The sequence below is a fragment of the Taudactylus pleione genome, unplaced genomic scaffold (assembly GCF_031769625.1).
Source record: "Taudactylus pleione unplaced genomic scaffold, aTauple2 ptg000180l, whole genome shotgun sequence".
NCBI lineage: Eukaryota > Metazoa > Chordata > Amphibia > Anura > Myobatrachidae > Taudactylus > Taudactylus pleione.
Window position 1 is genome coordinate 1,351,360 of NW_028284582.1, and position 72,089 is coordinate 1,423,448.

Genomic DNA, 72,089 nt, shown 5'->3' on the forward strand with positions numbered 1-72,089 from the left:
CTCTATTGCATATATGACATTATTCATATTTGCAAGTTATGAATTCTTTAATCTCATGTATCTTCCCATTGATTTTTATTGTCTCATACTTCTTGGTTGTAGTACCCTTAATATTCTTACACCCTATGCAAGTCCCACATCTAAAGAAACTGGTTGATAATATTTGTCCATGTTTCTTAGTAGTTCCCAAATGGGCACTATGTACCAAATGATCCTTAAGATTAGGTGCTTTTCTATAGATACATGAGGGTTTATTCGGAATCAAATGTCCTAAGACCGGATCTCTCAACAACAGTGACCAGTGTTTCCTTAAAATATGCTCTAATTCCTTGTGCTGAGAGTTGAAATTAGTAATAAAGGCCCATGTGTATTTATCATCTTTTTTCCTCACTTTGTGGATTCTAATTTATGAATTTTTATTATTAAGATTACCTGGATCAAAATTGAATTCTATAAACAGATAGATGGCCGCTGTTTTTTCTATTACTATGAACTGGACTCTAACAAAATGGCCACCGCCCTACATTAAAGCGGACATCCAGATGATCTCAGAACAAATGTGAGGAGGAGTCATCTTTAGCGCGACGCAATGTACACCAGACCGGAAGGAGGAAGTTATGGATGGATGCGTCATTTCCGGTATGACGAGAACCGGAAGTAACAACAGTGAGCTGAATAGATTCACTCTGAATACACCTCTGAGAACTGAGAGACTTGTATTATATATTATGACTTATTCAGTGTTGGGGGGAAGCCCTGACGATGATTGGATAATTGTTTTAATTGTTTTATTGGTTAGGGTATTTAATGCTGTATTGTCCCAGTGGTCCTCTACACCTTGAAAAAGATCCTTGATAGGATCGAAACGCGTTGGTAAGGACCTCTGGCTTGTTTTTTCACATACCCACAAGGTATATACAGGACCTTTTCAAGGCTTAAAGGGATCCCGTTTTTCATCTAGCCTTTGATATTGGGAACCTGTTTCCATCTTTTTCCTGTGGATATGAATCACATGCCTATTTTACTTTATTTTTGGATGTTTTAAATGTTTTTTATTATTGGACCTGTTTTATCATCAATAAACACCGCTGTCTGACACGTGCCTTGAGGAGGAATCGTTTGTTTGGGGACCCATTAATATCATATGTGTCTATATTACCAACGAGGATTTGTAAGTTCCCTGTGTGGGGGGCAACCCCGTCTTTCGTACCACGGATATAATATCATTGATATGCCTGATAACATTTCATACTTGTGAGTGGAATGTATAGGGGACCTTCCCCATAATTATAGACCACTACATTAATTTCTATATGTATATTGTTTACGCATGTTAAATTATAAACAGTATTACACTATTGGATGTTTTTCTCCCTCCTTTTATGTGACCATGAGACATTGATCCATTGTATGGAATTGGGACTCAGGAGTTATACATAGAAGGAAAGTATTACTCTATCTTTTTTTGTTATTTCCTAAGCGCCTTTTTATCCCAATAGGCTTCTTTTCTTATTATCTCATTGGGAGTTTGTGGTGTAACTTCATCTATTGTGGATATAGGCTGCATTTGGATAGCGCACCAGACTGTACACATACTTTTTTGTATTTTTAATCAAAAAACAGCGATGACCATCGGTTGGTGAAACCATTGGTCATCCATTGCATAGTTGGTAACCATCGATGGCCACTTGCTATTTTGCCATCGATGGTAAGCACACCAATGGCCATCCCTCTTGAGTTTATTACAGCCTGATTTCCACTCCAGCTTTCTCCATGCTACCACCTGCTGTCATACATAATCTCATACTAACCTGAGTATTAGACCATGAGACATCTGAGTACCTGAGAACATAAATCATACTTGCCTACTTTCTGGGAGGCTCACGATTTTTCAGGTAATCCCCCACACCCCCGAAAGAGTAGGCAGATCTTCTGCATCTCGCCCACTTCCTAGTAAAGTGGGCAGGATGGGGAGATTTTACGAGAACTTTGCAGGTCCGAAGGAAGGGATAAATTATGTGAATTGCATAATTTAACCCCGCCCCCTCTCAGAGACACATGAATCATGGGATTTCCTGTAAAGGGGGTGGTGCCTAATGACGGCTATAGTCTGGCCCCACCCCCAAAGCTGAGAGCAGCTCTCCTCTACGGGCTGCTCCCAGAAAGGATTCATGAAAAGTCGTTAAGTATGATATAAATCTGTATGGGAAAGTCGGTTGCTATAGATGAAGACCTATCTAACCTGATTCTAATGGTGCATACACACGGTACGATTTTAATGAACGATATGAACGATAACGATATCGATCAACGATAAATCGTTCATATCGTTCATTTTTATGCAGCGAACGATCAACGAATTACTAACGATGCACGATAACGATATCTATGGTCATCCATACATGCAGGCCGACTTGGACAATTTCATCACGATTTGCATGTTAAGAGATTACTTCACTGAAATATATATCATAGATATCTATCCAGTGGCGTAACTAGGGCAGGGCGAGCGGGGCACGTGCCGGCCCATCCTAGTTAGCCAGTGTAGAGCCGACCGCAGTGAGTGCGGTTAGCACTACACATTTACACAGGACTGGTGCTAGGCTACCCAGCGCCCGTCCTATGCTGCACAGTTGAGCCCCTTCCCTCCCCCTGAGCGCTTGCCCAATAGCGCCAGGAGGAGGGTGGCAGGCGGGCTCATGCTGTGCATTTTACACAAATATCACCGCCAGCGCGGCGGCGATTTGTGTGTTAATCAGCAGCCAATGAGAGTCAGACACACTTTCATTGGCTGCTGCTGCTGCACACACATCGCCACCAGCGCTGGTGGCGATGTGTGTTAAACAGCAGCCAATGAGAGTCAGATAGACTCTCGTTGACTGCTGCAATGCCCACTGCAAGAGCCGGCTCCTTTCCGGCTACTGCAGTGGGTAACGGGAGAGACGTCATGACATCATGACGTCTCTCCCATAATGCAGAGCGCGCCAGCCCGGGAGGACTGATGTGAGGGCGGTGGCGGGGGGAAGGAGCATGGATTCAGGTAAGTATTTTTCTTTTATTTATTGTTTTATTTATACTGGGGGCACTTATACTGGGGGCACTAATGGAGGGGACTTATACTGGGGGCACTAATGGAGGGGACCTATACTGGGGGCACTTATACTGGGTGCACTAAAGGAGGGGACCTATACGGGGCACTAATGGACGGGACCTATACTGGGGGCACTAATGGAGGGGACCTATACTGGGGGCACTTATACTGGGGACACTTATACTGGGGGCACTAATGGAGGGGACCTATACTGGGGGCACTTATACTGGGGGCACTAATGGAGGGGACCTATACTGGGGGCACTTATACTGGAGGCACTAATGGAGGGTACCTATACTGGGGCACTTATACTGGGGGCACTAATGGAGGGGACCTATACTGCTGGCACTAATGGAGGGGACCTATACTGAGGGCACTAATGGTGGGGACTACTACTGGGGGGACCACTACTGGGGACACTCCATCAGGGACAACTACTGGGGGCACTGCATAGGGGGGCTACTACTGGGGGCCACTACATAGGGGGGACTGTTACTGGGAGCACTATATAAGGGGCACTGTATAGGGGGACCACTACTGGGGCACTGCATACAGGGGTCTACTACTGGGGGCACTATATAAGGGGCTTACTATTGGAAGCACAAGGGACACTGCACTGGGGGCACTGAATAGGGAGGACCACTACAGGGGGCACTGGATAAGGGGGACCACAACTGGGGGCACTGTATAAGGGGCCCTACTGGGGGCACTGCATAGGGTGGACCACTACATGGGGCACTGCATAAGGGGGATTACTACTGGGGGCACTGTATAAGGGGCACTACTGGGGGCCTGTATAAGGGGGACCACTACTGGGGGTACTGTACAAGGGGTACTACTGGGGTACTACTGGGGGCCTGCATAAGAGGGACCACTACTTGGGACATTGCATACTCGGGTATTGTATAAGGGGCACTACTGGGGGCCTGCATAAGAGGGACCACTACTGGGGGCACTGCATAGGGGAGACTGTATAAGGGGCACTACTGAGGTTAAGGTGCATATGGAATGGAAAGGAATGTTCAGAGTGACGAGAAAGGGGTATGTGTGTCATGGTGACAAGCCCCATTTCTAAGTGGCCACGGCCCTTTTTGACCACGCCCATTTTTCGACGCGCGCGCACATAGGGGGGGCTCCATTTTTACATTTGCCCTGGGCTCCAAATACCCTAGTTACGCCATTGTTTTTATCAGTGTGTACATGCCAAAATCGTTTGCCCTGCACTACAGAAAGTTGCATCTCATCTCAGCTGTCATAGCCGCAGCAAGGCCGCATCAAAGCCTGCATCTCATCTCAGCTGTCATAGCCGCATTACGGTCTGCAAGGCCGCTTCGTTAAGGTTCCACTTGCACCCCGGCCCTCAAGGCCACACCTTCAACTTTGTTACTTCAGCCACTAGTCCTTGTCTGCATTTTGTTTGTCTAGTTATTGTTTGTCTAGTTCTTGTATGTATCTTGCCTGTCCAGTCCTTTGTTTGTTGTTCTGTCAGTCTTGTCATAGTCCATTATTGTCTAGTCTAGTCTTATCTGTTATCCTGCAGTATCACAGTCCTGGTCATTCCTGCTGTGCAGTCAGCTTAGTTTGTCCTCTCGCTTCTTGCCTGACTACCCAGCTGCACCATAGCCCCTGGACATCCCTGAGACCTATCATCTGCCGCTGCTAGAGTATCCTGTCACTCACATCTATTCCTGTACTTATCACTTGCAGCTTCACTCCAGCTAGTACCAGTAGAGGAAGGATTGCCACTTCCAGCTCCACCCCCAACAGAGATGGCAGCAGGCTGAGCTGCTGCAACATCCTTGCTTACAGCCCCTTTGCAGGATCGAACGGCCGGACCGGAACCACCACCACTTAGGGGAACACTTCCTCTGTGTATGGAGAGGTATTTCCCCCTCTAAGACCCAGGTAGTCCTAGCGCCAGCGACGTGAAACAGACAGACGCCGATCCAAGATGGTGGCTCCAGCGACAGCACCCTCAGCTGCTTCCCCGCAGCACCAACTTTCCCCTAAGACCTCTCCTGCTCCCTCCTCAGCCTCCGGAGCCCCTCCTGAAGATATTCAGCCAGGATTGCTGGTTTCCTATGAGGACATTGTGAAAGCTATAAAGGAGACTATGGCTCCCACGATCCAAGAGGCAGATTATTTTAAGCAGGCTACTGAAAACAGGCTAGGCGAGACATTTCATGATGTTTCTAATATAAAACAACAGTATGATATGCTTTATAAACAACATATCCAAGTTTTGAACAAGGTGGATGACCTTCCGAACCGCTCACGACTGAATAACTTACGAATCGTGGGCCTACTGGAATCCTTGAAGGGAGACGCATTGATACGTTTCCTCACCATTTCCTTACCAGAATTGTTAAAGGTGCAAGGGCATAACAGTGGAAAGATCGGATTGGTCCCTCCCGCACTAAGGCTGATGCACGCCCCAGAGTGACCATTTTTCGCTGTCTTAATTTCCTTCATCACAAAGTGCTTTGGCAAGCGTCCAGACGTAATCGCTCCATTACTTGGGATGGAAAGAAACTGTTTATTTTCCAGGATTACTCTGCAGAAGTGACCAGAGCAGACGTACGACCAGAGCATGCGCACTGCATCCATTCACACTCTGGGGGTCTGGCGCCGCCGCACAGCTGCGGCGGTGGGGGACCCCAACCTCCCGATTTCACCACCACTTCGGCCCATGGGTGGAACAGCAGGACAGTACTGTCCCGCTGAAATTGGGATGTTGGGTGGCGCCCCTGTTCGTCCGCACTGGTCGAACACCCCTAGAGCCGGCCCTGTCACTCCTTTACATTTTTATGACATATAATCTGTTATATTGCTTTGTAGTGTGAGATGGTCATTGTATGCTGCGGCCCCTTGGTGCCCATCTCTCTTTTGTATTTTGGGTGTGGTGTTACACTGGCTATGCGCTCACCTCATTTTCTTTACCTATGTATGCCTGGAGGTTTACTTTCTGGCCAGAGGGCATGTGGATGACTTGTCTCCTTGCTTTACTTTTACTGGTTACTAGATTACATTTTTTCCCTTTTTTGATTTTAATTATTCCCGTTCTACACATATATATTTTATTTTGTTATATTGTGTTTTTTCCTTATTTGATACTAGAGTGCAGGGGCGTCTTTAGAGAGGAGGAGGCCCGTGTGCATCCCCCGACACGGGCCCCCTCCTCTCACTCCGGTGGCCGGCAGCCAACTGACACGTCTGGCCGGCCACCACAGAATCAATAGAGTCTGGGCACTAGAGTGTGCCCAGGGTCTATTGTGCATGCGCAGATCGCCGAGGAGATGGCGCGGCTGCCATTTTCCCGGCGATCTCCTCACAGCGCATGCACAAAATGCCGGAAAAATGGCCACAGTGGCCATTTTCCGGCATTTGAACAGCGCTGGGAGACCCGACGCGGGCTTCGGAGAGGTAAGTCATACAAAGTATGGGTGCAGGGTGTGTGGTGCAGGCTCCCCTGGACCCGGGGGCCCATATGTGCACCGCACACCCTGCACCCATTATAGATACGCCCCTGCTAGAGTGCACTGGGATGTTTTTCTTCAAATGGACTGGAGGATGCTTAACTTTTCTAGATTCAAGTGGTTTTATGCCTATTCGTGTTTGTTTGAGCTGGTCATTATGTGTGCTGTGATTCATACCTGCTCTAGGGTGCTTGCGCTGTTATTCTATGTTTTGAAACAAATAATATGTTCTCATTATATAAATAGCTCTGCCTTTACATGGCTCCATTAAAAATTTGCTCATGGAATGTGGGTGGGATTAATTCCCCTGTAAAAAGAAAATAGATTTATACTTACATACGAAAACTTGAAGTAGATGTGGTGATGTTACAGGAGGCTCATTTGTTGCAAGCTGAAGTTTTAAAACTAAATGTTAAGGGTTACTCTGTATTGTCTTATGCAAACTATTCGTCTAAGAAACGTGGGGATGTCACGTTAGTCAGGAAACAATTAGCACCACAATTACATACATCTCTGGTTGATCCATTTGGAAACTACATTATTTCTGAAGTCACTATTTTGGGTGATAAATTCACATTCTGCAAAAAGTATGCACCTAACGTGTACTCCAGGCGTTTCTTCCAGTTGATATTGGCCAAGCTTAGCCCTTTTATAAGTTCATCTTTAATTGTGGGAGGCGACTTTAATATTTTAGCTTCTGCCTTTATGGATCGACAATGCCCCCCTGCTCGTCCTAAAAATCCTTCTCCTATTGGTATCCCCCAATTGAAGTTTGACCTCCAATTGGTAGATGTTTGGAGAACTTTCCACCCGACTGATAGGGAGTTTACCTGCTTGTCTGCAGCTCATGCTAATTTGTCCCGCATTGACTACAATTGATGTCGGGGAGACTGCTATCTAGGATTGATGAGTCTAGCATTGAACCCATTTGTTTATCCGACCCTGCCCTGATTTGGATTTCCCTTATCCCGGTGACTGACAGTGGTTCTTACAGGCCCTGGAGATTCTCATCCTGTTATGGATAGGGTGGTTAATCGGACAAGAATTGCGGAGGACTGCTGCCAGTTAACTAGTTGTGGCCAAGTGTAGAACATGCGTTGCAGCCTGTGAGCTGTAGGAGCAGCCTTGAGGGCTGGTTGTGGCCTTTATAGTCGTGGCCAAGGGACTGGTGATGTGGAGCAGCCTTGGGGCTGTTGGAGCAGGATTGGATTCTGCTACCAGTGCCGCCGGGATGACACTGGCGGCGGTGTGCTTAATAGCGCACCTGGAACGCAGAGTTGCTACCAGTGTCGCCGGGATGACACTGGCGACGATGTGGTACGTTGCACACCTGGAATGCAGAGCTGCTACCAGTGTCGCCGTGATGACACTGGCGACAGTGTGCTAGGTTGCGCACCCGGAACGCCGGATGACACTGGCGATGGTGTGCTTAATAGCGCACCTGGAACACAGAGCTGCTACCAGTGCCGCCGGGATGACACTGGCAACGGTGTTATTAATAGCGCACCTGGAACGCAGAGTTGCCTCCAGTGTCGCCGAGATGACACAAGTCACCAGGTGATGACAGATGCTTCTGGGGTAAGAAGCGCTCCATGCTGCCCAGATGGTACAAGCAGCACGTGTGGATGAGATGCAGGTGGAGCCGCCTGGATGGAATAAATGGCCCAAACAAAACACAGCTAGACTGTTTCAGGAAGTCAAACTGACATGCAGGAGACACGAACCGGAATTAAAAAAGAACTTCTATCACCGGCATGGAGTTCTGGGCTGACTGGAATTTAACAGAGATAGAGGGCCTGATTCAGAGCCGGACGCTCTGACCAGAGCGCTCGCTCTGAATCAGGGCCCTCCTACCTAAACTTGGAGCAGCCTCTTGGACGCTCGCATAGCTGTGGGTTACCACCCACAGCTTATGCGAGCGTCCATGATGATGGTCAAGATGGTAAAGACCATCGCGACCATCGGGCTTGCGGCGAGACCATGCGGTAGGGTCTCGTGGCCGCAAGCCCTGGAGTGATTTTGGCTCTATTAGAGCCAAAATCAGTCCCACTGACATCACTAGTGATGTCAGTGGGGCCGGACCCAGACGGTAGGCGTTCCCATGGGAACGCCTCCGTCTGGCAGCCACGCCCCCGGCACACCCACCAAAGGAGGCGTGCTGTCACTCACCATCGACAGCACGCCCCCTTTGGTGCGAGACCCCGAGCGACAGCTACCCCATCGCTCGCCGGGTCTTGCGCATGCGCACGACGGAGCTCCCTCCGTCATGCGCATGCGCATTTGGGTACCATCGACCCGCTTGCGAGCGTCCTGCGCTCGCGAGCAGGTCTGAATGAGACCCAGAGACCTATCAAAGCAAGTCTCCCTTAATGACAGACTACTGTGTACATGTGCTATGTCCAGACAGTAGAGTCAATTAGTGCACCTGACACTGCACACTCCGCTGCTCTTGGCTACAGGAGGTTCATATTCAAACAATACATCGTGTTAATATCTCCCAGGCTCGTAGAAGCCACATGGTATTGGAGATGTCGTTTGATTGCTTAAAATGTAAACGGCCTAATGCAACTTTTTATCATAATTTTTGACAATGTCCTAAGATCCAAAAGTTTCGTGGTAAACATTGTCACTTCCAAATGGATCTGGCTGTTCTGCTTTGCGCTGACTTTTCTAAATGGCAATATGGGTCACGCGAAAAATTGTTTATACCTTTGTTAACTATTATTGGCACAATAGCTAAAAAAGTCATTTTATGTAATTGGACTACTTCGGCTCCTCCTTTTCTGGGAACAGTTAAGTCATTGTTACTTAAGAAAATTTATTATGATAGGCAAGCTCTGTTTCCGGCATTGGAAGTGGGAGTAACCTCTTTTTATAAGAAATGGAGTCCTTATATTGAATCACTCGACTCCTCCCCGCAAACTGCTCTATTGAAAGTATTTGAAACAACCTCCTGGTTTTTACATCGCAATATGTCTTAGCTAGTTTTATTATTGTTTGATTGACTACTGCCCAACATATAACACTATGGGCCATATTATATTTGGAGTGAAAAGTCCGTTGCCGGACTTTTTGCCTTCATCGGAGGTCTTGCCGGCAAAAACTTATCGCGCGTGTCCCCGCATATCCCCGTATTCAATTCCAAATTGGCGAAAACGGTACCCGGGGAAAACTAAATCGGCAAAAAGTCCTGTCATTTTTGGGGAAATCAGCCTAACACCCCCCAAAAGATGCTCTGACATGGGGGATCACTATGGGTACTCCCGATTAGCCTTGCTGAAGGAATTTGGGGTCTTTGAATGGTCTCAATAGGCACTATTTAGTGTATGTGGGACAGTGGTAAAGAATAGCATTTAGCATTTTTTTGGGGGGGAAATAACTAGCCCCATCAAATTAGAGGTACATAAAAATGGGTGCAAACATATTTTAAAGTTGCTAAATTCAAGCATTAAAAAGCGCCAAAAACGCACCTTCAGCAAACACCTGCAATCCAAAAATACACCTCCCCCATACTTCCAGATGCCCCCAAAGGCTATTTCGCTAGTTTTAATTTTGTACCCCCACTTTTCTTCACCTACTTTTTCAGTGCTTTTTTGGAGTGTCCTTTGTGTGTTTTTTTGCATTTTTTGATGCAATTCATCAAAGGGGGGGTGTGTAAAAAGGGTTTAGGGGGTTTGACACAATTTTTCACCCCAAAACCCCAATTCTGCACTTTTTTCCGCTGATTACAAGTTGGCGAAATTTTTCCGGTGGTTACAAGTTGCAAACTTTTCGCACCGGCGAAAAGTCAAGCAAATTGAATATGGGGATAAATGGAATCTGTGAAAATGACGTCATCAGCGAAAAAGTTTCGCCAAAAACACCTTTTCGCTCCAAATTGAATACGGCCCTATAGCTGTATACAGGTTTATCTGTTTAAACTTGGGATTCTCATTTCAGTGTACTCTGTTATCACCTGGTTCTCTTTTACCCTTATTGACACTTTCCCTTACCCTTCCCCTTTTTCTTTTATTTTTTCTTTCTTAGGATTTTCTTTTTTCCCTTGATATTTTTTTAGTTTATTTGATATTGATGGGTTGTGTATATTTACACTGTTATTTTCATTTCTATTTTGTATATTGTATTTTGATATATTTTATATGGAAATGCATTGTTCTGGAATTTTGTTTTGCTGATTGAACGCATCGTTCAGGGCCCGGCTCCAGGGGTCTGAGCACCCTGTGCCGGCCCGGTATGCTGCGCCCTGCTATCGTGCGTGGGGGCATGGCCTCATTACCATAGGCCATGCCCCCTACGTGACGTTATTTGGAGGCGTGCCAGCATCGACCCGCTTGTGAGCGCTATGCGCTCGCGAGCGGGTCTGAATCGGGTCCTATATGCAAAAGCAGCCAGTATTTACTCCACATGCAAAAAATTTATGTATCTGCATCCCTTGCATTGCAACATGATTTGTCCAGGTAGACAGTTACTTGCTCTATCATACTTTATTCCCAAATGTAACTCAGGCCCTCTGTCACAGGCGGTTCAAGATTTGTCGCTTTATTTAGCTGCTCAAGAGGAAGTATCTAGGTCCATTCCAGCCACCTCAACTTCTGTTAAAGATCCTTAATTACATCTTCTGGATCGTTTTTGTGGCAATCTGAAGTTGTTCCAGAATTTCAAGGAAAGCTGTAAATTATATTTTAGATTTAGGCCCTAAGCCTCTGGCTCAGAGCAACAGAGAATAGGAATAGTCATGTCCTTGTTACAAGGGGATCCACAGACGTGGACCATTGCATTATGTTCAGGGCATCTGACTTTACAGATCATGGATGCATTCGTTGAGGTGCTGAGGTTACTATACCATGACCCTGATTGAGTGGCCTCCGCCAAGTCTTACCTACATGCTCTGAACCAAAGGTGCAGAGATGCAGAGGAATATTATTCTGAACTCAGATGCTAGTCCGCTGACAGCGAGTGAAATGATCCTGCGCTTTGCAGTAAATTCCGCCTTGGTCTGTCAGAAAAAAATTCAAGGATTCTCTAACACAGTATACCGTTCCTGATACTTTGGATGGACTTATGCAAGTCACTATTAAGATTGACAAACGCCTCAAAGAAAATAAGATGTAGAAGAAGTTACCATGCCCTGTCTCTTCTAACATTCCCTTTTTTCCACAAATTACTCTTCTGGGCCAATGCAATCTGGGGTTATAGATTGACCCAAGAAGTAATATCTAGGAGATGCTCTCTAGGTCTCTGCCTTTTCTGCTGTGACAAGGGATAGCTATCTCTCTCCTGTCTCAATAAGTCAGGAAAAGGCCAAGCCTAATGGATGAGGAAGGGATCCATTTAGGTTTACAGTCACTTTCTTCCAAAAATTATCTCCTAATCCCTGCCCGGATTCACTTTGATAACCGGGTTATTGCTTTTCTGGATATTGTTGTGTGGCCTGGAACTTCATGGACATTGGTCTTGCTGAAACTCTGAGCATACCTTTTTCTAAAATTAATCCAGCAATCTGGCCTTGATGGTAATCCATTGCACGATGGTAAAGTCAGGTATCAAACACCATCCATTAATTTACTAGTGGGTGCTCTACATTCTGAGGAATTGGATCTTTTTCTTGACTAATTGTCCCGTGGTGCCCCTCATCTTAGTCTACCCATGGCTCAAACACCATAATCAACTTATCAACTGGAATTCAGGTGAAATTGTTCATTGGGGTCCAGGTTGTGCCATTACCTGTGTGTCCTTGCCTGTCCGAGTTATACAAAAGGTTCCTTAAGGACTACCTCATCACTATCATGATTATCTGGATGTCTTCTCTAAGAGCAATATAGATATGCTGCCACTGCATCATGATTATGATTGTGCCATCGATTTGTATCCAGGAGCCAAGCTACCTAAGGGTAGATTATATGCTTTGTCATAACCTGCGACTAAAGCCATGGATGAGTGTAATAAGGATGTCAGGACTATGGTGTTTTGTGTTCCTGACTGTGATGCTGGTGGCTCAGTGGTGGAACTCGGGATCTGAAGACTAGCGGGTTTGATATATTTTCTGTGCATGTGCAGACACAGGAGCTGATGGTACGAAGGCAACAAGGTAATACGTTGATAGAACTCAAGGTATAAGCTTGGGTACTGGAGCCTGGTGATGACCAGGACTATGGAGGAGGAACACAAGGAGACTGTGCTCAGGAGATAGCACAGACTGACAGGACTCAGGAGGTACAGTAGCATCGGTTGACTGGACTCAGGAGGTAGCATCGGTTGACTGGACTCGGGGGAACTGAGAACTAGATAGGTTTAGGGAGTTGACTAATACCCTAGCCAGGGCAGCAGAGTCTAAACACACCAGCGATCTTCTCCAGGGAACCCCCCAAGTAGATTTGGATTTCGCTGCATCTGGTGTGCAGGTCGCAGCCCCCTGGTAGGGTCTCACAAGGACTCTATATAGAACTCTCTGAGAATGCTGAGGCCTAAGCCCCAGATCCACTGACAAAGATTATTGGGAATAATAGCAGAAGCCTATGATAGAGATCCGATGATTCCGGTTGCAGCTGATGATAGTGGAACTGATGGTGCTGGTATTGGATAGGGACCGATGGTGCTGGTATTGGAAATGGACCGGAGGTGCTGGTTATCGCATAGGACCGATGGCTGGTTATCGGATAGGACCGATGGCTGGTTATTGTGTGACCCCTTATTCCCTATCTGAGGTCACTAAGTTACCAATCCCCTTCACATCTGTTAATTGTTATTACCTTGTATCTAATTAGTGCCTCCACCCAAGTATTTTATGGTTAGTATGGGTCTACCTGGGAAAACCCAAATCGTTAGTGTAGTGAAATCAGATAATATATATTTTCATTGCTTTTAAGCGATATCAGTAACTCACATTCCTCCTGTTTTTTTTTCTTCCAGGGCTTGTCTCCGATACAGCAGTGCTTCAGAAAAGACAGGTAAGTAACTATGCACAAACAATATATATTATTTTTCTTTTTCCCTTTTTATATGTTTAAAAATAACAGTGTATAAACATATTATGAAATATCACACAAGAATAGATTCCTCACATGAATAAATTGTTAATACCAACAATTCTTTACAGCTATCTATTATAATACAATACAACTTGTGATATCCAATAGTAGGTATACTCTTCTTTCCTAAATATCTTGTTTAGTGTCTATGTATGATAAAAAAAGAAATAGTTTCACTAGGCAACAAACGAGAAAGACCTTTGCAGATGACTTGAAGGTGGTAAACTAGGACTCAGCAGACAGATACTGTTTAGAAATCAAAATCCTTTACTTTCCTATATTGTAATCCTGGGCGATAGACTGGCCTAGAGAATTTGTGTGTTCCCTTGGAAACTGATGTGGCTGGCCAGCCACCGGAGCATTAGTAGACTCCAGGCACAAGAGTGTGCCTGGAGTCTACTGCGCATGAAATGGCTGTGGTGGCCATTTTCCGGTGTTCTCAGCAGCGTTGACACCCGACGCAGCACCACGGACAGGTGAGTTTAAAATAATATTGGTGCAGGGTGTATGGTGCGGGGCCCCCTGGACCCGGGGGTCCGTGTGCCCCGAACACACTGCACTCGTTATAGATATGCCACTGCTCCTCCACAGTGGAGCAAAGGATCACATGATCGCACTGACACAGGGACTGGAAGATCAGCGGTCAACTGACCGCAGGTGTCATGGCGGTGCCCAGAGATAGCGGACATGCTTGCGGAGTTACAGCAGCCAGGGGAAGATGGGGTACACTGCAGACAGCAGTGCAGTGCAGGAACTGGAAAGCAAGCCTGAATAGATGACCTGCGCAGGCCAGCATACAGTACCAGCATGAAGGTGAGATCTGCAGCGCTGTAACACGATTCCCAACAAAGGCAACCTCAGCAAAGGCTTAATTTGACCTTCCAAGTCTCCAGAGAAGCAGGGTTTTTTGTCGTGTGTAAGAAAGATGGGTGCTTCAGGGGCGTATTTATAATGGGTGCAGGTTGTGTGGTGCAGGGGGCCCACACCGCACACCCTGCACCCATATTTAATTAAACTTACCTTTCCGTAAACTCTGGTATGCTACTCTGCAGCGCCGGACCAGTGCTGCCGAGCATCAAAAAATCACAGCGAAAATGGCGGTGGCCATATTCCCGGTGACTCACGCATGCGCAGAAAAAATGTCCCCAGGAAAAAGGCGCAGGCACCATTTTCCAAGATACCCGTGCATGCACAGTAGATTCTGGCACTAAGACAGAATCTACTGCACTGACAGAGAGGAGGGGGCAAAAATGGAGGCTGCATGCGGGCCCCCTCCTCTCTTAAAACGGAATCAGTATGATTTACCACCGGCCGAATGCTGGCGATTCAAATCCCGACAGCGAAAGCCCGGCAGTGAAGAGCCCGACAGGTGAGTATTTTTTCTATTTACTAACCTAACCTCCTCACCAAACCCTAACCCCCCCTTAGGGGTGCCTAACTCTAACCTCCCCCCCGAGTGCCTAAACCTAACCCCCCCCTTGCCCGCCGCCTAACCCTAACCTCCCCACGGGGGCAGGGCCGCCATCAGGAGGGACTGCCGGGACTGTAGCCCCGGGCCCAGACCCTGGAAGAACGGGGGGGGGGCCCGCTCCTACTGCTGGCTGCAAATCCTGCATCCCCACACTACCCCTTTAACAAAAGCCCAGCTGCTGCCTCCACCCGTTGCCGCCAGCCCGGTTCTCACTAAGTAATTGGAGGCTGGGCTGCTCCACCAACCTACATCTACAGGACACGCTGCTGCTCAGTAAAGTTTGCTTTGGACGTGCGTGACGTCATGATGCTGTGTCGCTGGAGGGAGAGGTCGGAGGATCCAAGACACCAATGAGTGAGGAACAGGTCTGCTGGGGAAGAAGAGGAGAAAGGACTCGGAGCTTTTAAGGAAAAAAAGGTAAGTACAGTAAGTGGGAAAAATCTGGGAAGGGCGGTCTGGTCTGGTCCAGTCATATTTAATCGGGGGGAGAGAATTTGGAAAAAGCTGGGGAGGGCACTGGTCTGGTACAGTCATACGAAAAACCAGGGGAGATGGGGGGGGGATTGTGAAAAAACTGGGGAAGGCACTGGTCTGGTACAGTCATATGTAAAACCAGGGGGGGTGGATTGGGAAAAACTAAAAGCTGGGGAAGCCAGGCTGAGCACTAGTCTGGTGCAGTCATATATAACAAAACAGGAAGGGGAAGATTGGGAAAAAGCTGGGGAGGGCAGTTTAAACACTGGTCTGGTACAGTCATATGTAATAAACCAAGGGGGGGCATTGGGAAAAGGCTGGGGAGGGCAGTTTGAGCACTTGTCTGATCTGGTTTAATAATTTTTAATTTTTGGACAAAATATTTGTACATAATTTTTTATTGTGTACGATTAAGATAACAGGGAAAGCGGGGTTGGGGAAGGAAAGGTTGGCGGGGGGCCCGGCCTATTTTGTCAGTCCCAGGCCTCACAATTACTAATGGCAGCCCTGCCCATGGGGGTGCCTAACCCTAAACCCCCCTTCCCCTAGCCTTACCCTAACCTCCTGGGGAAGTGCCTAACCCTAAGTCCCCCCCCGGGAGCCCCTAACCTAACCCTCCTCCCCCGCGGCTGTCGGCGCCCGGCTTACCTTCGATTGGTAAGTCGGGTGTCGGGCTCCTGGCGTAGCTCTAATGACAGGCGTCGGGATTTCGATGCCGGTCATTAGACACTTGCTATCGTCTTCTCCAAGATATATTTACTCTACAATCTTATGCACATTAGAGAGGTGGACGGGTGGAAGGCGGCCTTCAACTCCCAACTATGGGCATTATGATTACCTTGCTGCCGGGACATTGCATACCTTCCAGCTTATTCCTGAATCACCTCACTGTCTGTATGTATCCTGATCAGGGCAGGAATAAGGGTCACATGGGCCAGGGTCTGAAATAGTTCAAGAGCCTATAGTGAGAAGGGAAGGAGCTGTAACAAGCAGTGGTCGCAAAATACACGCTATAGTGCATTTTTACGTGCTACAGGCACTGTGGGGTCCCGCAGTAAGTGCTGTCACTGACCTGTGCTCACCGCAACAGCCAATAACAGCCCTCAAAGTTTCCCCAACCAATAACAGCCGACAAAGTTTTCTTGTCCAATCGCCGCCTGAGCCTTGCCGACCACCCCCCTCTGCCTCCTACCCCCCCTTTCCTGGCGGCTGCTAATTGCTAACATGTTTTCATGGGCTACCGCTTGTGACTGCAGGCAGGGACTGCTGCTTCTCTTCTCTCCTGTAAGCTAACTCTGGGAGGGGACTGCCTATATGACACGCGGCTGCATTGTAATCGGCCCTGCAGTGTCTGGTCACGCAGCTGTTCAAGTGCGACCGCACCTGGGCACTTACTCTACATCATAAACAGCCTTTGTGATGTCACTGAGCTTTGGTACAAAGGTTACCATTTTGTAGAGAACTGTCACTATCTGCTGTTATAACACGTCACAATGTAAGGTATGCTTATTTTAACCAAAATGTTATAATTGAAAATGATGATAGATAGATCGATATAGTGAAATGCAGGTATGATGTTATTTATAACCTCAATAGGCTGATCATGTGACTTGCTATAGAACTGCCAGTTATTAACTACATCTGTTAATATGTCTACAGACCTTTTAGTGTAAACTTATTTTAACCTTAGATAGATAGATAGATAGATAGATAGATAGATAGATAGATAGATAGATTATAAAAATATAGATAGCAATAGTAAAATGCATTGAGAATGTGATTTTTCATCCTGGTATGCTGGCCATGTGACTTGGTTACATCATAAAGAGCCTTTGTGATGTCACCCAACTTTGATAGAATTGTCACATTTTGTAGAGAACCGTCAGTTATCAACTGTATCTGCTGATATGACATGTCATAATGTAAGGTATGCTTATAATAACCAAAATGTTATATATGAAAATAATGATAGATAGATAGATAGATAGATAGATAGATAGATAGATAGATAGATAGATATGGTGAAATGCAGGTTGTATGATGATCTTTATAACCTCAAAAGTTTGATCATGTGACTTGCTATAGAACTGCAAGTTATTAACTACATATTTTAATATGTCTACTGACCTTTAAGTGTAAGCTCATTTTAACCATACATAGATACAGGGGCAGAACTATGGGAGACAATGGAGGCGCCTGCCGCCAGGCTCTAGCACTGAAGGAGCACCTCCTCCATTGCCCACATTATATTCACCCTACTTAAGGCTATTCTATATTAGTGTTTTTGTGCATATGTGATAGATAGATAGATAGATAGATAGATAGATAGATAGATAGATAGATAGATAGATATGCACCATATTTAATTTCTCTTTTGTTTTAGGGGGCACCAAATTATAGCTTGCCTCCGGGCGTCTGGGATGAATTTACGCCACTGCATAGATAGATTAAACATATATAGATAGCAATGGTAATATGCATGGAGAAAGTGATTTTTCATCCTAGTATGCTGACCATGTGACTTGCTTACATCATAAAGAGCCTTTGTGCTGTCACTCAGCTTTGGTAGAAATGTCACATTTTGTAGGGAACTGACAGTTATTAACTGTATCTGCTGATGTGACATGTCATAATATATAAGGTATGCTTATTATAACCTAAATGTTATGCTTATTATAACCTAAATGCAAAATATGAAAAAAATGATAGATAAGATAGATAGATAGATAGATAGATAAGATAGATAGATAGATAGATAGATAGATAGATAGATAGATATGGTGAAATGCAGGTATGATGTTATTTATAACCTCAATAGTTTGATCATGTGACTTGCTATAGAACTGCCAGTTATTAACTTCATATTTTAATATGTCTACTGACCTTTTAGTGTAAGCTTATTTTAACCATAGACAGATAGATTAAAAATATATAGATAGCAATAGTAATATGCGTGGAGAAAGTGATTTTTCATCCTAGTATGCTGACCACGTGACTTGCTTACATCATAAAGAGCCTTTGTGATGTCACTCAGCTTTGGTAGAAATGTCACATTTTGTAGAGAACTATCAGTTATTAATTGTGTCTGATGATTTGAAATGTCATAATATAAGGTATGCTTATTAAAACCTAAATGTTATATATGAAAATAATGATAGATAGATAGCAGTGGTGAAATGCAGGTGGGATGTGATGTATAACCTTAATTTGCTTATGATATGACTTGCTATAGAAGTGGCAGTTATCAAATATATCTGTTAAAATGTCTATTGACCTTGTACTATAAGCTTATCAACCTAAAGATAGACAGATAGATAGATAGATAGATAAATTAGATTAAATATATATAGATAGCAATGGAAAAATGCATGGAGAAAGTGATTTTTCATCCTAGTATGCTGACCATGTGACTTGCTTACATCATAAAGAGCCTTTGTGATGTCACTCAGCTTTGGTAGAAATGTCACATTTTGTAGGGAACTGACAGTTAATAACTGTATCTGCTGATGTGACATGTCATAATATAAGGTATGCTTATTATAACCTAAATGTTATGCTTTTTATAACCTAAATGTAATATATAAAAATAATGATAGATAGAAGTGGCAGTTATCAACTATATCTGTTAATATGTCTATTGACCTTGTAGTATAAGCTTATCAACCTAAAGATAGACAGATAGATAGATAGATAGATAGATAGATTAGATTATAAATATATATATAGCAGTAGTAATAATGCATTGAGAATGTCATTTTTCATCCTAGTATGCCAGTGATTCCCAACCTCGGTCCCCAAGGCACACTAACAGTCCTGGTATTGGTGATATCCATGCTAAAGCACAGATAGTTTAATCAAAATAACAGGTACTAATTAAGTTGCTTGTTCTCAAGTATGGCTATCCTTATAACCTGGACTGTTAGTGTGCCTTGAGGACCGTGGTTGGGAACCCCTCTAGTATGCTGACCATGTGACTTGCTTACATCATAAAGAGCCTTTGAGATGTCACCCAGCTTTGGTACAAATATCACATTTAGCAGAGTACTGTCAGTTATCAACTGTATCTGCTGATTTGACATGTCAAACTGTGAAGTATGCTTGTTATAACCTTAATTTTATATATGAAAATGCTAGATAGATTGATTAATTGATAGATAGATAGATAGATAGATAGATAGATAGATAGATAGATAGCAGTGGTGAAATGCAGGTTGGATGTGATGTATAACCTTAATATGCTTATCAAGTGACTTGCTATATTAGTGGCAATTATCAACTATATCTGTTAATATGTCTAATGACCTTGTAGGATAAGCTTATCAACCTAAAGATAGACAGATAGATAGATATATTATAAATATATAGATAACAATGGTAAAATATGCTTATTATAACCTAAGTGTTATATATGAAAATGATAGATAGATAGATAGATAGATAGATAGATAGATAGATAGATAGATAGATAGATAGATAGATAGCAGTGGTGAAATGCAGTTTGGATGTGATGTATAATCTTAATATGCTTATCATGTGTTTTGCTATAGAAGTGGCAGTTATACACTATATCTGTTAATATATATATTGACCTTGTAGTATAAGCGTATCAACCTAAAGATAGATAGATAGATTATAAATATATAGATAGGAATTGTAAACTGCATTGAGAATGTGATTTTTCATCCTAGTATGCTTACCATGTGACTTGGTTACATCATAAAGAGCCTTTGTGACGTCACCCAGCTTTGATAGAATTGTCACATTTTGTAGAGAACTGTCAGTTATCAACTGTATCTGCTGATATGACATATCATAATGTAAGGTATGCTTATTAAAACCTAAGTGTTATATATGAAAATAATAGATAGCTAGATAGCTAAATAGATAGATAGATAGATAGATAGATAGATAGATAGATAGATAGATGTAGTGAAATGCAGGTTGAATGTGATGTATAACTTTAATATGCTTATCATGTGATTTGCTATAGAAGTGGCAGTTATCAACTATATCTGTTAATATGTCTATTGACCTTGTAGTATAAGTTTATCAACCTGAGGATAGATAGATAGATAGATAGATAGATAGATAGATAGATATATTATAAATATATAGATAGCAAAAGTAAAATGCATTGAGAATGTGATTTTTCATCCTAGTATGCTTACCATGTGATTGGTTACATCATAAAGAGCCTTTGTGATGTCACCCAGCTTTGATAGAATTGTCACATTTTATAGAGAACTGTCAGTTATCAACTGTATCTACTGATATGACATGTCATAATGTAAGGTATGCTTATTATAACCTAAATGTTATATATGAAAATGATAGATAGATAGATAGATACAGTGGCGGGTTGGGCCGGGGGGCAGGGTGCCATGTGTCCCCCGGGCCGCAGCGTCTTGCGGGCGGCGGGTAGTCTGTGTCACTGTGACACAGACTGCACTGCGTGTGTAGCGCTGACCGGACGGAGTTTGCTATTAGCGTCTTTGTAAAAGCAGTGAAGAATGGCATAATGCAGTATTTTTTGGTGAAAATAAGTAGTCCTGTCAAATTTGGGGTACTTGAAAATGGGTACTAGCATATTTTTATGTCTCTAAAGTGAACCTTTTAAAAACTTGAAAAATCCACCTGCGGCATGCACCTGCAATCCCAAAAACACCTGACCCATACTTGGGGACCCCCAAGAAGCCTATTTCACTAGTTTTTATGCTTGTCCCCCCACTTTTTACATTTTCACTCCAAAAATGACATGTCTTTTTGGGGGTGTTCTTAGGTGTTTTTTTTATGGCAGATTTGTCCTTTGGGGGGCTGTCCCAAGGGATCTGAGTAATTTCCCCACATTTGCACCCCAAAATAAAGATTTTGCACTTCTTTTCACCTGCTGTTCATTGGAGATACTTTTTTGCTTAATTCAATGCATCGAGTTCCTGCTTAGGCGAAATCGTCATGGAATTGAATTAGGCAAAAAGTTTTTAGGCTATATTTTCCCCAAAAAACAGGTGAAAAAGGCTTTTCGCCTCTAATTGAATATGACCCTTAATGTGTCTGTATGTATATAAATATTAGTGTTCCCACTAGGTACTTTTAGCAGGGCACTATGTCCTGCCCATTTTGTTAACTGTGAAATGCATTCTGCCCGTTTTGTGATTGATGAATTGCACCCTGCCTTTTCCAAGTCAGACATACACACTGTGGGACGGAGCTTTAAGGGAAGGCGGAACAAAGGGCCGGGCACAGCTACTCAACCCAGCCCCCAGTAGACGCACACAATAGATGGTATTTATTTATAGCTCTTTGTCATAACAATTTTACCCTCATATATTTAATTTGCTATTTAAACCACGCGCACAGTATGGAAACCATGCCACCAGCATTGTTGTCACGCCCATTTTTACATTGCATTCACTAGTAGAAAAACTGGGCCACTTGCTTGTGTCTGCCCCCCAGGCTGAAAGTTGCCAGCCAGCCCCTGACAATAATGATAGATAGATAGATAGATAGATAGATAGATAGATAGATAGATAGATATATTATAAATATATATATAGCAATAGTAAAATGCATTGAGAATGTGATTTTTCATCCTAGTATGCCAGTTATTCCCAACCTCGGTCCTCAAGGCAGTCTACCAGTCCTGGTTTTGGTGATATCCATGCTAAAGCACAGATGGTTTAATCAAAATAACTGAGGTACTAATTAAGTTGCTTGTGCTCAAGTATGGCTATCCTTAAAACCTGGACTGTTAGTGTGCCTTGAGGACCGTGGTTGGAAACCCCTGTAGTATACTGACAATGTGACTTGTTTACATCATAAAGAGCCTTTGTGATGTCACTCAGCCTTGGTACAAATGTCACATTTAGTAGAGTACTGTCAGTTATCAACTGTATCTGCTGATTTGACATGTCAAACTGTAAAGTATGCTTATTATAACCTACATTTTATATGTGAAAATGATAGACAGATAGATAGATTGATTAATTGATAGATAGATAGATAGATAGATAGATAGATAGATAGATAGATAATAAATATATAGATAGGAATAGTAAAATGCATTGAGAATGTGAATTTTCATCCTAGTATGCTTACCATGTGACTTGGTTACATCATAAATAGCCTTTGTGCTGTCACCCAGCTTTGATAGAATTGTCACATTTTGTAGAGAACTGTCAGTTATCAACTGTATCTGCTGATATGACATATCATAATGTAAGGTATGCTTATTATAACCTAAATGTTATATATGAAAATGATAGATAGCTAAATAGATAGCTAGATAGATAGATAGCTAGACAGATAGATAGATAGATGTGGTGAAATGCAGGTTGGATGTGATGTATAAGCTTAATATGCTTATCATGTATCTTGCTATAGAAGTGGCAGTTATCAACTAAATCTGTTAATATATATATTGACCTTGTAGTATAAGCTTATCAACCTAATGATAGATAGATAGATAGATAGATAGATAGATAGATAGATAGATAGATAGATAGATAGATTATAAATATATAGATAGGAGTTGTAAAATGCATTGAGAATGTGATTTTTCATCCTAGTATGCTGACCATGTGACTTGGTAACATCATAAAGAGCCTTTGTGATGTCACCCAGCTTTGATAGAATTGTCACATTTTGTAGAGAACTGTCAGTTATCAACTGTATCTGCTGAAATGACATGTCATAATGTAAGGTATGCTTACTATAACCTAAGTGTAATATATGTAAATTATAGATAGATAGATAGATAGATAGATGTGGTGAAATGAAGGTTGGATGTGATGTATAACCTTAATCTGCTTATCATGTGACTTGCTATAGAAGTGGCAGTTATCAAATATATCTGTTATTATGTGTATTGACCTTGTAGTATAAGCTTATCAACCTAAAGATAGACAGACAGATAGATAGATATATAGATAGATATATTATAAATATATAGATAGCAATGGTAAAATATGCTTATTATAACCTAAGTGTTATATATGAAAATGATAGATAGATAGACAGATAGATAGATAGATAGCTAGCAGTGGTGAAATGCAGGTTGGATGTGATGTATAACCTTAATATGCTTATCATGTGACTTGCTATAGAAGTGGCAGTTATCAACTATATCTGTTAATATATATATATTGACCTTGTAGTATAAGTTTATCAACCAAAAGATAGATAGATAGATAGATTATAAATATATAGATAGGAATAGTAAAATGCATTGAGAATGTGATTTTTCATCCTAGTATGCTTACCATGTGACTTGGTTACATCATAAAGAGCCTATGTGATGTCACGCAGCTTTGATAGAATTGTCACATTTTGTAGAGAACCATCACTTAGCAACTGTATCTGCTGATATGACATATCATAATGTAAGGTATGCTTATTATTACCTAAATGTTATATATGAAAATGATAGATAGATAGATAGATAGATAGATATAGATAAATTATAAATATATAGATAGCAATGGTAAAATGTATTGATAATGTGATTTGTCATTATAATATGCTGACCATGTGACTTGCTTACATCATAAAGAGCCTTTGTGCTGTCACTCAGCTTTGGTAGAAATTTCACATTTTGTAGAGAACTGTCAGTTATCAACTGTATCTGCTGATATGACATGTCATAATGTAAGGTATGCTTACTATAACCTAAGTGTAATATATGAAAATGATAGATAGCTAAATAGATAGCTAGATAGATAGACAGATAGATAGATAGATAGATGTGGTGAAATGCAGGTTGGATGTGATGTATAAGCTTAATATGCTTATCATGTATCTTGCTATAGAAGTGGCAGTTATCAACTAAATCTGTTAATATATATATTGACCTTGTAGTATAAGCTTATCAACCTAAAGATAGATAGATAGATAGATAGATAGATAGATAGATAGATTATAAATATATAGATAGGAGTTGTAAAATACATTGAGAATGTGATTTTTCATCCTAGTATGCTTACCATGTGACTTGGTAACATCATAAAGAGCCTTTGTGACGTCACCCAGCTTTGATAGAATTGTCACATTTTGTAGAGAACTGTCAGTTATCAACTGTATCTGCTGAAATTACATGTCATAATATAAGGTATGCTTACTATAACCTAAGTGTAATATATGTAAATTATAGATAGATAGATAGATAGATGTGGTGAAATGAAGGTTGGATGTGATGTATAACCTTAATCTGCTTATCATGTGACTTGCTATAGAAGTGGCAGTTATCAAATATATCTGTTATTATGTGTATTGACCTTGTAGTATAAGCTTATCAACCTAAAGATAGACAGACAGATAGATAGATAGATAGATATATTATAAATATATAGATAGCAATGGTAAAATATGCTTATTATAACCTAAGTGTTATATATGAAAATGATAGATAGATAGATAGATAGCTAGCAGTGGTGAAATGCAGGTTGGATGTGATGTATAACCTTTATATGCTTATCATGTGACTTGCTATAGAAGTGGCAGTTATCAACTATATCTGTTAATATATATATATTGACCTTGTAGTATAAGCTTATCAACCAAAAGATAGATAGATAGATAGATAGATTATAAATATATAGATAGGAATAGTAAAATGCATTGAGAATGTGATTTTTCATCCTAGTATGCTTACCATGTGACTTGGTTACATCATAAAGAGCCTATGTGATGTCATGCAGCTTTGATAGAATTGTCACATTTTGTAGAGAACCATCACTTAGCAACTGTATCTGCTGATATGACATGTCATAATGTAAGGTATGCTTATTATAACCTAAATGTTATATATGAAAATGATAGATAGATAGATAGATATAGATAAATTATAAATATATAGATAGCAATGGTAAAATGCATTGATAATGTGATTTGTCATTATAATATGCTGACCATGTGACTTGCTTACATCATAAAGAGCCTTAGTGCTGTCACTCAGCTTTGGTAGAAATTTCACATTTTGTAGAGATCTGTCAGTTATTAACTGTATTTACTGGTTTGACATGTCATAATATAAGGTATGCTTATTATAACCTAAATGTTATATATGAAATTAATGATAGATAGATAGATAGATAGATAGATAGATAGATAGATAGATAGATAGATAGATAGCAGTGGTGAAATGCAGGTTGGATGTGAAGTACTACCTTAATAAGCTTATCATGTGACTTGCTATAGAAGTGGCAGTTATCAACTATATCTGTTATTATGTGTATTGTCCTTGTAGAATAAGCTTATCAACCTAAAGATAGATAGATAGATAGATAGATAGATAGATAGATAAATAGATTATAAATATATAGATAGCAATAGTAAAATGCATTGAGAATGTGATTTTTCATTCTAGTATGCTTACCATGTGACTAGGTTACATCATAAAGAGCCATTGTGATGTCACCCAGCTTTGATAGAATTGTCACATTTTGTAGGGAACTGTCAGTTATCAACTGTATCTGCTGATATGACATGTCATAATGTAAGGTATGCTTATTATAACCTAAATGTTATATATGAAAATGATAGATAGATATAAAGATAGATAGATAGATAGATAGATAGATAGATAGATAGATAGATAGCACTGGTGAAATGCAGGTTGGATGTGATGTGTAACCTTAATATGCTTATCATGTGACTTGCTCTATAGAAGTGGCAGTTATCAACTACATCTGTTAATATATCTGTTGACCTTGTAGTATAAGCTTATCAACCTAAAGATAGACAGATAGATAGATATTTAGATAGATATATTATAAATATATAGATAGCAATGGTAAAATATGTTTATTATAACCAAAGTGTTTTATATGAAAATGATTACTAGATAGATAGATAGATAGATAGATAGATAGATAGATAGATAGATAGATAGCAGTGGGGAAATGCAGGTTGGATGTGATATATAACCTTAATATGCTTATCATGTGACTTGCTATAGAAGTGGCAGTTATCAACTAGATCTGTTAATATATATATTGACCTTGTAGTATAAGCTTATCAACCTAAAGATAGACAGACAGACAGACAGACAGACAGACAGACAGATAGATAGATTATAAGTATATAGATAGGAATAGTAAAATGCATTGAGAATATGATTTTTCATCCTAGTATGCTGACCATGTGACTTGGTTACATCATAAATAGCCTTTGTGATGTCACCCAGCTTTGATAGAATTGTCACATTTTGTAGAGAACCGTCAGGTAGCTACTGTATCTGCTGATATGATATGTCATAATGTAAGGTATGCTTATTATAACCTAAATGTTATTTATGAAAATAATGATAAGATAGATAGATAGATAGATAGCAGTGGTGAAATGCAGGTTGGATGTGATGTATAACCTTAATATGCTTATCATGTGACTTGCTATAGAAGTGGCAGTTATCAACTATACCTGTTATTATGTGTATTGACCTTGTAGTATAAGCTTATCAACCTAAAGATAGACAGACCGATAGATAGATATATAGATAGACAGATATATTATAAATATATAGATAGCAATGGTAAAATATGCTTATTATAACCTAAGTGTTATATATGAAAATGATATGACGATATTACAATTGAACCTCTATATACCCCTGCCTGTACCTTCTAAAATCCTACCTATAAACCTCTAAGGATGACGCTTAATTTGCGTACGCAGTCATACAGTAAATAGAGACTCCAGACTTAGAACATATGGTTCCAAAGCACAAAGTATTATTCAAGTAAAAAGTACAGTCAGTTACACGCTATTGATCCAGACACAATTAGACGCAAAGGAAGTATACAGACCCCCAAGTACAGTATAGATTCGGAGCGCCTCTGGCCCAGATCCCGGCATTCAGAAAGAAAACCTCCGTCAATCAGCATTCAGCAAGAAGACTAAAGACCCAGTGTTTGAGCACACATGTTTATACCCCCCCAGAATAGACAGGACAATAGAGAAGTTTCTTGCTTATGCCATTGGTTCCCAGGGGAGAAGCATATGTTACAGTGCATTTAACAGGCTGGTTCAAATAGACTCGCCCAGCCTCTAACAACTGAGGGTCTTTTCCCTCCCGCCTCCCCATACTGCATCCTAACAGTTGTTCATAAAATATACATTTTGTTGCTTATAGTTTCTGCGGTCCATAAGTTCAGAATGCCTGATGCGATCTCCACACCGATAGTACCGGAATTCTGTTGATAGAGTATGCATCAGTATGAACCCAAACACGGCTGTCTTAACATGTATAAAACCTTAGTTACCAAATATCTTTATTTCACAGCATTTAAACTAACTGAGCCAACTTAAATCTTATATTTTAAAGCTTATTAAACCTTATGTGTGAATATGTAGTGTGTGAGTATGCGGGGTTTGATATAAGGTTGCTAGTTAACTTGGGGCAGATGCGTGCGCACAAAGCTTAAAAAAACAGCGGTTTCATACAGTCATGCATTCGCTAATATGCGACTAGTTAACAGCGCAATTGTGCGTATTAATGTGTGTATGAGAAAGGGTGCACTTAACTCTCACTAAGTAAACATCTTAGCAGTGTGACATGCTGAGCCAGATAGTTCCACATGCCCACTCTGTCAGCAGTCCCCCCACCTGTCCCAGGCTTCAAAAGAAAAACTCTTTCTTCTCCCAGTCTCTTGTGTGAAATGCAAATAGCCCAGCTACAAGAGACAGACCTAAGATGACACTCTAGTCTTTGAAATCATGTCATTGCAGGAAGCCTGCTAATGTAAGGTGTGTATTCTAGCCGGACCACCTGGAGTGAGAGCAGACACTGTCCAGGAAGCTTATCTACACAAGCTAGTTGTCACGTAGCCATTTGCTCTATTCATCTAATGCAATTTTGGCATACTGTAAAGCCATTTCTGAAATATATATCCTTTATAATACGTAAAGTAATGAAATAGGCTTTTGGTGAAACACCGTAACCTATGGCAATGGTCACAGATGCATTCGCATGATACTAATAGTATTATCGCTACATGTACTAAAGTGTGAGTTTATCTAAAATGGCGTTTAGATGGCCATTTCGCAAAATGGCGTCTTGAGGCCAGTCGCAAGATGGTGTCGCTGCGAATCAATTTTAAACTGATCTTGTCTCAGCCAATAATCCAGTTTCGACAGATAGATAAATAGATCGATAGATAGATAGATATCTTATAAATATATAGATAGGAATAGAAAAATGCATTGAGAATGTGATTTTTCATCCTAGTATGCTGACCATGTGACTTGGTTACATCATAAATAGCCTTTGTGATGTCACCCAGCTTTGATAAAATTGTCACATTTTGTAGAGAACCGTCAGTTATCAACTGTATCTGCTGATATGACATGTCATAATGTAAGGTATGCTTACTATAACCTAAGTGTAATATATGAAAATGATAGATAGCTAAATAGATAGCTAGATAGATAGACAGATAGATAGATAGATAGATAGCAGTGGTGAAATGCAGGTTGGATGTGATGTATAAGCTTAATATGCTTATCATGTATCTTGCTATAGAAGTGGCTGTTATCAACTAAATCTGTTAATATATATATTGACCTTGTAGTATAAGCTTATCAACCTAAAGATAGATAGATAGATACATAGATAGATAGATAGATTATAAATATATAGATAGGAATTGTAAAATACATTGAGAATGTGATTTTTCATCCTAGTATGCTGACCATGTGACTTGGTTACATCATAAATAGCCTTTGTGACGTCACCCAGCTTTGATAGAATTGTCACATTTTGTAGAGAACTGTCAGTTATCAACTGTATCTGCTGAAATGACATGTCATAATGTAAGGTATGCTTACTATAACCTAAGTGTAATATATGTAAATTATAGATAGATAGATAGATAGATAGATAGATAGATAGATAGATGTGGTGAAATGAAGGTTGGATGTGATGTATAACCTTAATATGCTTATCATGTGACTTGCTATAGAAGTGGCAGTTATCAAATATATCTGTTATTATGTGTATTGACCTTGTAGTATAAGCTTATCAACCTAAAGATAGACAGACAGATAGATAGATATATTATAAATATATAGATAGCAATGGTAAAATATGCTTATTATAACCTAAGTGTTATATATGAAAATGATAGATAGATAGATAGATAGATAGATAGATAGATAGATAGATAGATAGATAGCAGTGGTGAAATGCAGGTTGGATGTGATGTATAACCTTAATATGCTTATTATGTGACTTGCTCTATAGAAGTGGCAGTTATCAACTATATCTGTTAATATATATATATTGACCTTGTAGTATAAGCTTATCAACCAAAAGATAGATAGATAGATAGATAGATAGATAGATAGATAGATAGATAGATAGATAGATTATAAATATATAGATAGGAATAGTAAAATGCATTGAGAATGTGATTTTTCAACCTAGTATGCTAACCATGTGACTTGGTTACATCATAAAGAGCCTTTGTGATGTCACGCAGCTTTGATAGAATTGTCACATTTTGTAGAGAACCGTCACTTAGCAACTGTATCTGCTGATATGACATGTCATAATGTAAGGTATGCTTATTATAACCTAAATGTTATATATGAAAATGATAGATAGATATATAGATAGATAGATAGATAGATAGAAAGATATAGATAAATTATAAATATATAGATAGCAATGGTAAAATGCATTGATAATGTGATTTGTCATTATAATATGCTTACCATGTGACTAGGTTACATCATAAAGAGCCATTGTGATGTCACCCAGCTTTGATAGAATTGTCACATTTTGTAGGGAACTGTCAGTTATCAACTGTATCTGCTGATATGACATGTCATAATGTAAGGTATGCTTAAAATAACCTAAATGTTATATATGAAAATGATAGATAGATAGATAGATAGATATAAAGATAGATAGATAGATAGATAGATAGATAGCACTGGTGAAATGCAGGTTGGATGTGATGTGTAACCTTAATATGCTTATCATGTGACTTGCTGTATAAGTGGCAGTTATCAACTACATCTGTTAATATATCTGTTGACCTTGTAGTATAAGCTAATCAACCTAAAGATAGACAGATAGATAGATAGATAGATAGATAGATATATTATAAATATATAGATAGCAATAGTAAAATGCATTGAGAATGTTATTTTTCGTCCTAGTATGCTTAACATGTGACTTGGTTACATCATAAAGAGCCTTTGTCCTGTCACTCAGCTTTGGTAGAAATTTCACATTTTGTAGAGAACTGTCAGTTATTAACTGTATCTGCTGATTTGACATGTCATAATATAAGGTATGCTTATTATAACCTAAATGTTATATATGAAAATAATGATAGATAGATAGATAGATAGATAGATAGATAGATAGATAGATAGATAGATAGATAGCAGTGGTGAAATGCAGGTTGGATGTGATGTATTACCTTAATAAGCTTAACATATGACTTGCTATAGAAGTGGCAGTTATCAACTTTATCTGTTATTATGTGTATTGACCTTGTAGTATAAGCTTATCAACCTAAAGATAGAGAGACAGACAGATAGATAGATATATAGATAGATATATTATAAATATATAGATAGCAATGGTAAAATATGCTTATTATAACTAGGGGTGAGCGGGTTCGGATTTCTGAAATCCGAACCCCCACGAGCCCCCCCAATCCGAGTCCGATCCGAGTCAGGCTCGACTTTTCCCGCCTGACTCGGATCTGAAATCGAGGCAAAACGTCATCATCCCGCCTTCCGAGTCTCGCGGATTTTGGATCCTATATAAGGTACCCGCGTCGGCGCCATTTTCTCACTCGGCTGTGGACAGTGAAGAGGGAGGGTGGGAGTTAGGGCTGTGTAGTGTAGTGTAGTGTAGTGCTGCTGTTGTCCACTACTTCAAAGTCCATAGGGGCTGGCTGTGTTGTGCTGTGCTGCTGTTGTTAATAGGGGCTGTGTCCACTACTTCAAAGTCCATAGGGGCTGGCTGGACTGTGTTGTGCAGTCAGTTCTCCATAGGGGCTGTGTCCACTCCAAAGTCCTGTGCAGTGTCCCAGTCCTAAAGGAGTGCTGTAGTGTTGTCCAGGGGGTGCTCTGTCCATCAGGGGTGCTCCCCCCAAGTGCTAAAAAAATAATATATTTTCTGTGTTTGTGAATTGTGTGCGCAGTAGCCGCACGTGCATCAACAAAGTAGTGCCAAGCGTGCGCCTGTGTCATAAGTAAAGGGCCGGCTGGCTTGACCGTTAAAGGGTGCTGTAACCCCCGAAAGTACACTCCAGTCCAAACCAAAAAAAAATTATTTTCTGTGTTTGTGAATTGTGTGCGCAGTAGCCGAACGTGCATCAACAAAGTAGTGCCAAGCGTGCGCCTGTGTCATAAGTAAAGGGCCGGCTGGCTTGACCGTTAAGGGTGCTGTAACCCCCGAAAGTACACTCCAGTCCAAACCAAAAAAAAAATTATTTTCTGTGTTTGTGAATTGTGTGCGCAGTAGCCGCACGTGCATCAACAAAGTAGTGCCAAGCGTGCGCCTGTGTCATAAGTAAAGGGCCGGCTGGCTTGACCGTTAAGGGTGCTGTAACCCCCGAAAGTACACTCCAGTCCAAACCAAAAAAAAAATTATTTTCTGTGTTTGTGAATTGTGTGCGCAGTAGCCGCACGTGCATCAACAAAGTAGTGCCAAGCGTGCGCCTGTGTCATAAGTAAAGGGCCGGCTGGCTTGACCGTTAAGGGTGCTGTAACCCCCGAAAGTACACTCCAGTCCAAACCAAAAAAAAAATAATTTTCTGTGTTTGTGAATTGTGTGCGCAGTAGCCGCACGTGCATCAACAAAGTAGTGCCAAGCGTGCGCCTGTGTCATAAGTAAAGGGCCGGCTGGCTTGACCATTAAAGGGTGCTGTAACCCCCAAAGTACACTCCAGTCCAAACCAAAAAAAAAATTATTTTCTGTGTTTGTGAATTGTGTGCGCAGTAGCCGCACGTGCATCAACAAAGTAGTGCCAAGCGTGCGCCTGTGTCATAAGTAAAGGGCCGGCTGGCTTGACCGTTAAGGGTGCTGTAACCCCCGAAAGTACACTCCAGTCCAAACCAAAAAAAAAATTATTTTCTGTGTTTGTGAATTGTGTGCGCAGTAGCCGCACGTGCATCAACAAAGTAGTGCCAAGCGTGCGCCTGTGTCATAAGTAAAGGGCCGGCTGGCTTGACCGTTAAGGGTGCTGTAACCCCCGAAAGTACACTCCAGTCCAAACCAAAAAAAAAATTATTTTCTGTGTTTGTGAATTGTGTGCGCAGTAGCCGCACGTGCATCAACAAAGTAGTGCCAAGCGTGCGCCTGTGTCATAAGTAAAGGGCCGGCTGGCTTGACCGTTAAGGGTGCTGTAACCCCCGAAAGTACACTCCAGTCCAAACCTAAAAAAAAATTATTTTCTGTGTTTGTGAATTGTGTGCGCAGTAGCCGCACGTGCATCAACAAAGTAGTGCCAAGCGTGCGCCTGTGTCATGAGTAAAGGGCCGGCTGGCTTGACCGTTAAAGGGTGCTGTAACCCCCGAAAGTACACTCCAGTCCAAACCAAAAAAAAATTATTTTCTGTGTTTGTGAATTGTGTGCGCAGTAGCCGCACGTGCATCAACAAAGTAGTGCCAAGCGTGCGCCTGTGTCATAAGTAAAGGGCCGGCTGGCTTGACCGTTAAGGGTGCTGTAACCCCCGAAAGTACACTCCAGTCCAAACCTAAAAAAAAATTATTTTCTGTGTTTGTGAATTGTGTGCGCAGTAGCCGCACGTGCATCAACAAAGTAGTGCCAAGCGTGCGCCTGTGTCATAAGTAAAGGGCCGGCTGGCTTGACCGTTAAGGGTGCTGTAACCCCCGAAAGTACACTCCAGTCCAAACCCAAAAAAAAATTATTTTCTGTGTTTGTGAATTGTGTGCACTGTGGCTGCACGTGCATCAACAAAGGAGCAGCGCCAAGCGTGCGCCTGTGTCCCATAAGTAAAGAGCCGGCTGGCTCATTTCTTAAAGGGTGGTGTAACCCACAAAGTGCACTACTCTCCAGCAAAAATAAAATAATATTTTCTGTGTTTGTGTGCGCTTTAGCCGCACGTATATATATCAATATAACATAAATGGAGGACCAAACTTTCTCCGATAAAAATAAAATAGGGAAAGATCAAGAACCTCTTCCTCCTAGTGCTGTTGCTGCTGCTGGGAGTTGTTCATCATCCCAGAGAGGAAGTAGGAACATCACTACTTTTACTAAACAATTGACCCTCCAACAGTCCCTAGCGATGAGGATGAAGTACGACAGCAGTCATCCTGAAGCAAAACGTATAACTGAGGCCTTGACTGCTATGTTGGTGTTAGACGTGCGTCCGGTATCCGACATTAGTGCAGTGGGATTTAGACAATTGATGGAGGTAGTGTGTCCTCGGTTCCAAATCCCGTCTAGATTCCACCTGCATCCTCAAAGCAGCAGCGACAAGCGTGCGTCTGTCTGTTAAAGGGTGGTGACACCCTCAAAGTGTGCTACACAAACAATTAAAATATTGTTCTTTTTTTTTCTGTCTTTGTGAATTGTGTGGGCTGTAGCCGCACCTGCATCCTTAAAGCAGCAGCGACAAGCGTGCGTCTGTCTGTTAAAGGGTGGTGACACCCTCAAAGTGTGCTACACAAACAATTAAAATATTGTTCTTTTTTCTGTCTTTGTGAATTGTGTGGGCTGTAGCCGCACCTGCATCCTTAAAGCAGCAGCGACAAGCGTGCGTCTGTCTGTTAAAGGGTGGTGACACCCTCAAAGTGTGCTACACAAACAATGAAAATATTCTTTTTTCTGTCTTTGTGAATTGTGTGGGCTGTAGCCGCACCTGCATCCTTAAAGCAGCAGCGACAAGCGTGCGTCTGTCTGTTAAAGGGTGGTGACACCCTCAAAGTGTGCTACACAAACAATTAAAATATTGTTCTTTTTTTTTTGGTCTTTGTGAAATGTGTGTGCTGTAGCCGCACCTGCATCCTTAAAGCAGCAGCGACAAGCGTGCGTCTGTCTGTTAAAGGGTGGTGACACCCTCAAAGTGTTCTACACAAACAATTAAAATATTGTTCTTTTTTTTTCGGTCTTTGTGAAATGTGTGGGCTGTAGCCGCACCTGCATCCTTAAAGCAGCAGCGACAAGCGTGCGTCTGTCTGTTAAAGGGTGGTGTAACTCTCAAAGTGTTCCAAAAAATAAAAAACTATTTTTTTAATATGTTTGTGACTTGTGTGCGATGTAGCCACACTTGCATCCTCAAAGCAGCAGCGACAAGCGTGCTTCTGTCTGTTAAAGGGTGGTGACACCCTCAAAGTGTGCTACACAAACAATTAAAATATTGTTCTTTTTTTTTTGGTCTTTGTGAAATGTGTGGGCTGTAGCCGCACCTGCATCCTTAAAGCAGCAGCGACAAGCGTGCGTCTGTCTGTTAAAGGGTGGTGTAACTCTCAAAGTGCTCCAAAAAATAAAAAACTATTTTTTTAATGTGTTTGTGACTTGTGTGCGATGTAGCCGAACCTGCATCCTTAAAGCAGCAGCGACAAGCGTGCGTCTGTCTGTTAAAGGGTGGTGACACCCTCAAAGTGTGCTACACAAACAATAAAAATATTCTTCTTCTTTTTTCTGTCTATGTGAATTGTGTTGGCTGTAGCCGCACCTGCATCCTTAAAGCAGCAGCGACAAGCGTGCGTCTGTCTGTTAAAGGGTGGTGACACCCTCAAAGTGTTCTACACAAACAATTAAAATATTGTTCTTTTTTTTTCGGTCTTTGTGAAATGTGTGGGCTGTAGCCGCACCTGCATCCTTAAAGCAGCAGCGACAAGCGTGCGTCTGTCTGTTAAAGGGTGGTGTAACTCTCAAAGTGTTCCAAAAAATAAAAAACTATTTTTTTAATGTGTTTGTGACTTGTGTGCGATGTAGCCACACTTGCATCCTCAAAGCAGCAGCGACAAGCGTGCGTCTGTCTGTTAAAGGGTGGTGACACCCTCAAAGTGTGCTACACAAACAATTAAAATATTGTTCTTTTTTTTTCTGTCTATGTGAATTGTGTGGGCTGTAGCCGCACCTGCATCCTTAAAGCAGCAGTGACAAGCGTGCGTCTGTCTGTTAAAGGGTGGTGACACCTCAAAGTGTTCTACACAAACAATTAAAATATTGTTCTTTTTTTTTCGGTCTTTGTGAAATGTGTGGGCTGTAGCCGCACCTGCATCCTTAAAGCAGCAGCGACAAGCGTGCGTCTGTCTGTTAAAGGGTGGTGACACCTCAAAGTGTTCTACACAAACAATTAAAATATTCTTCTTCTTTTTTCTGTCTTTGTGAATTGTGTGGGCTGTAGCCGCACTTGCATCCTCAAAGCAGCAGCGACAAGCGTGCGTCTGTCTGTTAAAGGGTAGTGTAACCCTCAAAGTGTGCTCCACAAACAATAAAAATATTCTTTTTTTTTTTTCTGTCTTTGTGAATTGTGTGGGCTGTAGCCGCACTTGAATCCTCAAAGCAGCAGCGACAAGCGTGCGTCTGTCTGTTAAAGGATTACATCGGTGACAGCATCCAAGTAGGCATGTCAGACAGTCCGTACCTGTACTGGCAGGAAAAAGAAGCAATTTGGAGGTCCCTGTACAAACTGGCTCTATTTTACCTGAGTTGCCCCCCCTCCAGTGTGTACTCCGAAAGAGTGTTTAGTGCAGCCGGGAACCTTGTCAGCGAAAGGCGTAGGAGGTTGCTTCCACAAAATGTGGAGAAGATGATGTTCATAAAATGAATTATCAACTCTTCCAGGGAGACCAGCCTCCAGAACGTACAGAGGGACCTGTGGTTCCAGCAGGGACGAATTAATACTCTGTGAGGATGAGGATGTACACACTGAAGAGGGTGAGGAATCGGTGGATGAGGAGGATGAGGATGACATCTTGCCTCCGTAGAGCCAGTTTGTGCAGGGACACATTAATTGCCAGCTTGTTTTGTGGGGGCCCAAACGAACCAATCATTTCAGCCACAGTTGTGTGGCAGACCCTGGCGCTGAAATGATTGATTTGTTAAAGTGTGCATGTCCTGTTTATACAACATAAGGGTGGGTGGGAGGGCCCAAGGACAATTCCATCTTGCACTTCTTTTTTTTCTTTGCATTATGTACAGTTTGGGGCCTAGTTTTTCTAACTGCCATCCTGTCTGCCACTGCAGTGTCACTCCTAGATGGGTCACGTGTTTGTGCCGCCCACTCGTGTCGCTTAGCATAGTCATCCAGCTACCTCGGTGCAACCTTTTGGACATGAAAACACTATTGTGAGGTGTGAGGTGTTCAGAATAGACTGGAAATGAGTGGAAATTAAGGTTATTGAGGTTAATAATAGCATAGGAGCAGAGAAACCAACAAATTCTGTGATTTTAGCTGTTTTTATGCTTTTTTTAAAAAAAATACAGATCCAAAACACAAAACCCAGAACCCAAAACACGGAAGGGTGGTTTTGGCAAAACCAATCCAGATCCAAAACACGAAGAAAGATCCAGATCCAAAACCAAAACACAAAACACGAAAAGTGGCCGGTGCACACCCCTAATTATAACCTAAGCGTTATATATGAAAATGATAGATAGATAGATAGATAGATAGATAGATAGATAGATAGATAGATAGATAGATAGCAGTGGTGAAATGCAGGTTGGATGTGATGTATAACCTTAATATGCTTATCATGTGACTTGCTATAGAAGTGGCAGTTATCAACTATATCTGTTAATATATATATATATTGACCTTGTAGTATAAGCTTATCAACCAAAAGATAGATAGATAGATAGATAGATTATAAATATATAGATAGGAATAGTAAAATGCATTGAGAATTTGATTTTTCATCCTAGTATGCTTACCATGTGACTTGGTTACATCATAAAGAGCATTTGTGATGTCACCCAGCTTTGATAGAATTGTCACATTTTGTAGAGAACCGTCACTTAGCAAGTGTATCTGCTGATATGACATGTCATAATGTAAGGTATGCTTATTATAGCCTAAATGTTATATATGAAAATGATAGATAGATAGATAGATAGATAGATAGATAGATAGATAGATAGATATAGATAAATTATAAATATATAGATAGCAATGATAAAATGCATTGATAATGCGATTTGTCATCCTAATATGCTGACCATGTAACTTGCTTACATCATAAAGAGCCTTTGTGCTGTCACTCAGCTTTGGTAGAAATTTCACATTTTGTGGAGAACTGTCAGTTATTAACTGTATTTGCTGGTTTGACATGTCATAATATAAGGTATGCTTATTATAACCTATATGTTATATATGAAATTAATGATAGATAGATAGATAGATAGATAGATAGATAGATAGATAGATAGATAGATAGCAGTGGTGAAATGCAGGTTGGATGTGAAGTACTACCTTAATAAGCTTATCATGTGACTTGCTATAGAAGTGGCAGTTATCAACTATATCTGTTATTATGTGTATTGTCCTTGTAGAATAAGCTTATCAACCTAAAGATAGACAGATAGATAGATAAATAGATTATAAATATATAGATAGCAATAGTAAAATGCATTGAGAATGTGATTTTTCATTCTAGTATGCTTACCATGTGACTAGGTTACATCATAAAGAGCCATTGTGATGTCACCCAGCTTTGATAGAATTGTCACATTTTGTAGGGAACTGTCAGTTATCAACTGTAACTGCTGATATGACATGTCATAATGTAAGGTATGCTTAAAATAACCTAAATGTTATATATGAAAATGATAGATAGATAGATAGATAGATAGATAGATAGATAGATAGCACTGGTGAAATGCAGGTTGGATGTGATGTGTAACCTTAATATGCTTATCATGTGACTTGCTGTATAAGTGACAGTTATCAACTACATCTGTTAATATATCTGTTGACATTGTAGTATAAGCTTATCAACCTAAAGATAGATAGATAGATAGATAGATAGATAGATATATTATAAATATATAGATAGTAATAGTAAAATGCATTGAGAATGTTATTTTTCGTCTAGTATGCTTACCATGTGACTTGGTTACATAATAAAGAGCCTTTGTGAAGTCACCCAGCTTTGATAGAATTGTCACATTTTGTAGAGATCCGTCAGTTATCAACTGTATTTGGTGATATGACATGTCATAATATAAGGTATGCTTATTATAACCTAAATGTTATATATGAAAATGATAGATAATTAGATAGATAGATAGATAGATAGATAGATAAATAGATGTGGTGAAATGCAGGTTGGATGTGAAGTATAACCTTAATATACTTATCATGTGACTTGCTATAGAAGTGGCAGTTATCAACTATATCTTTTAATATATATATTGACCTTGTAGTATAAGCGTATCAACCTAAAGATAGATAGATAGATAGATAGATAGATAGATAGATAGATAGATAGATAGATAGATAGATAGATTATAAATATATAGATAGGAATTGTAAAATACATTGAGAATGTGATTTTTCATCCTAGTATGCTTACCATGTGACTTGGTTACATCATAAAAAGTCTTTGTGATGTCACCCAGCTTTGGTAGAAATTTCACATTTTGTAGAGAACTGTCAGTTATGAACTGTATCTGCTGATTTGACATGTCATAATATATGGTATGCTTATTATAACCTAAATGTTATATATGAAAATAATGATAGATAGATAGATAGATAGATAGATAGATAGATAGATAGATAGATAGATAGATAGATAGCAGTGGTGAAATGCAGGTTGGATGTGATGTATAATAAGGTTATCATGTGACTTGCTATAGAAGTGGCAGTTATCAACTATATCTGTTATTATGTGTATTGACCTTGTAGTATAAGCTTATTAACCTAAAGATAGATAGATAGACAGATAGATATATAGATAGACAGATATATTATAAATATATAGATAGCAATGGTAAAATATGCTTATTATAACCTAAGTGTTATATATGAAAATGATAGATAGATAGATAGATAGATAGATAGATAGATAGATAGCAGTGGTGAAATGCAGGTTGGATGTGATGTATAACCTTAATATGCTTACCATGTGACTTGCTATAGAGGTGGCAGTTATAAACTATGTGCCTGATTCAGACCCACTCGCAAGCGGGCGAACGTACGTTAGGCGTACGTACAAAAATATTTAAATTCAAGGGCTCGCTCGTATTTTCGAACGCATCTAAAAATCCTCCCTAAACTCAGACGACCCCTCCTCTAACTAACGAGCGTGCGAAATAGCGAGCGTACATCCCCGAAATGGCTTGAAGGGAACGCACGCACAAGTATAAACCGGAAGTGGCCTTGTCAGATGTCGATTACCTGCTCCTTTATTCTGCCTACCTCCATCAATCGTATCATGCCAATCAATGTATCAATTAGCTTAATTGTTGTTTTTTTTTCAACACAATGTAAGAAACTTTACTCTTGTCCGTGTTTGTGTTTTCCCGCAGAATACGTACGGCTTAAACATTCGCTTTTATTGCTCAAAAAACATGTTACCCACAATTAAACAATTGTTCTATTGCTTTGGATCCCCGCATATTTCCCGGGGTTCATTTCTTTATTTAAATTTGCTTACGCATGTCACTGCATCAAGCCTATCATAACTCTCCAGAGATTTCTGGCCCTGTCGAACACATGACTCATACACTAACCAATAGAATTGCTCCTGTTAATTTCCCAAATACATTAGCCAATCAGAAATTTTTTGGCCACTTTATCAAAAATGATTTTTAAGAAAAACACCATTGCCATCATGAGAGCCTCCGCATTCACCAGGCGCGAGCTGCTGGTGCTAACGGAGGTGATGGATAGGCGTATCACCAGCCAGCCTCCACCCATCACCAACCGGCAGAAGCGTTCTGCATATGCGGAGACACGGGCCCGCCTGCGCTCCTTCGGCTCACGTCGCAACATCGGCCAGCTGGAGCGCAGGTGGTCGGACCTGCAACGGCGAACGCCCCGCTTGCTGGCATGCTTTCGCATGCAGATCTCAGAAAGTAAGTTTTATGTATTGTGGTTTTCATGTTTGTCTTTGTGGCCCAAACTGCGTGTGCATGTTTTCATGTCTGTCCTATTTATTCATTCTACTCATATCTGCATAGCCATGTTTTCCCTCTATTTCATAATTATTCATTCTACTCATATTTGCATGGCCATGTTTTCCCTCTATTTCATATTTATACATTCTCCTCATATTTGCATGTTTTTTGTTGGTGGGGGGTGATTTTAATTTGTTTTTTGGCCAGGATTTGTGCTGAAACTAACCACAATTTGTTTTACATCTTTTAGGTGGACAGCCAAGACTACGCCGTCACCGTCCGGCCAGATGGCGGTCACGCCCACTCTCCCCAACCCCCAGCCAACACTCCACCCCCAATAATTCCCCTATTCCCCACTCCTCCCCAGCCTTCCAAGACCCTCTCCCGGAAATGTCGGGCCTCCTTCCCCTCCGTCCCACTTCCCCCTCTCCTCCAACCACCCCTCTTCCAATTACCCCCTCCCCGGAGTCCGTAATAACCCCGCCCAGATCTTTGGGGAATGGAGGCTCCTCCGAGGAGGACGATGGTGGGACTTCCGGAGCTGCCGTTTTGTCTACCGGTATGTTTTTCTTTAGCCTTTTTTTTAACCACAAACTGTTTGTATGTAATCATGTGTCGTTCCTTTATTCAGGGTTTTTGGGTAGACTTTTGGTGATTTAGCAGATTGCCTTTACCTGTTCCTGCTGATTTCAACATACACATATCACACCTGTGGGAATTTGTACATAGGCCTTGTATTTTTTGCAGCCCCCATTTCAGTGTTTTGTTTTTTTTTTTTAATGTTTTTTTTTTTTTTTGAGTGATTTCGTTGTGTTTTTGAAATTTTAATGTGGTTTCCCTATTGTTGTATTAATCAACACACTTTTCTCACCCACAGAGGAACAGAGGCGTCGGCAAGAAGTCCAAGACTGTGTGGGCCAGATGCGCCAACATATAATTGGGGTGCTCGTGGCCCTTGACCGTCTGTCTGGCATCCTTCGTCAGTAGTTTTATTTTTGGTTTTTCTTTTTCAAAATAAATTGTTTTTTTCGAACATACGTTCTGGCTCATTAGTTTTTTCAAAACCAAAGATTGTTTACCCTGACATAAGTAGACTGTTCCTGCAAGGATTTCCATTTTTTTAAAGTAAGATTGTGTTTTGTATTTGTATGTAAAACAGCCACAAGAAACACATAACAGTCACAATGTCATTTCCCTTTTTGGGTGTAGTGTCAATTAGATATTTCTACATTTTACAGGTTCCTAGTTGGTGTGCAAGCTGCTTAGGCCAATCTTACAAAGCCAAATGATTGTACAGGCTTCCTTTTGGTGTGGGTTTGGAACCTGAAAACATATTTCATTTTAGCTCAACTGGCGTCAGTACTGGATTACCCCTTAGTCAAATGTAAGGTGTGTGAACCTGGTTACACTTGCTGGTAACGTCCAAAAAAAGGAAGAACATTTCACTCTACAAACATTTATTCACAACATAACTGATAAATGAAAGTGGTCACTCACAAAAAAAACACACAGTGATAATCTCAAATACAACACATACCAAACAAAAACAAACCAAAAATAACAAATCAAGAACTGGTTGACGAAGGACCATGCCAACATGATTCCACAAACATGGCGTTGCGATATGGGTTCCAGAATATATTCCCAAAATGTCCAGATCCAGGTTTGGTAAGGGTAGCAGGAAGTAGTGAGCGTTGGAGTGCCAAAGATTATGTGAACAAACAGAAGATGGCGCAAAAAACAACAAAAAATTAGATGTACGCAAACAAACCCAAACACATTAGGTATAAACATTGTTGATTTGTGAAAACTTACCTAAAAAATCTGGCCACCACATCATCGCGTATGGCCCCCCCACATACTGACCTCCGACCAACCTCGGGGGGGCCATCCTCAGGTAAGGCATCCTCTGGCTGCATTGGGACACCACTCCTTATGGCGATGTTGTGAAATATCCCACACAGGACCACAATTTTCGACACCATATCCGGCAAATACATGAGCTCACCACCAGAGCGGTGGAGGCATCGGAATCGGCCTTTTAAAAGGCCGATACAGCGCTCCACCACTTGCCTGGTGGCTGTAAGTGCGGAATTATACGCACTTTGTGGGCCTGGTGTGGGAGCCAAATAAGGAGTGAGCAGCCAGGACATGCAAGGATATCCACTGTCTCCTGTGAAAAAGAATAGACAACATCAGGAACACTGTGTATCAAGCTTAACATTGTTATGTACTAAAGGTCTCCACTTACCCAGAAGCCACGCATCACCAGCTTGTAGGTTGTTTAATTTGTGCCAGATCCCTGATTGCCGGATGACGAAGGAGTCATGTGCACTTCCTGGTAATTTAGCATTCAGGGACAGGATCTGGAGGGAGGCATCACATACCACCATTACATTCAGGGAGTGATAGTGTTTCCTGTTTCGAAATATGGCCTCCAGCCGTGCTGGAGGCTGAAGTGGTATGTGAGTACCATCCACAACCCCTATGATGTGTGGGAAGCCAGCTATTTGGTAAAAATTGGCCTTGGCCACACTAAGGGCACCCATATCCAAAGGCATTTGAATAAAATGATGGAGGTGCTTGAAAAGTGCCTCTATCACTGCCCTCAGGATCCGGGAAAAGGAGGATTGGGAGATGCCCGCCACTATTCCCACCGTTGTTTGAAACGATCCTGAGGCACAGAAATGTAACACCGCCATAAATTGCGTAAGTGGTGGTATTGCTGTTGGACTGTCAATTTGCCGCTCAAGATCACTTTCTATTAATGAGAGAGTGTCTATGATGATTTTGGGAGGTAGATGGTAGCGTCTTAAAACCTCATCATCGGGCATTCCAAAAAGGGTGACACGTGTTCGAAATATCTGGGGCCTTGCATGCCTACGATGCCTACGCCTGGGACGAGATTGAGGTTTGTCGGCTTCCGGGAGCATGGCCAGAACAATCCGCCCCAGATCTACCTGAAATTCAAAGATTTCAATGTAAGGCTTTTGACCCACCCCAAAAGTAAATTAAAACAACTTAGCTTGATGATACCATCCATTGCTGCTTACATGCCAGGGTATTGTCATGATACGTCCAAACTGAAATTAATCACAAAAATTATTTGACAAATTTCACTCTGTGCATTTTTGTTTCTAAATTTTGTGCTAGACCAAACTTAAAATATGCGAAACACACATTTGGCAAAACAGCAAAATGACATTGCACACAGTACATCAAAATGGGTTGAAATGTTTGCACAAAAAGCGAAAGGGCAACCTCAAAAAAGTTAAAATGATTAATAAGCGTTTTAAAATGCGCTAATTAGTTCGCAAATACAAGTCACAATAGTTAGTAAAAATGCGCTAATTAGTTCGCAAATACAAGTCACAATAGTAAGTAGTAAAAATGCGCTAATTAGTTCGCAAATACAAGTCACAATAGTAAGTAGTAAAAATGCGCTAATTAGTTCGCAAATACAAGTCACAATAGTAAGTAGTAAAAATGCGCTAATTAGTTCGCAAATACAAGTCACAATAGTAAGTAGTAAAAATGCGCTAATTAGTTCGCAAATACAAGTCACAATAGTAAGTAGTAAAAATGCGCTAATTAGTTCGCAAATACAAGATAAAAAATGGACTTACCGAGAGCAAATATATAAGAGTCCAAATCAAAAGGTCTTTGGGTCCGAAATTAATCAAAAACTAAAATAGATGAAATTATGGATCCAAAATTAAAAAAAAAGAAGAAACACAATGAAACAATTGATCAAAAGTTAGACTTCACAAAACTTACCAAATCAAGAAACGAGGTCAAAAAAATATAAACCAACAAAGAGAACGGAAAATAAAAATGCAAATCTACCAAAAAAAATAATCTCCAACCGCCAACTCCTTTATACGCAATCAATAAACTCCAGCCAAGGTAACCTCCAACAATCCAAAAACGCCACCTCGACTCGAGACACACCAAGCCATAAATAGTGTTTCGTTTCCCGCACAAATTAAGGAGGGTCATAGGAACGCACAATCAATGATGCGGCCGCAAAATAAGGACGCATGTATAAATACGTCACGAAAACACATTAAAATTCTGGTGTATTTCTTGTTTGGACCTCAGACATGGCGACAGACCAGGGAAACAATGCCCAAGAGTCAGGCGGTAAGTCTTTCATGCATTTTGTATCAATGATTAATTTGAAACATAAGATTGGGCAAGTTGTGATTTTGTGAAATCTGAATATTTACACAAATAGGTGAGGAGGATGACATGGAAGAGACTGCTGGGCCCAGTATTCCGGCCAAAGCTGCCAAAAAAAAAAGGCAGCCACATTTCACAAGAAAGGAGATGGAGGTTTTGATACAGAAGTGTGTGGACATCCTGCCACAGGCAGACAGGAATATGAGTCTAAGCCAGAAGGGGAGAATGTGGGAAGAGGTAGCCGTTGCTGTCAATAGGGTGGGTGATTATGTCCGTCTAGCCCGGGATGTCAAACGGCGGTAAGTAAACACTTGCCCCCCCTAAAAACAAACACCATTTTAAACCAAAGGATAATGGCTTCCATTTTTTTCCCACAGATGGGGCGACTTCAAATATCGCCTAAAGCAAAAACTCGCGGACAGGGCTAGGCATGCAAGGGGGACAGGTGGGGGTCCCACCCCTGTGTCATTGGAGTTTATGGATTTAGAAGAGCTGGCACAGGGGTGTGTGCAGCCTGTGGAGGTGTTTGGCGTGTCCAACATGGATACGGACATGCCAGACTTTGCGGCTCCTCATGTTGTCCCAGGTAAATCTTTTGATGTCATCAACTCAGAAATGTTATTGTGCCAATATGTAGATTCTAATGTGAGGCTTTTCTCTTTTTTCCTAACAGAGACACAGGCGGATGAGTCTGCTCCAGAGGGGAGCCTTGGCCGCCGAATTTCTGCTGGCTCGGCAGGGGAGGAACCAGTACATCCGGCTGAGGACCCTGCAGAAGCCAGTCCAGGGCAATCCCCCTCGCAGGCAGTGTCCCTCCTCACAGAACTCAATTTCAAATCGGATTTCCATACGGAGATTCTGCAGAGGATGGACGCCAGTCTGCTACGGGTGGCTGAGGCCCTGGAGCAAAATGCTGCGGCCAACGTGACCATTGGTCAGGCCCTGGCGGAAAATACTAGGGCCAACATCCGCATCGCCATTGCCCTGGAGCAGCTCGTTCGCCAGCACATGGTGGAGCCGACCTCCCTTCCTGCCGGAACATCAGGATCCTCCACCTCTGGCACAACATCAGCCAATCCTCCAAATGTGCCTAGCCCTGTGCCTAGTCCAGAGGCCACAACATCTGCCTCTGGACAGGCCAGCCCAATGACATCCCGGACCCGGTCTGGCGCCCTCCCTCCCCCATCCAAACGGGTGAAAAAACGGTGACAGCAATGGTGACTTTTCCCACAATCCTTCTGTGCTTGGCTCATATTCCTTTCTGGTCAAAACTTCCCTCTCCTTTCTTGTGAAATATTTTTATTTTTTTGTTGTATGTTTATGTCAACAGTTATGTTGGGCCAATTTGTTTGATTTTGGAACATATCTTTGGCCAAAAAAGATGTCCCCAATATTTTATTTTTTATTTTTTTTGTTTGAGCAATAAATTGAAACAAAAAATCTGACATTGGATTGTGAAATTATTGTACAAATGGGTTACATTTAATCCTGGACCAAAAGGCAAAAACTGGCCCCAAAAAAAAAAATGGGCTCTTTAAGGAACGTTTAAAAATTCATATAACGAGGCAAATTCAAGAGGCACAAATAAAATGGTGCGAAAATTAAAACATGATGACATTATTGTTACAATAGGCCCTAACCACCAAATTGAGGGCAAAATAAACCCCCACAAATGTACGCAAATTGATTGTGTCATCCTGACATTAGCAGCTCTGAGTTCCACCTGCGTACGGTTTTGTGTTATCCCAAAAAACTGATTTCAAAACACATACCAAGCCGGTTCTCAATCCAACACTAATTGCTTTTCTGCCCTCCCACGATTTATCGCAATAACATCGTGGAGTCCCGGGACGGAGGAGAAGGCCATCGCCAATGTGGTCGAGTAATCCAGACCCTAAGCTGTGCGAGCATTTTGAAGTGAAAGAGGATCATCCAGTGACGTATGAGTCGGTCCGAACACATTTTACGCTCGCATCTGCTAATGTATGTACGCCCCAAAAACGCCTCGCCACGCCTGCGTTTTTCCATCTCCACCCCCGTCAACACCCTAAAACGCCCTGTTCTGTCAATCACATTTGACATGTCACTTCCTGTACGCTATTTTAGGAACGAGTCAAAAAAAGCTCGCAATCTGCCGTACGCACATGCGCAGTGTAACACCGACGCATGCGCGGTTAGTCAACATCGGAACGCAACGAGCGTACTGCTGTTAACGCGTGGCTCTGAATGAGGGCCTATATCTGTTAATATATATATTGACCTCGTAGTATAAGCTTATCAACCTAATTATAGACAGATAGATAAATAGACAGATAGATAGATACATTATAAATATATAGATAGCAATAGTAAAATCAGAGCCGGCCCTAACCAATTTGGTGCCCTAGGCAAGATTTTGGATGGTGCCCTCTAGCAGATAATCCCACCACACTACACTCTAAAGACACTCTCCCCCACCTCTTCATACATGATACTCAGTTTTCACTTACCTCTTAGGAGTTTCTTCCTTTTCTCTTCTTTCTTTCTTTAGGAGTCTGGCAGAGGACATAAAATTGTGAATCATTTGCCCCCATTTTTACATATTTATTACATATCTCTCTCTGTCACTCTCCATGTACACACACACAAACACACATATATACAGCACACACACTGATCCAGTTGCAGCCCACCTCACAGCACCACATACTACCCCTTCACTGCCCACCTCACAGAACAGCACCCCTCTCAACACAGCAGCCCTGGCCTCATCCAGCACCCCCTTTCCCAGCACAGCACCCCCTTTCCCAGCACAGCACCCCTGGCCTCATCCAGCACCCCTTTCCCATCACAGCACCCCTGGCCTCATCCAGCACCCCCTTTCCCAGCACAGCACCCCTGGCCTCATCCAGCACCCCCTTTCCCAGCACAGCAATCCTGGCCTCATCCAGCACCCCTGGCCTCATCCAGCACCCCTTTTCCCAGCACAGCACCCCTGGCCTCATCCAGCACCCCTTTCCCAGCACAGCACCCCTGACCTCATCCAGCACCCCCTTTCCCAGCACAGCACCCCTGGCCTCATCCAGCACCCCCTTTCCCAGCACAGCACCCCTGGCCTCATCCAGCACCCCCTTTCCAAGCACAGCACCCCTGGCCTCATCCAGCACCCCCTTTCCCAGCACAGCACCCCTGGCCTCATCCAGCACCCTCTTTCCCAGCACAGCACCCCTGGCCTCATCCAGCACCCCTTTCCCAGCACAGCAGCCCTGGCCTCATCCAGCACCCCCTTTCCCAGCACAGCACCCCTGGCCCCATCCAGCACCCCCTTTCCCAGCACAGCACCCCTGGCCTCATCCAGCACCCCTTTCCCAGCACAGCAGCCCTGGCCTCATCCAGCACCCCCTTTCCCAGCACAGCACCCCTGGCCTCATCCAGCAACCCCTTTCCCAGCACAGCAGCCCTGGCCTCATCCAGCAACCCCTTTCCCAGCACAGCAGCCCTGGCCTCATCCAGCACCCCTTTCCCAGCACAGCAGCCCTGGCCTCATCCAGCACCCCCTTTCCCAGCACAGCACCCCTGGCCTCATCCAGCACCCCCTTTCCCAGCACAGCACCCCTGGCCTCATCCAGCACCCCCTTTCCCAGCACAGCACCCATCAGTCATCCAGCACAGTCAGCACCCCTGGCCAGGTTGGCCTCTATGCACCCCTTTCCCAGCACAGTTAACATCTCTCAGTTATCCAGCAGCGCCCCCCAACCAGCTGAGAGTTCAGCTGACTTACTTAGGGCCCCATTATCAATGATGCATAACACCTTTAGCGCTCACTAAAATGGTGAGGTCATTCTTTCTGTATTTAACAAACAGCGATAATCTAAGATAACTGCTGTTTGTCACAGCATCGTTCCCGTCATCTTTAGATGGTGAGAGCAATGCGGTCCCCTTTGCCGGCAACGGGTATCCAGCGCTGCCATTCTGGCTTCCAGGCACTACCGGGTCCCCTCTGGGTTAAGTGGCATGCACATGTGCAGATGGACCGTCCCGCAGAAGCCCATAACTGGTAGCATTAGGCTGAGCAGAGTATGTGGCCAACAAGGAGGACTTTGCTGCAACTCGCCGGAGGGGCATTTTCGTTTGTGTCACTGCCACTCTAAATAAAATAATGCTTCTGGTGTTTAGCTTTGTTAATAAATGGGGGCCCTTATGCCGGCTACACACTAGACTGTATGTTGTCTGATCTGGCGGATCGGATGACAAGTTGTCCGCAATGGCCAGTGTGTACCCGCTACGTCACTGAAGATAGCGCGCGCCTGCGCATCGACAGCAACATCATCCGTTGGACCTGGATGCAGGTCCGTCAGGTGATATCGTCAGCAGGAGCTATGCTGCGGAATGCATCATGGCCCTGCCGTTGCTCTGACGCTCCCGGCAAAAGCAAGTGTGTATGCATTTGCCGATACTGGAACCCCTGCCGGGTCCCGCTGCTAGCGATTTCATGCTGGGTACACATCGTTAAGTGTGTACACAGTTTAGACTCACTCTCTTCAGGGCCAGGGAGGCAGTCGCACCCATCCCTGCTTGTTTTTCCAGCTTCTGGCCTGTCCCTGCTGTACTTGGTGGGTGCTGGGCTATGGATGGAGAAGGAGCCGTGAGATGTGAGGGGTGGCTGCGGTAGGGCATTCGCAGAATACCCTCCCATGTCCATTTTACTTGCTGCAGCTCAGTGGAGGAACTAGTGAGTTGTAGCCTCACACCACATAGGGTATCAGTAGCGCCATATAATGCAGAGTGCAACGCAGAGGAGTGTCACAGTGAGCGGCATATAATACAGCGAGTGTCGCAGTGAGCAGCATATAATATAGAGTGTCGCAGTGAGCGGCATATAATATAGAGTGTCGCAGTGAGCACCATATAATGCAGAGAGTGTAACAGTAAGCGGCATATAATACAGAGTGTCGCAGTGAGCGGCATATAATACAGAGTGTCACAGTGAGCGGCATATAATACAGAGTGTCACAGTGAGCGGCATATAATGCAGAGAGTGTTGCAGTGAGCGGCATATAATATAGAGAGTGTTGCAGTGAAAGCCATATAATGCAGAGAGTGTCACAGTGAGCAGCATATAATATAGAGTGTCGCAGGGAGCACCATTTAATGCACAGAGACCCGCAGTGAGAGCCATATAATGCAGAGTGTGTCACAGTGAGAGTCATATAATGCAGAGAGTGTCACAGTGAGTGCCATATAATGCACAGAGACCAGCAGTGAGAGCCATATAATGCAGTGTCGCAGTGAGAGCCATATAATAGAGTGTCGCAGTGAGAGCCATATAATATAGAGAGTCGAAGTGAGCGCCATATAATGCACAGAGACCCGCAGTGAGAGCCATATAATGCAGAGAGTGTCACAGTGAGAGCCATATAATATAGAGTCGCAGTGATATAAAATAGAGAGTGTCGCAGTGAGAGTCATATAATATAGTGTAGCAGTGAGCGCCGTATAATATAGAGTGTAGCAGTGAGCGCCGTATAATATATAGAATGTCGCAGTGAGCGGCGTATTATAGAGTGTAGCAGTGAGCGCCGTATAATATAGAGTGTCGCGGTGAGAGCTATATAATATAGAGAGTCGCAGTGAGAGCCATATAATGCAGAGTGTTGCAGTGAGAGCCATATAATATAGAAAGTGTCGCAGTGAGAGCCGTATAATATAGAGAGTCGCAGTGAGCGCCATATAATGCACAGAGACCAGCAGTGAGAGCCATATACTGCACAGAGACCAGCAGTGAGAGCCATATAATGCAGTGTCACAGTGAGAGCCATATAATAGAGTGTCGCAGTGAGAGCCATATAATATAGAGAGTCGAAGTGAGCGCCATATAATGCACAGAGACCCGCAGTGAGAGCCATATAATGCAGAGAGTGTCACAGTGAGAGCCATATAATATAGAGTCGCAGTGATGCTTCATATAAAATAGAGTTTCGCAGTGAGAGTCATATAATATAGTGTAGCAGTGAGCGCCGTATAATATAGAGTGTAGCAGTGAGCGCCGTATACTATATAGAAAGTCGCAGTGAGCGCCGTATTATATATAGAGTTTAGCAGTGAGCGCCGTATAATATAGAGTGTCGCAGTGAGAGCTATATAATATAGAGAGTCGCAGTGAGCGCCATATAATATTGAGAGTGTCGCAGTGAGAGTCATATAATATAGAGAGTGTAGCAGTGAGCTCCGTATAATATAGTGTCGCAGTGAGCGCCGTATAATATATAGAGTGTCGCAGTGAGCGCCGTATAATATATAGAGTGTAGCAGTGAGCGGCGTATAATATAGAGTGTCGCAGTGATAGCCATATAATGCACAGAGACCCGCAGTAAGTGCCATATAATGCAGAGAACATCACTGACCCTCATATAATTTATAGCACAGATATGAACAAACCCCTCACATGCATATAGCATTAATACAATCCCCACCCCCCACACTACATTAATACCCCCCACTCACACACTACTACATTAATACTCCCCCCACTCACACACACTACATTAATACACCCCCCCACACTCACACACACTACATTAATACACCCCCCCACTAACACACTACTACTACTACATTAATACACCCCCACCACAGACAGTAAAACACACTCCAACCTCCCTCCCCCAGAAAACAAAAATCAATACACCTCTCCCCATTGCATGCAGATACCACCCCCTAGACTGGCACATACCTGTACTGGAAGAGGATGTGTGGTCCCTGCTGGGGCTGGTCTCCATGGCACATGATGAGTCACAGGAGAGGAGAGGCTGTGACAGAGAGGGCTAGACAGGAAAGGAAGGGGCGGGGACCCGGGATTAGGGGGCAGAGTCTCAGGCAGGGAAAGGACTGTAAGGAATGTGGAATAGATGAAGAGGGGGCGGGGACTCTGGGGGCGGGGCTGGGTCTCAGGCAGTCAGTCTAACGACAGGCTGGTCATACAGTGATGGTAAGAGAAGCCCCCCTCCTCCTTCCTCGGTACGGCCCCCGGCCAGCCACAGGCAGCGCAGAGAGAGTACTGTAATAACGAGTCAGTATGACTCATTATTAGTACTGCTGGGCTGCCGAGCGGTGGGATGCCCCTAAAGCATTGCAAATGCCCTAGGCATTTGCCTGCTATGCCTATGCCTAGGGCCGGCTCTGAGTAAAATGCATTGAGAATGTGATTTTTCATCCTAGTATGCTTACCATGTGACTTGGTTACATCATAAAGAGCCTATGTGATGTCACCCAGCTTTGATAGAATTGTCACATTTTGTAGAGAACTGTCAGTTATCAACTGTATCTGCTGATATGACATGTCATAATGTAAGGTATGCTTATTATAACCTAAATGTTATATATGAAAATGATAGATAGATATATAGATAGATAAATTACAAATATATAGATAGCAATGGTAAAATGCATTGATAATGTGATTTGTCATCCTAATATGCTGACCATGTGACTTGGTTACATCATAAAGAGCCTTTGTGCTGTCACTCAGCTTTGGTAGAAATGTCACATTTTGTAGAGAACTGTCAGTTATTAACTGTATCTGCTGATTTGACATGTCATATGTGAGGACATGAGATGTGTGTTACAAAAGTACTGGCAGCATCTCAGTCCTTGCAGAGATCAATTTACTTTTTAATCCTTTTGTGTTCCCCTTCCCGTCTCTTAGTGTATGTGTGATTATTCTCAGGACACACATTTCCATTAGTATGTATATTATGTATTGTAATAATGTAAGTAATTGTAATGTTTAATACTGGATAAGCCTTGATGTTAGCCTGGTCCATATGTCTGTGTTATTCATACCCACTAGAGCAAGGTGACACCTCCCAGAACAAAAGACCCTCTAAGTTAATTCCCACCTCCCCAGGGGACGCTCAGGATTTACTCCTCCTTCCATTTGCCTGTTTTGTGTCTCACGTGAATCTGGTAGCCCGAACGGAACCATCCCAGCAGGTGTTCGTCAGGGAAGTAATACCCAGAGGAGGTAGGAGAAAGTGACAGCATAAGGGATGCGCACCAATCAGCAAACGGTGCAACCCCCCTGGGTGGTCATAATATAGTGGCAAATTGGAAGATTTCAAAACAGGTCACCGAAGGCAGCTCCACATGTTAGTCGCTGACTTTGGCTAAGAGGCCTCGCTCTGCCAAGGTGCTAGTGGAACACATCACCAGTTCTGTGGATTTATACTTTGGAAATTCTGCAAGGACCTATACGCTATTCATTGCTGTGTGTTCTGTGATTAGCTTCTACTGTGTGGGATCCTGGAAACATTTGGTTGGGCCCAGGGACTATCACTACTGTGTGATCTCTGATAGTTTCTACATGTGGGGTCCTGGAAACGATTGAGTGGACTTATGCGCTATTCACTGCAAGTGTGATCAGTAATAGTTTCTACTGTGGGGACTGAGGGTCTCTAGCTATTTTGTGGAATTGTTCTGGGACATTATACTCTACTGGGACTGCCTCTGTCTGGACTGCTACCTGTTTATTGCCTGTTCACTGTATTTACCACTTGTCCATACATATTATCTATTTCTGTGTGCTGTGGAAAAATAAACCATCACTTTGGTTTCATCTGCTCGGTGTCTGGGTGAATGAGAGAACCCCGTATCCTCACATTTATCTTCCAATTTCCCACGATATTGTAACCACCCAGGGGGGTTGCACCATTTGCTGATTGGTGCGCATCCCTTATGCTGTCACTTTCTCCTACCTCCTCCGGGTATTACTTCCCTGACGAACACCTGCTGGGATGGTTCCGTTTGGGCTACCAGCTGGGGGGCTGACAACTTTCAGTGCAACATGTGGGCTCCTCACGGCTCGGGCCCCAGGATGAACCTTGTATATGGAACGATGCAGTTAGTGGCTGCAGGGGAGCCACCAGGACAGGCTGGTCCTGTCCCGGCCCTCCCCCCTCAAAAGCCAGCGTCTCACCTGGAATTTCTTCTGGACTCTCCTCCTCCTTGGTAACTCCCTCTAATAGCCCGGTCGGCTGGATAACTAGTGGGGTACAACTTAGGCTTTTAACCGCTGAACACTCCAAACTTATCTCCGTGAATGTCTCATGTTCTGTGAGATGCAGGGGGCCGGGTTGTGCAGTGCCTTCTCCCTGTGGTGGGAGAAGGGGTTGCAAGCGCTGTCTCCTGACATCCACCTGGTCTGTACTTGCTGGAATATTACTAAGGGCAGGCAAATCCCCTGGCACATAGTTACAGTCCACACCACTGTCTGAGTTATTACAGGGTGATAACAAATCGTCTTCTGATTTATGATCTGATGTTAGGTTAACAGTCTTTGCTACCCATGTTCCGTTTAAATCACAGGGTACATACCAACATTTTGCTGCAATTCCTCAGTTTCCAAATAGGGGATCGGGTACAATACTTCATATCCTTCAGGGGGAGTTAGGATAGCAGGATATACACATGGCATTTTCTCCTCAGCCTCCCCCAATGAAATAAAAGAGTCTGCCATTGCCAGTTCATCATGATGGGCCTCTCTCAGCTGAGTATGCTGAACAGCCTGGACCACGATGCCATCTGCGACTGGTATGCTTGTGGTCGGGAAGTGAGACGGTACTCCCCCAACCTTGGTGATCTCCTCTCGGACAACGTCCTCATAGATCCCCTGGCAGCTGGTTAATAGGTCTCCATCTTCCACCTCAGCAAAAGGGAAGGTGTAATGCGACTCCTCCTGGGGTGCCTGAATTATGGGCACTGCTTCCTTCACTTGGACGCTAGCCTCTCCCAGTATAGTACACTGGGCAGCTGTGTCCTTTGGGAGTGGGAGAAGCTGTTGCAGGCGGTGCCTTTCCGCATCCACCCTGCAACACTGGTCCTACCAGCCTGGGGTATCCAGGAGACCACGATATGAGGCCTCTTCCTCTGCCACAACAAAGCACGTGTCAGAGTTCAGCCGGGGATCGGCCATCCCTTACCGTCCCGCTGGCTTCCTCTGACTTCTTGGGCAGTCGGGCAGCTGGTGTGGCGACGTGGGAGGTGCTGAGCATTCTCCCTGATGCTGGTGTCTCGGGCGGCCTGGTGCACGGGGATCAGAGTTCCTGTCATGGGCGCCGCCATGACTCTTCCTTCTCTGACTATCCTTCCTTCCCTGACAGTCTGGCCAGTCAGCTGATGCTGTAGACCAATCAGTGGGCTTCCAGGGGTATATATCCGGCTCCTGTGTATCAGGTAGTTGCCTGAACAACCATTGTCGCTGCTAGTGTTACTAGTGGTCTCTCGTTCCAGGTTCCCTTGCTTCCAGTGATCTATTCCTGTGTGCAGCTATACCATTCATCTCACCAGTGCTTTACCACCTCAGCCTGTGTGCAGCTATATCGTCCATTTCACCAGTGCTTAACCACCTCAGCCTGTGTGCAGCTATATCGTCTATCTCACCAGTGCTTTACCATCTCAGCCTGTGTACAGCTATATCATTCATCTCACCAGTGCTTTACCATCTCAGCCTGTGTGCAGCTATATCATTCATCTCACCAGTGCTTTACCACCTCAGCCTGTGTGCAGCTATATCATTCATCTCACCAGTGCTTTACCATCTCAGCCTGTGTGCAGCTATATCATTCATCTCATCAGTGCTTTACCATCTCAGCCTGTGAGCAGCTATATCATTCATCTCATCAGTGCGTTACCACCTCGCCTGTGTGCAGTATACCTCCATTCCACCAGTGCGTTACCACCGCCGCCTGTGTGCAGTATACTATCCATTTCACCAGTACTTTACCATCACAGCCTGAGTGTAGTTATACGTACCAACCTCTCCAGAGTCATAAGCTCTGGCTGGCTCCAGTACCACTACCCACCTCGTTACTGGACTCTGTGGTCCTTACCTATGTGTTACAGTATTGCACCGTGGTGCACTCCTTCTAACCAGCAACCCGGTAGTGTGTGTCCGCAGTGCACACTTCCTTGTACCTCAAGTACAGTGTGCCTACGTGCCCCTTACTGGCACAGACCCTTTGGGCCATGAGTGTTCATCTCTCCATTTTCCCGCAGGCTTTGGTCACCTAGTCAAAGGACCGCGACCTGCTTACGAGGTGCAGCTCAAGCCCATATCCCGATTGGTGGGGTCACTGGCGAACACCATCTCGTCGGTTAGATTCCGCACCTTTGACTAGGTCTCACCAACGACCAAGACCCGTGGATGCAGAGGTTGTACTTTCAGGCCCCTGGCCTCCGTTTCCTCCCGCAGCCTCAGGCCTCAGCTTCCAGAAAACCACCTCCCAGCGTGACAGCACGACTCCAGACACTCCAGCTGTTCCCCCACACTCATCAGTGGGCTGTGACCGAGTATAAATGTCCGATAATCAGTGAACGCTTTGGTGGGGTCCCCCTGGTCCTGGAGTATACACTGAAGGATTTCCCTGCGTGTGCCGAATTGGCCAGGGATGCCCCGCAGCTGGCATTCTGCTATCAACTCCTCCATGCACAGTTCTTCCAGAGGGCTTAGGGGCCCTCCTGACAATGACCCCACTCCACTGGTAACAGATAATTTTGGGGCAACCCCCTCGGTTGTCTGGCCGGGTTGCAGTAGTCCTATTTCGGATCTTTCCTCTGGGTCTGTCCAGGAGGACAACTTATCCTGGACCTGCCCTTCTGTCTTTGTACAGTGGCTTCCTTGTATCATTTGGGCCATTGTAGCCTTCACTTCCTCCGGGAATTCTTCAAACTCTGGTTCATCCAGCATCTTCCATGTGACTGCTTCACTTCTGCAGTGCATGAAAGCATCTCCCAGATAACACAACTTGTCTGTTAAGCTGGATACTCTCCACCCGCTAATCATCCTCCGAGCATCATTCCAGTATGCCCATATGTACTGCATCCTTATAATAAATAAAATATCCAGCTTCGTAGCCTGCTGACATACCGACGTACCTCCATATACGAGCTTCACTGCCCTGGGAGACTTGAGGCACTGACTTTCTTTCCTTAGCACCATTTTACCTTTTACAGGACTGACGACCACTCAGTTGCTGGGACCATTTTACTGCAAATTCCTTACATATGGCCTGATCCTCTCTCCTCAAGGCTTATCCAGTATTAAACATTACAATTACTTACATTATTACAGTACATAATATACATGCTAATTAGGGATGAGCGGGTTCGGTTCCCTGAGAACCGAACCCACCCGAACTTCGGGGATCCGGGGCGATCCGAGCCCAAGCTCGGATCTCCCTGTCTGCCCCGGATCCCTCTCCCGAGGCAAAACCTCGAGATCTGCTGTCGGATCTCGAGGTTTTGCCTCGAGCGGCCATTTAAAAAAAAATGCCTTTGCCTTTAATGGGCAAAGTGCTGATTGGCTGACAGAGCCGTCTGTCACGGCTCTCAGCCAATCAGCATTATGGTGCTCATTTGCATGTAGCACGGACTCGTGAGATCCGTGCTACATGCATCTGTGTGATTGACAGTGACACAGAGCACAGATGGGTCAGTGAGACCCGTCTGTGCTGCTGTGTATTTCAATGACACAGATGCACGCACGGACCAGGAGATCCGTGCTACTTGCATCTGTGTCATTGACACAGAGCACTAACGGGTCCGTGAGACCCGTCTGTGCTGCTGTGGTAAAAAAAAAAAAAAAAACCTGTGTAAAAAGAGAAAAAAATGGCGTGCCCCCCCCCAAAAAAAGAGCAACCAGCCCCGGGCATTAGTGACCCAGTGCTGGGTGTGCTTAAATACAGGGGACAAACGACATAGGGGTCCCCTGTACTTAAACACAACCAGCACCGGGCTAGTCAGAACCAGAGCTGGTTGCCAAAATACGGGGGACAAACGACGTAGGGGTCCCCCGTATTCTGCGCAACCAGCTCTGGGCTCTGATCCGGTCCTGGTTCTGGAAATACAGGGGAAAAAAATGAGTAGGGTTCCCCTGTATGTTCCAGAACCAGCACTGGACTTTTTCTAGCGGGGGGCTGATGCCACAGCCAGGGGAGCCCTTTCACCGGGCCCCCCAGCCGCAGCATCAGCCCTGACCGCTAGTCAGCCCAGGCCGGGGATCCCTGGAGAGCTGGGGACCCCCCCAATAAAGGGGTCACCCTCTCCAGGGCTCCCCAGGCCCATGCTGATAGCCCGGGGCTATCCCCGCCACCCCTGGTGGCGGTGGGTGGCGGGTTGATTGTGTGGTGTGGTGTAAATAAAGAATATCAAACATTGTCTTTACAAGTAGAACTGCAAGTCCCAGCAAGCCTGCCCCGCATGCTGGTACTTGGAGAACCACAAGTACCAGCATGCAGGGCATTAAGGGCCCACTAGTACCTGTAGTTCACCTGTAAAAAAATGTTTAAAAAAAACACAGGACACACACACCGTGACAGTATAAGTTTATTAAACATACATACACACACACACACACACACATGTACACATACTCACCTATGTAACCCTGTAGCATCGGTCCACTTGTCCGGTAAAGTATCCATAGGGGACCTGTGAAAAAAAACATACTCACCATCTCCTATGCGAGGTTCTGTCCTCTTCGTTCCAAAGTAGGCATCCCCGGACTTGGCAAAAAAAAAAAAACGAAAACGCGATCCACGAACTTAGTACCGTTCTATAGAACGGTACTTCCCGAATGAGAGCTTAGCGGCGGGGTATCACCATGGAAACCCCGCTGCTAAGCGTTCATTGGCTGAGAGAGGCCATCTCCCGTCTCTCTCAGCCAATGAACGGCTCCCTCCATTGTAGTCAATGCTGGGAGCCGCAAGGTTATTAAAGTTTACCCTGCGGTTCCCACCATTGACTACAATGGAGGGAGCCGTTCATTGGCTGAGAGACGGGAGATGACCTCTCTCAGCCAATGAACGCTTAGCAGCGGGGTTTCCATGGTGATACCCCGCCGCTAAGCTCTCATTCGGGAAGTACCGTTCTATAGAACGGTACTAAGTTCGTGGATCGCGTTTTCGTTTTTTTTTTTTGCCAGGTCCGGGGATGCCTACTTTGGAACGAAGAGGACAGAACCTCGCATAGGAGATGGTGAGTATGTTTTTTTTCACAGGTCCCCTAGGGATACTTTACCGGACAAGTGGACCGATGCTACAGGTTACATAGGTGAGTATGTGTACATGTGTGTGTGTGTGTGTGTGTATGTATGTTTAATAAACTTATACTGTCACGGTGTGTGTGTCCTGTGTTTTTTTAAACATTTTTTTTACAGGTGAACTACAGGTACTAGTGGGCCCTTAATGCCCTGCATGCTGGTACTTGTGGTTCTCCAAGTACCAGCATGCAGGGCAGGCTAGCTGGGACTTGCAGTTCTACTTGTAAAGACAATGTTTGATATTCTTTATTTACACCACACCACACAATCAACCCGCCACCCACCGCCACCAGGGGTGGCGGGGATAGCCCCGGGCTATCAGCCTGGGCCTGGGGTGCCCTGGAGAGGGTGACCCCTTTATTGGGGGGGTCCCCAGCTCTCCAGGGATCCCCGGCCTGGGCTGACTAGCGGTCAGGGTTGATGCTGCGGCTGGGGGGCCCGGTGAAAGGGCTCCCCTGGCTGTGGCATCAGCCCCCCGCTAGAAAAAGTCCAGTGCTGGTTCTGGAACATACAGGGGAACCCTACTCATTTTTTGTCCCCTATATTTCCAGAACCAGGACCGGATCAGAGCCCAGAGCTGGTTGCGCAGAATACAGGGGACCCCTACGTCGTTTGTCCCCCGTATTTTGGCAACCAGCGCTGGTTCTGACTAGCCCGGTGCTGGTTGTGCTTAAGTACAGGGGACCCCTATGTTGTTTGTCCCCTGTATTTAAGCACACCCAGCACTGGGTTACTAATGCCCGGGGCTGGTTGCTCTTTTTTGGGGGGGTGCACGCCATTTTTTTCTTTTTTTACACAGGTTATTTTTTTTTTTTTTACCACAGCAGCACAGGCGGGTCTCACGGACCTGTCATTGCTCTGTGCCAATCACACAGATGCATGTAGCACGGATCTCCCGGGTTCGTGCTACATGCAAATGGGCACCATAACGCTGATTGGCTTCCTGTCTGCCACTGCAGTGCCACTCCTAGATGGGCCACGTGTTTGTGCCGCCCCCTTGTGTCGCTTAGCATAGTCATCCAGCTTCCTCGGTACAACCTTTTGGCCTAAAAACAATATTGTGAGGTGTGAGGTGTTCAGAATAGAGTGGAAATGAGTGGAAATTAATGTTATTGGGGTTATTAATAGCGTAGGAACAAAAAAAGGCCCATTTATGTGATTTTAGCGTTTTTTTTTTATTTTTTAAGAAAAAATCCAGATCCAAAACACAAAACCCAGAACCCAAAACACGGAAGGGTGGTTTTGGCAAAACCAATCCAGATCCAAAACATGAAGAAAGATCCAGATCCAAAACCAAAACACAAAACACGAAAAGTGTCCGGTGCACACCCCTAATGCTAATGGAAATGTGTGTCCTGAGAATAATCACACATACACTAGGAGACGGGAAGGGGAACACAAAAGGATTAAAAAGTAAATTGATCTCTGCAAGGACTGAGATGCTGCCAGTACGTTTGTAACACACATCTCATGTCCTCACATCATAATATAAGGTATGCTTATTATAACCTAAATGTTATATATGAAAATAATGATTGATAGATAGATAGATAGATAGATAGATAGATAGATAGATAGATAGATAGATAGCAGTGGTGAAATGCAGGTTGGATGTGATGTATAACCTTAATATGCTTATCATGTGACTTGCTATAGAAGTGGCAGTTATCAACTATATCTGTTATTATGTGTATTGACCTTGTAGTATAAGCTTATCAACCTAAAGATAGACAGACCGATAGATAGATAGATAGATAGATAGATATATAGATAGACAGATATATTACAAATATATAGTTAGCAATGGTAAAATATGCTTATTATAACCTAAGTGTTATATATGAAAATGATAGATAGATAGATAGATAGATAGATAGATAGATAGATAGATAGATAGATAGATAGCAGTGGTGAAATGCAGGTTGGATGTGATGTATAGCCTTAATATGCTTATCATGTGACTTGCTATAGAAGTCTCAGTTATCAACTATATCTGTTAATATATATATATTGCCATTGTAGTATAAGCTTATCAACCTAAAGATAGACAGATAGATAGATAGATAGATAGATAGATAGATAATAAATATATAGATAGGAATAGTAAAATGCATATAGAATGTGATTTGTCATCCTAGTATGCTGACCATGTGACTTGGTTACATCATAAATAGCCTTTGTGATGTCACCCAGCTTTGATAGAATTGTCACATTTTGTAGAGAACTGTCAGTTATCAACTGTATCTGCTGATATGACATGTCATAATGTAAGGTATGCTTATTATAACCTAAGTGTTATCTATGAAAATGATAGATAGATAGATAGATAGATAGATAGATAGATAGATAGATAGATAGATAGATAGATGTGGTGAAATGCAGGTTGGATGTGATGTATAAACTTAATATGCTTATCATGTGACTTGCTATATAAGTGTCAGTTATCAACTCTATCTGTTAATATGTCTATTGACTTTGTAGTATAAGAAGATGGGCGGTAGAACTGCGCTCTCGTTGACCAGGGGGTGCTGCACCTTTGTGTGGGAGTACCTTTCCCGCACTGAAAACGTATGGGGGTAGGGGGGGTAAGGTGCGCTCTTCCTGCTAGTAGTGGTGATGGTGATGACTTGTGTGTGTTTGTGAGTGGTGTTAATTAGAATGTTTCTTCTGGTGGTGGTGGTGTTTTGGGAGTGAGGAGGGTGTGATTGGGTATGGAGTGTAGTTTGGGGTAATGTGAAAAGGGGAATGGAATAGGATCAAAATGAGGCCAGCGAGACACAGTAATTTGGGGCAAAATCTTTTATTGAGTAGTCACAATGCTGCTCTGTTAAGATCCCGGGCAGGTGGGTGGGGTTCAGTGATGAGTGGTGATGAGACTGGGGAGGTAAGTGGACCCTTTTAGGGGCTCCTTCCCGTCCGGTTCAGTGACCTTGCATGTCACCCCTGCTGGACCTATGGTCGACAGTCTAGGAAGTCTTGGGGGGTGGGGGGATTTGTAGAGTGGGTTGGAACACCTGTGCGGCATCCCGCGTGTTGGTGTGAGTTTTGGCAGTACTTACCTACCGGTAGGTTTTTTGTTATGGTGATGTAGGTCGACTTTACGGCCGTTGCAGATAGGTTGGAAGCTGCAGGTTTGTTGGTGAGCTGGATCAGCATATTGCTGGTGTGCTGCAGGTGCACGGCTGTTCTGATTGGTCTGCGGAGGTCAGCGACCGGAGTATGCAGCTGAAGTTGGCTCTTGGTCGTGCCGCTGGTGGTGCGGAGCCAGAGGTGTGGATGGGTGAGTCGCTGGGAGGCTGGGTTGCAGCGTGTGTGCTGGGACCACCCCTGGGGCGTGGTCTGCCCGGGATACTGATTCAAAAAAAGCCAGGGAGGAGGGGGGATGTGGAAAGTGTGACCGGGATGGAGCTGGTCACTGGCGATGTTGGCTGGGTGGACTTGCGGGCGGATGTGCGGGATGCTCTTATCACTGTCGGTCCCTTGTGGAAATGGGGATCGATGGTGGAGACACCCCTGGCCAGGAGTGAGTTGTTGAGCACGCCTGGGAGCAGGGGGGGACAGAGGCTGGTCCGGGGTGGAGCCGGTCACTGGAGGTGTGAGCGGTGCGGACCAGCAGGCGGGTGGGCTGAGAGCTTTCAGCACTGGTGGTCCCTGGTGGGGATGGGGATCTTTAGTGGAGTTCAGCCTGGATCGGTGTCGGGTTTGATGTGAGGGTCTCCAACGCGTTTTGGCACAGGTGCCTTCTTCAAGGAGGTGTGAGAGGATCAATGCTTCTGAGGTTCTTATGTAGGGCACTTCCGGGGGTGGGGGTGTGAACAGGTGACTCATGGGGCCAATGGTATATTTGTAAGATAATGTGGTGCAGGTGTGTGCAGGGACTTGCTGAATGGTGATGCGGTGCAGGTGTGTGCAGGAACTAGCTGGAGTGATAAATTTAATCAGATTAGGCCAATGGTGTGTTTGATAGGTAATACGGTGCAGGTGTGTGCAGGGACTTGCTGATTGGTGATGCGGTGCAGGTATGTGCAAGGACTAGCTGGAGTGGTAAGTGTAATCATATTAGGCCAATGGTGTGTTTGAGAGGTAATGCGGTGCAGGTGTGTGTAGGACTTGTTGAATGGTGATGCGGTGCAGGTGTGTGCAGGGACTAGCTGGAGTGATAAGTGTAATCATTTTAGGTCAATGGTGCGTTTGAAAGGTAATGCGGTGCAGGTGTGTGTAGAGACTTGCTGAATGATGCGGTGCAGGTGTGTGTTTAGGGACTTGCTGAATGGTGATGGGGTGCAGGTGTGTGTAGGGACTTGCTGAATGATGCGGTGCAGGTGTGTGCAGGGACTACCTGGAGTGATACGTGTAATCATATTGGGCCAATGGTGTGTTTGAAAGGTAATGCGGTGTAGGTGTGTGCAAAGAATTGCTGAATGGTGATGCAGTGCAGGTGTGTGCAGGGACTAACAGGAGTGATAAAAGGTGAGGTGAGGTGATAGGGGTTGGGGCTGGAGGAGAGCGTGGGTGGGCTGGTTGGAGATTACTTCGTTATAATGGATTTGACTTCTTTGTCAATTTTGGGTCCCCTGGGGGTTAATGTTTTCAGTGTGAATATCCATCTAAGTTCCTCCTTGTTGAGGATTTTGTTATGGTCATTCATGCTTAAAACATTAACCCCCAGGGGACTCAACATTGACAACGAAGTCAAATCTGTTATAACAATCAGCATCACCATTCAGCAATTCTTTGCACACACCTACACCGCATTACCTTTCAAACACACCATTGGCCCAATATGATTACACGTATCACTCCAGCTAGTCCCTGCACACAACTGCACCGTATCACCAATCAGCAAGTCCCTACACACACCTGCACCGTATTAACTATCAAACACACCATTGGCCCAATATGATTACATTCATCACTCCAGTAAGTCCCTGCACTCACCTGCACCGCATTACCTTTCAAACACACCATTGGCCTAATTTGATCACACTTATCACTCCAGCTAGTCCCTGCACACACCTGCACCGCATCACCAATCAGCAAGTCCCTGCACACACCTGCACCGTATTACCTATCAAACACACCATTGGCCTAATCTGATTAAATTTATCACTCCAGCTAGTCCCTGCTCACACCTGCACCGCATCACCATTCAGCAAGTCCCTGCACTCACCTGCACCACATTACCTTTCAAACACACCATTGGCCCCATGAGTCACCTGTTCACACCCCCACCCCCGGAAGTGCCCTACATAAGAACCTCAGAAGCATTGATCCTCTCACACCTCCTTGAAGAAGGCATCTGTGCCAAAACGCGTTGGAGAACCCTCACATCAAACCTGACACCGATCCAGGCTGACCTCCACTAAAGATCCCCATCCCCACCAGGGACCACCAGTGCAGAAAGCTCTCAGCCCACCTGCCTGCTGGTCCGCACCGCTCACACCTCCAGTGACCGGCTCCACCTCGGACCAGCCTCTCTCCCCCCCTGCTCCCAGGCGTGCTCAGCAACTCACTCCTGGCCAGGGGTGTCTCCACCGTTGATCCCCATTTCCACAAGGGACCGACAGTGATAAGAGCATCCCGCACATCCGGCCGCAAGTCTGCCCAGCCAACATCGCCAGTGACCAGCTCCATAACGGTCACACTTTCCACATCCCCCCTCCTCCCTGGCTTTTTTTGAATCAGTATACTGGGCAGACCACCCCCCAAGGGTGGTCCCAGTATGCAAGCTGCAACCCAGCCTCCCAGCAGCTCACCCATCCACACCTCTGGCTCCGCACCACCAGCGGCACGACCAAAAGCCAACTTCAGCTGCATACTCCGGTCGCTGACCTCCGCAGACCAATCAGAACAGCTGTGCCCCTGCAGCACACCAGCAACACGCTGATCCAGCTCACCAACAAACCTGCAGCTTCCAACCTATCTGCAACGGGCGCAACGTCGACCCACATCACCATAACAAAAAACCTACCAGTACATAAGTACTGCCAAGACTCACACCAACACGCGGGATGCTGCACAGGTGTTCCAACCCATTCTGCAAATCCCCCCACCCCCAGAGACTTCCTAGACTGTCGACCATAGGTCCAGCAGGGGTGACGTGCAAGGTCACTGAACTGCACGGGAAGTAGCCCCCTAAAAGGGTCCACTTACCTCCCCAGTCTCATCACCACTCATCACTGAACCCCAGCCACCTGCCCGGAATCTTAACAGAGCAGCATTGTGACTACTCAATAAAAGATTTTGCCCCAAAGTACTATGTCTCGCTGGCCTCATTTTGATCCTATTCCATTCCCCTTTACACATTACCCCAAACTATACTCCATACCCAATCACACCCTCCTCACTCCCAAAACACCACCACCACCAGAAGAAACATTCTAATTAACACCACTCACAAACACACACAAGTCATCACCATCACCACTACTAGCAGGAAGAGAGCACCTTACCCCCCCTACCCCCACCTTGTAGTAAAAGATTATCAACCTAAAGATAGATAGATAGATATATAGATAGATAGATAGATAGATAGATTATAAATATATAGATAGCAATAGTAAAATGCATTGAGAATGTGATTTTTCATCCTAGTATGCTTACCATGTGACTTGGTTACATCATAAAGAGCCTTTGTGATGTCACCCAGCTTTGATAGAATTGTCACATTTTGTAGAGAACCGTTAGTTATCAACTGTATCTGCTGATTTGACATGTCATAATATAAGGTATGCTTATTATAACATAAATGTTATATATGAAAATAATGATAGATAGATAGATAGATAGATAGATAGATAGATAGATAGATAGCAGTGGTGAAATGCAGGTTGGATGTGATGTATAACCTTATTATGCTTATTGTGATGTTCTGGGTTGTTTGTGGACCCGGGGTGGTAGCAGGAGTGATCACAGAAGCAGATTTAAAAATAAAACTAGAATTTTTAATAAGTGCTTGAGTAGACAGATAATGGCAGATAACTGACAGGCAGACTGGCAGACAGCGAATTCACAGGAACAGGAAAGCACAGAGAACTCCCTCTCAGCTAGGCTGAGATACACGTTGCACTGGCAAAGAAGGAAGGCACTGACCCTTCCTAAATAACCCATGCCGTGCTGTTACTGGCCAGAGGGAACATGTGACTCACCAGGATTGGCCAGCCGCATCACATGGCCAGAAGGCAAGATGGCGGAGCCCATGCCAAACGGAACGGAGACACCGCCAGGCCTCACCAGCGCAGAGTGACAACAGGGCCGCACAACAACGCGCGCAGCCAAAGCCCCCCGCCAGACACCAGCTCCGCCACCAAACAGCCCGCGCCACAACGACCTCACAGGTAACACCCGCCTAGCGCCATGCTGAAATACCCTGGCCGTGACACTTATCATGTGACTTGCTATAGAAGTGGCAGTTATCAACCATATTTGTTAATATATCTATTGAACTTGTAGTATAAGCTTATCAACTTAAAGATAGATAGATAGATAGATAGATAGATAGATAGATAGATAGATAGATAGATAGATAGAACTGGTGAAATGCAGGTTGGATGTGATGTATAACCTTAATATGCTTATCATGTGACTTGCTATAGAAGTGGCAGTTATCAACTATACCTGTTATTATGTGTATTGACCTTGTAGTATAAGCTTATCAACCTAAAGATAGACAGACCGATAGATAGATATATAGATAGACAGATATATTATAAATATATAGATAGCAATGGTAAAATATGCTTATTATAACCTAAGTGTTATATATGAAAATGATAGATAGATAGATAGATAGATAGATAGATAGATAGATAGATAGATAGATAGATAGCAGTGGTGAAATGCAGGTTGGATGTGATGTATAACCTTAATATGCTTATCATGTGACTTGCTATAGAAGTGGCAGTTATCAACTATACCTGTTATTATGTGTATTGACCTTGTAGTATAAGCTTATCAACCTAAAGATAGACAGACCGATAGATAGATATATAGATAGACAGATATATTATAAATATATAGATAGCAATGGTAAAATATGCTTATTATAACCTAAGTGTTATATATGAAAATGATAGATAGATAGATAGATAGATAGATAGATAGATAGATAGATAGATAGATAGATAGATAGCAGTGGTGAAATGCAGGTTGGATGTGATGTATAACCTTAATATTCTTATCATGTGACTTGCTATAGAAGTGGCGGTTATCAACCATATTTGTTAATATGTCTATTGAACTTGTAGTATAAGCTTATCAACTTAAAGATAGATAGATAGATAGATAGATAGATAGATAGATAGATAGATAGATAGATAGATAGATAGAACTGGTGAAATGCAGGTTGGATGTGATGTATAACCTTAATATACTTATCATGTGACTTGCTATAGAAGTGGCAGTTATCAACTATATCTGTTATTATGTGTATTGACCTTGTAGTATAAGCTTATCAACCTAAAGATAGACAGACGGATAGATAGATAGATATATAGATAGACAGATATATTATAAATATATAGATAGCAATGGTAAAATATGCTTATTATAACTTAAGTGTTATATATGAAAATGATAGGTAGATAGATAGATAGATACATAGATAGATAGATAGATAGATAGATAGATAGATAGATAGATAGCAGTGGTGAAATGCAGGTTGGATGTGATGTATAACCTTAATTTGCTTATCATGTGACTTGCTATAGAAGTGGCAGTTATCAACTATATCTGTTAATATATATATTGACCTTGTAGTATAAGCTTATCAACCTAAAGATAGACAGATAGATAGATAGAAAGATAGATAGATAGATAGATAGATAATAAATATATAGATAGGAATAGTAAAATGCATTGAGAATGTGATTTTTCATCCTCGTATGCTGAACATGTGACTTGGTTACATCATAAATAGCCTTTGTGATGTCACCCAGCTTTGATAGAATTGTCACATTTTGTAGAGATCTGTCAGTTATCAACTGTATCTGCTGATATGACATGTCACAATGTAAGGTATGCTTATTATAACCTAAGTGTTATATATGAAAATGATAGATAGATAGATAGATAGATAGATAGATAGATAGATAGATAGCAGTGGTGAAATGCAGGATGGATGTGATGTATAAGCTTAATATGCTTATCATGTGACTTCCTATAGAAGTGGCAATTATCAACTATATCTGTAATTATGTGTATTGACCTTGTAGTATAAGCTTATCAACCTAAAGATAGACAGACCGATAGATAGATAGATAGATAGATAGATAGATAGATAGATAGATATATTATAAATATATAGATAGCAATGGAAAAATTTGCTTATTATAACCTAAGTGTTATATATGAAAATGATAGATAGATAGATAGATTGCAGTGGTGAAATGCAGTTTGGATGTGATGTATATGCTTAGTATGCTTATCATGTGACTTCCTATAGAATTGGCAGTTATCAACTATATCTGTTATTATGTGTATTGACCTTGTAGTATAAGCTTATCAACCTAAAGATAGACAGACCGATAGATATATAGATAGACAGATATATTATAAATATATAGATAGCAATGGTAAGATATGCTTATAAGTGTTATATATGAAAATGATAGATAGATAGATAGATAGATAGATAGATAGATAGATAGATAGATAGATAGATAGATAGCAGTGGTGAAATGCAGGTTGGATGTTATGTATAACCTTAATATGCTTACCATGTGATTTGCTATAGAAGTGGCAGTTATCAACTATATCTGTTAATATATATATTGACCTTGTAGTATAAGCTTATCAACCTAAAGATAGATAGATAGATAGATAGATAGATAGATAGATAGATAGATAGATAGATAGATAGATAGATAGATAGATAGATAGATTATAAATATATAGATAGGAATAGTAAAATGCATTGAGAATGTGATTTTTCATCCTAGTATGCTTACCATGTGACTTGGTTACATCATAAATAGCCTTTGTGATGTCACCCAGCTTTGATAGAATTGTCACATTTTGTAGACAACCGTCAGTTATCAACTGTATCTGCTGATATGACATGTCATAATGTAAGGTATGCTAATTATAACCTAAGTGTTATATATGAAAATGATAGATAGATTGATAGATAGATAGATAGATAGATAGATAGATAGATAGATAGATAGCAGTGGTGAAATGCAAGTTGGATGTGATGTATAACCTTAATTTGCTTATCATGTGATTTGCTATAGAAGTGGCAGTTATCAACTATATCTGTTATTATGTGTATTGACCTTGTAGTATAAGCTTATCAACCTAAAGATAGACAGACGGATAGATAGATAGATATATAGATAGACAGATATATTATAAATATATAGATAGCAATGGTAAAATATGCTTATTATAACTTAAGTGTTATATATGAAAATGATAGATAGATAGATAGATAGATAGATAGATAGATAGATAGATAGATAGATAGATAGATAGATTATAAATATATAGATAGCAATGGAAAAATTTGCTTATTATAACCTAAGTGTTATATATGAAAATGATAGATAGATAGATAGATAGATAGATAGATAGATAGATAGATTGCAGTGGTGAAATGCAGTTTGGATGTGATGTATATGCTTAATATGCTTATCATGTGACTTCCTATAGAATTGGCAGTTATCAACTATATCTGTTATTATGTGTATTGACCTTGTAGTATAAGCTTATCAACCTAAAGATAGACAGACCGATAGATATATAGATAGACAGATATATTATAAATATATAGATAGCAATGGTAAGATATGCTTATAAGTGTTATATATGAAAATGATAGATAGATAGATAGATAGATAGATAGATAGATAGATAGCAGTGGTGAAATGCAAGTTGGATGTGATGTATAACCTTAATTTACTTACCATGTGAATTGCTATAGAAGTGGTAGTTATCAACTATATCTGTTATTATGTGTATTGACCTTGCAGTATAAGCTTATCAACCTAAAGATTGACAGACCGATAGATAGATATGTAGATAGACAGATATATTATAAATATATAGATAGCAATGGTAAAATATGCTTATTATAACCTAAGTGAAATATATGAAAATGATAGATAGATAGATAGATAGATAGATAGATAGATAGATAGATAGATAGCAGTGGTGAAATGCAGGTTGGATGTGATGTATAACCTTAATATGCTTACTTACCATATGACTTGCTATAGAAGTGGTAGTTATCAACTATATCTGTTAAAATATATATTGACCTTGTAGTATAAGCTTATCAACCTAAAGATAGATAGATAGATAGATAGATAGATAGATAGATAGATAGATAGATAGATAGATAGATTATAAATATATAGATAGGAATAGTAAAATGCATTGAGAATGTGATTTTTCATCCTAGTATGCTTACCATGTGACTTGGTTACATCATAAATAGCCTTTCTGATGTCACCCAGCTTTGATTGAATTGTCACATTTTGTAGAGAACCGTCAGTTATCAACTGTATCTGCTGATATGACATGTCATAATGTAAGGTATGCTAATTATAACCTAAGTGTTATATATGAAAATGATAGATAGATTGATAGATAGATAGATAGATAGATAGATAGATAGATAGATAGCAGTGGTGAAATGCAAGTTGGATGTGATGTATAACCTTAATTTGCTTATCATGTGACTTGCTATAGAAGTGGCAGTTATCAACTATATCTGTTATTATGTGTATTGACCTTGTAGTATAAGCTTATCAACCTAAAGATAGACAGACGGATAGATAGATAGATATATAGATAGACAGATATATTATAAATATATAGATAGCAATGGTAAAATATGCTTATTATAACTTAAGTGTTATATATGAAAATGATAGGTAGATAGATAGATAGATAGATAGATAGATAGATAGATAGATAGATAGATAGATAGCAGTGGTGAAATGCAGGTTGGATGTGATGTATAACCTTAATTTGCTTATCATGTGACTTGCTATAGAAGTGGCAGTTATCAACTATATCTGTTAATATATATATTGACCTTGTAGTATAAGCTTATCAACCTAAAGATAGACAGATAGATAGATAGAAAGATAGATAGATAGATAGATAGATAATAAATATATAGATAGGAATAGTAAAATGCATTGAGAATGTGATTTTTCATCCTCGTATGCTGAACATGTGACTTGGTTACATCATAAATAGCCTTTGTGATGTCACCCAGCTTTGATAGAATTGTCACATTTTGTAGAGATCTGTCAGTTATCAACTGTATCTGCTGATATGACATGTCACAATGTAAGGTATGCTTATTATAACCTAAGTGTTATATATGAAAATGATAGATAGATAGATAGATAGATAGATAGATAGATAGATAGATAGATAGCAGTGGTGAAATGCAGGATGGATGTGATGTATAAGCTTAATATGCTTATCATGTGACTTCCTATAGAAGTGGCAATTATCAACTATATCTGTAATTATGTGTATTGACCTTGTAGTATAAGCTTATCAACCTAAAGATAGACAGACCGATAGATAGATAGATAGATAGATAGATAGATAGATAGATAGATAGATAGATAGATTATAAATATATAGATAGCAATGGAAAAATTTGCTTATTATAACCTAAGTGTTATATATGAAAATGATAGATAGATAGATAGATAGATAGATAGATAGATTGCAGTGGTGAAATGCAGTTTGGATGTGATGTATATGCTTAATATGCTTATCATGTGACTTCCTATAGAATTGGCAGTTATCAACTATATCTGTTATTATGTGTATTGACCTTGTAGTATAAGCTTATCAACCTAAAGATAGACAGACCGATAGATATATAGATAGACAGATATATTATAAATATATAGATAGCAATGGTAAGATATGCTTATAAGTGTTATATATGAAAATGATAGATAGATAGATAGATAGATAGATAGATAGATAGATAGATAGATAGATAGCAGTGGTGAAATGCAAGTTGGATGTGATGTATAACCTTAATTTACTTACCATGTGAATTGCTATAGAAGTGGTAGTTATCAACTATATCTGTTATTATGTGTATTGACCTTGCAGTATAAGCTTATCAACCTAAAGATTGACAGACCGATAGATAGATATGTAGATAGACAGATATATTATAAATATATAGATAGCAATGGTAAAATATGCTTATTATAACCTAAGTGAAATATATGAAAATGATAGATAGATAGATAG